Source organism: Budorcas taxicolor, chromosome 5, assembly GCF_023091745.1.
Source record: "Budorcas taxicolor isolate Tak-1 chromosome 5, Takin1.1, whole genome shotgun sequence".
Lineage (NCBI taxonomy): Eukaryota > Metazoa > Chordata > Mammalia > Artiodactyla > Bovidae > Budorcas > Budorcas taxicolor.
Window position 1 is genome coordinate 143,259,329 of NC_068914.1, and position 55,093 is coordinate 143,314,421.

At 38.6% G+C, this 55,093-nt stretch overlaps 2 protein-coding genes across 2 annotated transcripts; both read left to right on the plus strand.

The window, feature by feature from the left end:
- The first annotated feature begins 7,238 nt into the window (after window positions 1-7,238).
- On the plus strand, window positions 7,239-21,228 carry CLEC7A (C-type lectin domain containing 7A). The gene is made up of 6 exons (XM_052641126.1): window positions 7,239-7,341; window positions 9,584-9,682; window positions 10,900-11,037; window positions 12,145-12,296; window positions 16,701-16,819; window positions 21,096-21,228. The coding sequence occupies exons 1-6, from the start codon at window positions 7,239-7,241 to the stop codon at window positions 21,226-21,228; spliced, it is 744 nt and encodes a 247-aa protein (XP_052497086.1).
- A 5,702-nt stretch (window positions 21,229-26,930) lies between these two features.
- On the plus strand, window positions 26,931-46,358 carry CLEC1A (C-type lectin domain family 1 member A). Its single transcript, XM_052640846.1, has 6 exons — window positions 26,931-27,210; window positions 38,206-38,304; window positions 40,163-40,339; window positions 41,528-41,679; window positions 44,123-44,241; window positions 45,996-46,358. Exons 1-6 carry the CDS (start codon window positions 27,096-27,098, stop codon window positions 46,168-46,170), a joined length of 837 nt encoding a protein of 278 aa, XP_052496806.1. The 5' UTR covers window positions 26,931-27,095; the 3' UTR covers window positions 46,171-46,358.
- The last annotated feature ends 8,735 nt before the right edge of the window (window positions 46,359-55,093 follow it).

A 55,093-nucleotide genomic window follows, 5' to 3' on the forward strand; every position in this document is an offset into this window, starting at 1 on the left:
GACAAGCAGATTTCTAATTCATGGGGGCTTCTCCAGTGGTCTGGTGGTTAAGACTCCCTCTGCCTTCCAATGCAGGGAATGAGGTTTTAATCCCTGGTTAGGGAACTAAGATCACATGCTGTGTGGTGTGGCCAAAACAAAACAAACAAAATCCTAAGTCATGGGACTTACAAACATCTGGATGTGGAGAGTCTAAGTATAAACAGACGAGATATATTCAACATCAGTAAGTACTTTGAAGAGAAAAAGAAAAGCTATCAGTTGTGATTAAGAGTGAAAGGAAGGTGCTCTGGCTGTATTCTGCTTCATTATCAGGAAAACCCTCACCATGCAATGTTCTCAAGGCAAAGCAGATCAGCCAACATGTATGTGCAAAGTCCCTGACCTTGATGTGTTTGTGTGATCACTCGCATGTAGAATCTAAAAAATACCACAGATGAATTCATTTACAAAACAGAAACAGACTCATGGACATAGAAAAATAACTTATGGTTTCCAAAGGGGAAGGGATAGGGGAAGGACAAATTAGGAATGTGAGATTAAAAGATCCACACTATCATATATAAAATAGATAAACAACAAGGACTTACTGTAAAGCACAGGGAACTATATTCAATATATTGTAATAATCTGTAATGGAAAAGAATAAAAAACCAAATATATACATACACACACACACACACACACACACATATATATGAATCATTTTGCTACACATCTGAAATTTACATAGCATTGTAAATCAACTATACTTATTTTTTTTTTAAAGCCAGTATTTCAAGACCATGGTTAATGAGGGGGAGACAGCTAAGGCATGAAGTTAAAAAGATAGTCAGACATCAGATTATTTAGACCCTTATAGAATAGAGAAGATAAAGCCAATGAGTGTTCAGCAGGCAATAAGGAGGTGGTCAATGTCTGAGGAGAACTAAAATAATAACATTTTCTAGAAGTCACTTTGCTTTTTATAATTATCATGTATCAGCAATACTAAACAACGTCAGTGATAAACTATTCCCTGAAGATGTCTTTTGTTGCCCAAAGTTTTAAACAATTATGGTGATAACAGTTGAATTTTAGCTTTCCGTTTATCTATTTATCTACCCAGTTCTTATTATTCATGGTTGTTATGTTGTATAGAGCCACAGAGAATAGTGAACAACCATTGTTTCCAGGGGAAACACAAGATTAGTTTCCTCTGAGTGTCTATTCACAACGTTTTAATCAACAAATTTGCAACCAAAAGTAGAGTCTGGTTGCTTGCTAGCCAAAAGCTAATAAAGAGGTCAGTTTGGGGGAAAGGAAAGTTTGCTTAATTTTGGATGCCAGCAATTGTGGGTGGAGTAGTGAGGAGTGGTGAGACAGACGTCTGTCTAGAAGTCTTCCTCCCACCCCCACCCAAGGGAGGGGGCTACATGCAGAAACGGCACAGTCAGCTCAGACAGACCGGTCTTGAAACTGGCAATTGGTAGTCTGCCCAGCATCATCTTGGTTGTTTTAGGTTTGTTCCCATTTCCTTGAGGCCAGTTCTAGGAACTGTGGAAGCTTATGTCATGGTTACATTCCGATCATTATGTAGTTAACTTCTTCACGTGGTGGGAGTTTCAGGATTTATTATATATGATAGCTCACAGGATCTGGCTTAGAATATTATCTATAGTCCTTGAAAAGGAACTAAAAGTCCTTGACTTTGCTCACAGACTGAACTATTATTGTTTGGTCTCTTTGTTTTCCTTTGTTGCTGCATGTTTTCACTTCTCTGATTAAACTTATTCTTACTAAACTTATTCTGGCTAAAGTTTTTCCACAGACAAGAGGCAGGCTGAAGACATGCGGAACAAGGACCGCAGGGTCTTGCTCTGTTTCAGGGAGGAGTTATGTGTATACATATAGCAGATTCACTTTGTTGTACAGCAGAAACTAACACAACATTGTAAAGCAATCGTATACCAATTAAAAAAAAAAGATAGATTTTGCCTCAGTTAAAAAATTTAAGGGATCTAGAAAGCATTCTGTGTTATTTGAAGTAAGCATAAATTTAACACTGGAAAGAGTGCTGTGAATAAAGTTAAGTGATTTTTATGGTCTGCCCAAACCAGAGGATTCTTAACTAATTTAAGTAACTTCTTTTTAGGTCTTCACCCTCCAGATATAATCTGAAACCCGTTAGGATGGAGACTGGGGCTTATGCTTCTTTGTATCCTGGTTACTGAAAATATGGTAAATGCTCAGCTGATGTTTAATTGCTCAGTGGATGAATGGAGGAAGGAAGGGAAGAAGGAGACCCAAGTCTGCATTCAAACTAGAGGTGAAATTTGAGGATTTTTTTTTTTTTTAATTTGTGATAGGTAAGCTATTTGAAATGTGTCCTGAAGACATATTTTCTTCTTCTACAATGGTTCTTAAGTGAATGCCTAGTTTATTTTTAATAATCTTGTTTTCTATATAACATTTATTTCTACATATTTATATATTTATTTCTCTTTACTCATTTATTTATATAAAATTTCCAAAAAGTCACGTTGGACTTATGCCTCAGGATCTCCTATGTTCCTTTTCCTGATGTAACACTCATTCTGGTAAACCTATCAAAATAGGTATTTATTTAGGAAGGTTATTATTTTCGAGATTTAGTTCTGGGAGCAAACACTAGGGTTAACAACAATTTAACATATGTAGAAATGAGAGAACTCTCATGCTCGCTAAGTCGATTCAGTTGTGTCCAATTCTGTGCAACCCCATGGACTGTAGTCAGCCAGGCTCCTCTGTCCATGGGCTTCTCCAGGCAAGAATACTGGAGTGGGTTGCCATTCCCAGGCTAACTCAGCTGTACTGAATGTATGTTGTTTTCTTGGTGCAGTTTTCAATTTGGCTCGATTCAATTAATTGTCTTTTTATTTTATAAAAGATATATATTTTCAGTTCTAAGAACTTTTCTCAGATTTTTCATTTTTCTTCGAAGAAAAAACTTGCTGTAGAAATACAGTTTTTCATTAACTCTCACTAAGATTGTTGTTATTTGCTGGGTTTTGTTTGTTTATTGGTTAGGCACTTTGTTACATTAATGTTTAACCTGTTTCTTACATTAAAGTTTAACCAGGGGACCAGGGGTATTTTTCTCTGAATATGCAAACTCTCAGACTTCCCTGTGGCTCAGACAGTGGTGAATCCGCCTGCACTGTGCGAGACCTGTGTTTGATCTCTCGTTTGGGAAAATCCCCGGAGGAGTGCACGGCTGAGAGTCGGACTCGACTGAACCACTAAAACACACACAGCACATGCAAACTCTTACTCTCTCCTGCTCTTTTTTTTTTTTTTTTTAATTTGGCCATGACTTGCAGCCTGCAGGATCTTAGCTACTTATCAGGGACTGAACCCGGGCCATGGCAGTGAAAGCTCTGAATACTAACCACTGAACTGCCAGGGAATTTCCCCTTCTGCCTTTTAAAATGATGAGGGATTGTTTTTTCCTAATTTGTCAATGATTTGTATATTCACTGTTTAATTGTTTCAGTCCCAGACAAACGAAAAGACTAATGTTTACATTTATGGAAAATTTTCTTTGACAATTTAGAAAGCCAATTGTTTTTGTGGGCTTGTGATTGAATAGAGTATCAGTTACAGAATCTAAAACTTATCTGTAAAGATTCTCCCACTGAGTGTGCATGTGCGGCATGGAGGGCGGGTGTCGGAATCAATAGTAAAATCTTTTTGTTACTGTCTAAAAGAGTCTCTCCTCATTGCTACGCTCTAGCTCTACTTAGTTAACTGAACTTTCTTCTTTGAACCAATTTATTCATTCAGAAAAATCCTCTGTTCTCCAGCTCTCCTCTGTTTTCTCAAGGACTGCATCATGGAGCTGGAGGTTGAGATTAGCTCCATCCCACTACTTCACAATGTGTCTGTGAAAAGTTAATAAAACTTTCATGGCAAGTAGGTATGAGGGAGAAATGTCTCTCTTTTTTCTTTTCCCATTAACCTCTCTTCCATTTTGCTATGTATTGATGAGAACTGTAGAACTCTTGGAATAGGACAATTCTATCCAAACCTCTGCACTAAGGGATTTGACAGACTCTGACTTGGTTTCCAGCAGTTTAAGACTGTGTCCTGGAATGATCCCAGGTCCCTTTAAAATGCCTGCCTGAGAAAACTAGATGTTTCCAGGAGAATTTACTGCTTGCTCCAGTCAAAACTTGGTGATAAACAGATAGACCCCTGAAACCCCTCACAGAGCAGTTACTTCAGAAATCCTGCAATTAAAGTCCTCTCTCTGCCCTTTGAGATGTAAATCTACCACCTAAAACATTCTTCGGGGTTGTTACAGCCATCTCTGAAAGCAAATATCCAGGAAGTTAGGGAGCTAACACGCCCAGTCCCCATGGGAGGGAGGAAAGTGTCTAACTTGGGTAGGGACACCACCTTGCTTCAACATCAACCACTGTCTCCTGTCAAAAAGGGAAGTCTGTTTCTCTTCTGAAGAAGCAGAAATTAACAAATCTGAATGGTCTAGTCACATGGATTAACCCTCAGAGCCTGTTCCGTAGCACACTCCAGCCTTTAAAGTCTCTTGTCTTCTGTTTTGGGGAAGTTGAGTTCAGTTTATTCTGGGCCCTCTTTTCTGTTTGTAACTGTGCTACTGAAAAAATTACTGTCCCAACTGCTTTAATGAAGTCTGGCTTTATCTTTGATAACAACCAGATGTCTGCTTCTTTCTGCCTGCCTCCAACTCTTGTGAACAGATGGTACCTCTCTAGTTTCTAGCAATGACAAGTGTTTTCCATATCTCATTAACTTGGGCATTTCTGTGGAAATTGGAAAAGAGGAAACATTAAGCATGTAACACAATATTTCATTTCCTGAATTCTCCATAAGCTGTCACTTGCAGTAAAAGTGTACAGAATGGTGAAGGAGGCAGTGTAGCATAACAGGAAAGATCATGAGTTTTACAGTAAGAGTAAAGTTTGGTTTGATTCCTTGCATCAATATTTTTATTAGCTTCTTAAAACTATACAAGAGACTAAAATTTCTATGTCTCAGTTTTGTCATAAAATTTCTATGTCTCAGTTTTGAAAAGAAGACTAAACAACAAGGTCTGAGAGTATAGATCAGGGAAGTATATTCAATGTCTTGTAATAAACCATAATGGAAAATATTATGAAAATAATATATATTATATGCATATCTTATATATATATATAACTGAGTTGTTTTAAATGATAAACTAACACAACATTGGAAATCAACTATGCTTTTAAAAAAAGAAAATAGTACTAATTTATAGACTACTTCCTAGACTTATTGGAAAATTGAAATTGTATAAGAACACATGTGCAATGGATAATATTAAGCTCGTTATTGAATAAGTAATTTTCTACTTTGTATCATTAACCTCTGACCAGCGCTGAAGAGATTTGCTTCCTCTCTCTGTTGTTACAACAATGTACCTCCTTATGGCATCCTCCATACACCCATCTGTGGGTTTGCTCTATTACTCAGTGAGCTTCTTCACAGGTATCATTGATCCTTTTGCCCCCCCAGCTACTGTCAATTTAAAATAAGGGCATCTGATAAAAGTTTATTGATAGAGCCGGTATATGAATGAATGAATGAATGGTTATAACACAGTATTGGTGAACTCAAGGAACTAAAATTGTTTTAGGTTTCAGTTCAGTTCAGTTCAGTTCACTCACTCAGTCATGTCCGACTCTTTGAAACCCCATGAATTGCAGCACGCCAGGCCTCCCTGTCCATCACCAACTGCCGGAGTTCACTCAGACTCACGTCTATCGAGTCCGTGATGCCATCCAGCCATCTCATCCTCTGTCATCCCCTTCTCCTCCTGCCCCCAGTCCCTCCCAGCATCAGAGTCTTTTCCAATGAGTCAACTCTTCACATGAGGTGGCCAAAGTACTGGAGTTTCAGCTTTAGCATCATTCCCTCCAAAGAAATCCCAGGGCTGATCTCCTGCAGAATGGACTGGTTGGATCCCTTGGATCTCCAAGGGACTCTCAAGAGTCTTCTCCAACACCATAGTTCAAAAGCATCAATTCTTCGGCGCTCAGCCTTCTTCACAGTCCAACTCTCACATCCATACATGACTGCTGGAAAAACCATAGCCTTGACTAGACGGACCTTAGTCGGTGAAGTAATGTCTCTGCTTTTGAATGTGCTATCTAGGTTGGCCATAACTTTTCTTCCAAGGAGTAAGCGTCTTTTAATTTCACTGCAGTCACCATCTGCAGTGATTTTGGAGCCCCCCCAAATAGAGTCTGACACTGTTTCCACTGTTTCCCCATCTATTTTCCATGAAGTGATGGGACCGGATGCCATGATCTTCATTTTCTGAATGTTGAGTTTTAAGCCAACTTTTTCAGTCTCCTCTTTCACTTTCATCAAGAGGCTTTTTAGTTCCTCTTCACTTTCTGCCATAAGGGTGGTGTCATCTGCATATCTGAGGTTACTGATATTTCTCCCAGCAATCTTGATTCCAGCTTGTGTTTCTTCTAGTCCAGCGTTTCTCATGATGTCCTCTGCATATAAGTTAGGTTTACATAGGTCAAATCCTTTAACGATGTCCAATTCAGATGTGAGAATAGTGAAAGCAGCATAAAACAGTAATTGGTTTATTTTTCTTATGTTTGATCTGAAACAAAGATCTATCTATTGTGTTGCATTATAATTTTTTAAATAATTAAAATTTTATTTTATTTTATTTATTTTTAGCTACACTGGGTCTTCATGGCTGCACAGACTTTTCTCTAGTTGCAGAGAGCAGAGACAACTCTCTAGTTGCTGTGTGCGGGCTTCTCATTGCAGTGCTTCCCTTGTGGCTGAGCACAGGCTCTAGAGCACAGGTTCAACAGTTATGATGGGTGGGCTTGGTTGCTCCTCAGCATATGGAATTTTCCTGGATCAGGGATCAAACCCATGTCTCCTGCATTGGCAGGTCGATTCTTTACCACTGAGCCACTAGGAAAGTCCTACCTTATAATTTTCTGAAGAGTCATCAGTCTCTGAAACAGAATCTAAAGGTACCAATGGGAAATTACCACAGTATAGTTTTTCATTTCCTGCTTTTGGGTATCTGGTTGGACTACTTTAGCTCAACTTGTTTAAGCCTAGTAAATGCGTCTCCCACATGACTTGACTCACAGATCCTCTTTTGTCCACAGGCAGTTGTCTTAGGAGAGAGAAGAAAGCTCTCAGATGCTGTGTCAATTCAGGAACTCAGTAGAACAATGGAATACCAATCTTCGGTAGAAAATTTGGATGAAGATGGATATACTCAATTAGACTTCAGCTCTCGCAGCATCACCAGGAGATCTGTAGTCTCAGAGAAAGGTACATCTTTTTCTTTCTGACTTCAACATTCACACTCTTAAAACTGAAAGTAGAAGTGGAAAAAACTGGACAGACTTCTGGTTTTCCAGGCTTTTATTAATATATTTTTAAAGGTTTTCAGAAGTCACTGAAGATAATTTAAATGAGGACTAAGACTGTTCTCTGGGCAACCATTCAATGGCTAATCACTAGCACAGTTGATCTTTGGATAACATGGGTTTGAACTGCACAGATCCGCTTATACATGAATGTTTTTCAAAAGTAAATAGCACACTACTAGACGATCTGTAGTTGGTTGAATCCATGGATGTCAAACTGTGGATATGGAGAAACTGTAGATATAGAAGGCCAACTATAAGGTATAGTGTGGGGAGGACCAGTGCCCTTAAACCCTGTGTTGTTCAAGGATCAACTGCATTGAAGTTAATTATTATGATGATAGAAAAAATACTCACACTTTCTCTGTTCTATAGAGACAGACACTTCAAAAGTAAGGAGTTGGTGATAAATGTGATGAAATGCAAAGATGAAGGAATTTCAATAAGAGTGACTTGTCTGACAGAAAAAAGTAAATTGTAGAATGAAGGTTAAGGAAACCTAAAGAAGCGCAGATGGACAACATCAGGATATTGGAGTTAGAAAACAAAAGAAAGAAGACAGGAAAAACAACAGGATTTTGTGGAAAAGGCCAAAGGGAGGTTAGAAATCAGGGTTTAGATAATAAGAACCTACTGTATAGCACAGGGAACTCTGTTCAACGTTATGTGGAAGCCTGGACTGGAGGGAGTTCAAGGGAGAGTGGATATATGTGTAGGTATCGCTGAGTCTCTTTGCTGTCCACATGAAACATCGCAACATTGTTAATTGACTATATTTCAATATACTTCATTTTTTTGTGCTTAGTCACTCAGTGGTATTTGAGTCTTTGCAACCTCATGGACTGTAGCCCACCAGGCTCCTCTGTCCATGGGATTTCCCAGACAGGAATAATCCCCAAACTATAGAAATGATCCCGTAAGAATTAAAGATTTTAAAATTAAAAAAAATAAAAAACTAGAAAAGCAAAAAAAAAAAAGAATAATCCCCACCGATTTCCCAGACAAGAATAATTCCCGCCCAGAGATTGAACTCATGCCTCCCATGGCTCCTGCATTGCAGGCAGACTACTTACCACTGAGCCACCAGGGAAGACATACTCCAATACAAAATAAAAAGTTTAATTCAAAATAAAAGAAGTCATATGGTTTAGAATCCCAAATCTGATTTTTTTACATTTATCATGAGATTGATTTGGAAAAAAATTTTTAAACAAAAGGGTTTTTGTATAACAGTGAAGAAATATATATGAGTTAGATAAAAGATTCCATTATCAGGACATGGATCTTAGACATTATGTAAAAAAAAGTGAAATCTGAAGAAGGGCGTTAAAACATTTCTCTCTTCACTGAGTGAGCAATTTAATCTCCTCCACAAGTCTTCTATTTGACAGTTTTCTGACATGCTCTTATTGCTGATTCTCGGTCTTGATGTGGTGATATTAATATAAAGTGAGTTTCCTGTTATCAAGAAAGAGATTATTCACAGGTTTTGACATCAACATCTGCTCTCTTCTGCTTTCTGGTCATTCCCATTGTGAAATTATTTTCCTCTTGTCACACAGTTTTGTTTTCTTGGGCAACCTTTTGGGGAAGAATGGAAAAACATGGTTAAGCAAGAGATAGGAAGGCGTGTGTGTGTTTATAGGTGTGTGTGGACAAACTGTGAGTTGCCTATAATGTGCTAGTAGTCTCTAAACCAGGTGCTTTTACTGGTGTTGATCCTCACAATCACTCTTCGATGCATCATTACCCTAATTGTTCACAAAGAGAAATGGAAAAATGGAGGAAGTAATTTGCCCAGTGACAGACAAGAAATAAGCGAAAGAGGAAGATTACCCTTCCTACCCAGTGTTATTTCTGCTGCATTAAGCTGTCTCTTCTAAGATTGGATGGGAATCCTGGTAATGTCAAGACCTATAGATATCAATGTGGAGCTGAAATTAGGAGTGCATAGCCCTCAAGGCACTGTGCTCAAAGTACAGTTGCTGACCCAGAAGAGGTACACTAAAGAGGGAGGAAAATTCAGACTAACCCTAGACGAGTAGGTTATCTGGATATCAGATTTGGATGAACTGCAAACTGGCGTGCTCAGTGATTTACCATCCTGTTTCTTGATTCCCTTTCTGCTCCCTTTGGCTTTCTAGGGCTTTGTGCTGCATCCTCTCGTTGGCGTCTGATTGCTGCGACTCTGGGCATTTTATGCTCAGTGCTGCTGGTGATAACTGTGGTCCTGAGTACCTTGGGTAAGTATTGGTGGGGAAGATGAACAGCAACAGACATTTAATAAGCATTTATAATGTTTCAGGCACGCTTTTAAGGAAAGTTTTTTTTTTTTTTTAATGTGGACCATTTTTAACTTCTTTATTCAATTTATTAGAATGTTACTTCTGTTTTATGTTTTGTTTTTTTGGCCCTAAGGCCTGTGGGATCTTAGTTCCCAGACAAAGGATAGAACTCATACCCTCTACACGGTAAACTGAAGTGTTAACCACTGGACTACCAGGGAAGTCCCCCAGGCACTCTTTTAACAGTATAACATAATCTAACTGGATCTGAACACCGACCCTTTGAATTGATGTTATGAGTTCTCACTTTATTTCTAGGGTCATAAACTAGTTAACATTAGGACCGTGATTAGAAATGCAGGCGATCTGTCTTGATAACTCATACTCTTATCTACAAGATCTCCTTGCATAGCTGGTTTCAAAGCTGTGGAATTCCTAGGATAAATTTAATGAAAGGAAACCAGTGGAGGTGAGGGAAGTGCACTTGGTGCTTATTTTCCTAAGAGATAAATTCCCTAAAGAATTTAAGCCATTTTTTGCATCTCATGATTTAAGGAAATTGTTTTACACCTGATCTTTAAACTCCTTTGGATAATATCAGGAAATACTCAAAGCACTTATGAAATTCTGAGTAGTTATTTTGTAATAGATGAATACGTTTCCTTAGATTTTATTGTTCATGAATTCCATTTTGGATAAAGTATTATTGTGCCTTTGAGAAGGGCATATGAAAGTATGAAAGATTTCTTAAGTAGTCATGTGTTTATTGAATACATTCTATGATATAGGCACCTGGCAGATTCTCAAGGAACTCTCATTTTTAAAATAATATAATAAAGAAGATTTATTACTATTTCAAATCCATCGTGGTACTAAAGGACTATATTCCACTTGCCTCTTCCTTTCCCCCATCCTCCTATCTACTTCATTTTTATCTTTTGTATGAAATCTTCTTTATGGAAGTTATTTCTTTTTCCATCTATTCAAGCTATCACCTATCTATCTACCATCTATCTCTGCCTCTCCATCAGCAATGTATTATCTGTTTCTCACTAATCAAGAATACATCCCTTTATATTCCAACAAAAATGTAAGTTTTTGGATTTTAATTCTCAAACATAGTAAAAATGACTTTTTTTTTCTTCTGTCATTACTATTGTTGTTGGTATATGAAGGTATTTGGAGATCCAGTTCAGGGAACAACCTGTTGAAGAGTGACAGCTTTCCATCAAGAAATAAAGACAACCAGAGTCAACCCACACAATCATCTTTAGAAGATAGTGTGATACCTACCAAGGCTCTCACGACCACAGGCAAGGGCAGAGTCAAAGATTAATAAGATCCTTGATTCAGAAGGGTGAACTTTTGGTACTAAGGCTTGGAGCAGGGGATGAAGAAAGTACTTTTACATGTGGTGATGCTACATTCAAATAAAGCCCACAGCAATATTATCTCAGTAAAATAAGTCCTCTGTAATATACAAGGGCTTCCCTAGGGGCTCAGATAACAAAGTATCTGCCTGCAATGCAGGAGATCCAGATTGCAAAGTGATAGCATAAATACCTTATGAACTTAGTTGAATCTCCAACTTAGTTGGATTTTTTTCAAATCACTAATTTTTCACATATTTAAGCTTTTAGAGGTTTGTGTAATTTGATTTGAAGGAACAGAATGGGTTCTCACATGATAGGGAAAAGACATTTTAAAGTGATATAGTTAAGATAGGAAATATGACACCAGAAAAGGTAAAAAAAAAACAAAAGAATAGAAAAAGGAAAGAAGGAAAAGTGTTGCTAAGAATTTAAAGGTTCATTGATATGTTTAATATCTATAAACCTAATAAATATGTTTCTGAAAACCAGTTAAGTTTGTTTTTCTTTAATCATGCAAATTAATTGATTTAATTACCATTTTGTATACAGTAGACTTTAATCCCAATATTTGGACTTCAATTTTCCATCTCTGAACACATACCTCTTCACTGTCTTTATCACATTACTCTGTAACGTGAATGAGTGCTCTTATACTTTTCTTATATGATGAATTGCATTCTGAAATAGATGTCACACTTGTAAAATAAGTCAACATGAAATGATTGTATATCTCAATGACTGATATTGCATTGATTTATTTTGAGAGTTATCATGGAGAAAAGGAGTTCTGAGCTGACAGTAAAGGCATGGAAGACAAGACAAGAAAGAAAGGAGAGTTGATAGTCTAAAACACTGCAGTCACTCAGTTATTTTTTAGCAGTAGATGAATAAGGGGTTTAGTATGATCCCTTCTGTGAAGTCATATCTATATAATTTGAATTGAAAATGATATTCATGGCAGTTTATTGATTATTATGTCCTTAGGATGAATGGTACTGAAGTACCATTCATAGTATGAACCTCATTGTATTTATCTTTTATTTCCAGGAGTTTTCTCTAGCACTTGTCCCCCTAACTGGATCACACGTGAAGATAGCTGTTATCTATTTAACACACTATTAGATTCCTGGGATGCAAGTAAAAGACGATGCTTTCAACTGGGCTCTAATCTTCTGAAGATAGACAGCTCAAAAGAGTTGGTAAGTGGAAATTTTGGTTATAATATCTGTGATCTATACTGAGCAGAAAAGTAGAGGTAGGTTCCAGATAACTATTTTCCCTAAAAGAAAGTAATTTTACATATTCTCTATAATTATAGTAATAGCATATATTGAGTAAAGTATATAATACAAGCTTTTCTTTTTAATTAAGTAAAATATGAACACATTTTGGATTTTCCTGCTAGCTCAGTTGACAAAGAATTCACCTGCAGTGCAGGAGACCCAGATTCAATCTCTGGTTTGGGAAGGAAATGACAACCCACTCCAGTACATTACACTTTAAAATAAATCCTTTAAACACAACTCCAAGTTGACTCTACTAATCAAGCCACACTCATTTTTGTGGGTTTGGATTTTAGGTTTTATTTATTTATTATTATTATTATTATTATTATTTTACTTTACAATACTGTATTGGTTTTGCCATACATTGACATGAATCCACCACAGGTGTACATGCGTTCCCAATCCTAAACTCCCTGTGGTACAGTGAAATAGAAGGTTCTTCCCCTTATCGCCATAATTATCAAGCTATGATAATATACACTTATAAATAATTTATTCCTTGCAAGATACTAGGAAAGACAAGAGGTTTAAAAGTAAACTTCTAGCCATGCTCAAATAATTTTTAAGAAAATAGAAACGACTCAACAGCTGTTATAAGTTAAATATCTTGTATTGGCACCAAATGCCATAGAAATTCAGAGAGAGAAATTCCTGTAGACATAAAAATTGCACAGAAAAAGAGCAACTTGCAATGCATCTTGCCTGAAGGATAGAACTCAGGTGAGCTATGAGGAGGAGTTAATAGCCAGGGAATATTCTACCTTATAAATCTGAACAGCCTACAACTTCTATACTTACTTTTACTACTCGCAATTTTTGTGTTTCTGTTTTGTTTTCCCCACAGTTGCGGTTGACATAAAAATTAATGGAAGTAGATGTATGGCAAAAAAAAAAAGGGGCATGGGACTGGAAGTCTGTCTGGCTTTTAGACTTTCCTATAATTGCCACTTTGTTGAGTTATATTTGTCAATAATTCAAATAGGATCATTAACCCATAGATTACTTATTCATAAAACGTGCAGTGGAACCAAACTGTTTTAACCTAGTCATCTAACTCTGCGAAGCATTTCTTGACAAAGGCTATATAAACTTATGTTTTCAATTAAAATTGTGGAAATGATAGTAGCCTGTCATCCATGAACACGGCCTGCAGACTCTGTCGTTCTTGGATTTATTCTGGTAGATTGAATGCAGGAAGCACAATTTTGCCATCAAGTATTTATTTATTTATTTATATTAAATTTTATTGGAGTATAGTCGCTTTAGGATGCTGTGTTAGTTTCTGCTATAAAACAAACTGAGTCCCCTTTTATTAAGATTTCCTTCCCATTTAGATCACCTCAGAGGGTTGAGTAGAGTTCCCTGTGCTCTACGGTAGGTTCTCATTAGTTATCTCTTTTATGCATAGGCGTGTATGTATGGGACTCCCCTGGTGGCTCAGTGGTAAAGAATCTGCCTGTGATGCTGAAGATGCAGGAGACCTGGGTTCCCTGGGTCGGGAAGATCCCCTGGAGAAGGGCATGGCAACCCACTCCAGTATTCATGCCTGGAGAATCCCATGAACAGAGGAGCTCAGCAAGCTACAGTCCATAGGGTGGCAAAGAGTCGGACATGACCGGGTGACTGAGCACGAGCATTGAACACAAGTATATTTATATATCAATCCCAATCTCCCAATTCATCCCTCTCTCCTTTCCGCCTTGGTGTTCTTAAATGTCTCCTCTATGTCTGTGTCTCTATTTCTTCTTTGCACATAAGTTCATCTGTATCACTTTTCCCAGATTCCCCATATAAAGCAACATTACATGATATTTATTTATCTCTTTCTGACTTACTTCATGGTGTATGACAGTCCATCTCTAAGTCCATCCATGTCTCTGCCAATAGCACTATTTCATTCATCTTTATAGCTGAGTGACATTCCGTTATTTTTATGTACCAGTCTGCTTTATCCATTTCTCTGTTGATGGAAATTTAGGTTGCAACAATGTCCTGGCTATCCCAAATAGTGCTGCAATGAACACTGAGGTGCATGTGTCATTTCGAATCACTGTTTTTTCTGAGTATATGTCCAGCATTGGTAGTGCTGGGTCATATGGTAGTTCTAGTTTTTTGAGAAACTTCCATACTGTTCTCCATAGTGGCTGTACCCATTTACATTCCTACCAATAGTGTAGGAGGGTTCCATTCTCTCCACAACTTCTCTAGAATTTATTGTTTGTAGTTTTTTGATGATGGCCCTTCTGACTGGTGTCACCTCTGACTGGTGACGCTTCATCGTGTTTTGAATTGCATTTCTCTAATAGTTAGTGATGTTGAACATCTTTACATGGATTTGTTGGCCATTTGTATGTCTTCTTTGGAGAGATGTCTCTCTAGGTCTTCTGCCCATTTTATTTTGTTGTCTGTTGTTTTGATACTGAGTTGCATGAGCTGTTTGTATATTTTGAAGATCAATCCCTTGTCAGTTGTTTTGTTTGCAAATATTTTCTCCCATTCTAAGGACTATCTTTTTGTTTTGCTTGTGGCTTCCTTTGTGGTACAAAAGCTTGAAGTTTAATTAGGTCTCTTTTGTTATCTGTTTTCATATGTTTTTATTTTCATTAATCTAGAAGGTGAGTCCAAAAAAAATCCTGCTGCTATTTATGTCAAAGAGTGTTCTGCCTATGCTTCTTTCTAAGATTTACAGTGTTCAGCCTTACATTTAAGTTTTTAATCCATTTTGAGTTTATTTTTATGTATAGAGTTAGGGAGTGTTCTAATTTCACTTACCATTGCAATAGAAAGGATAATACCTCAGAATAAACCTAACTTATGGAGGCAAAGAAAGTGCAGAAGAATTGATGCTTTTGAACTGTGGTGTTGGAGAAGACTCTTGAGAGTCCCTTGGACTGCAAGGAGATCCAACCAGTCCATCCTAAAGGAAATCAGTCCTGGGTGTTCATTGGAAGGACTGGTGTCGAAGCTGAAACTCCAATACTTTGGCCACCTGATGCAAAGAGCTGAGTCATTTGAAAAGACCCTGATGTTGGGAAAGATTGAAGGTGGGAAGAGAAGGGAACGACAGAGGATGAGATGTATAGATGGCATCACTGACTCAATGGATGTGAGTCTGAGTGAACTCCGGGAGTCGGTGATACACAGGGAGGCCTGGCGTGCTGCAGTCCATGAGGTCACAAAGAGTTGGACACGACTGAGCGACTGAACTGAACTGAACTGATGGAGGCAAAAAACCCGTACTCAGAAAACTATAAGATACTGATGAAAGAAATCAAAGATGACACAAACAGATGGAAAGATACACCATGTTCTTGAGTTGGAAGACTAGTACTGTGAAAATAACTATACTACCCAATACAATCTACAGATTCAATGAAATTTTCCTATTAAATTACAAATGGCATTTTTCACAAAATTAGAAGATTTTTTCAATTTGTACGGAAATACAAAAGACTCCAAATAGCCAAAGCAATCTTGAGGAGAAAAAACAGAGCAGGAGGAATCAGGCTTCCTAACTTCAGACTATACAGTCATGAAGATAGTATGGTGCTGGCACCAAAGTAGAAATATAGATCAATGGAATCAGTCGTGTCCGACTCTTTGAGACCCCATGGGCTGTAGCCCACCAGGCTCCTCTGTCCATGGGATTTTCCAGGCAATAGTACTGGAGTGGATTGCCATTTCCTTCTCCAGGGGATCTTCCTGACCCGGGGATCAAACCCAGGTCTCCCACTTTGTAGACAGACGCTTAACCATCTGAGCCACCAGGGAAGCCCTTCTCATGGAAATACAAAAAACTCCAAATAGCCAAAGCAATCTTGAGGAGAAAAAACAGAGCAGGAGGAATCAGGCTTCCGGACTTCAGACTATACAGTCATGAAGATAGTATGGTGCTGGCACCAAAGTAGAAATATAGATCAATGGAATAGGATAAAAGCCCAGCAGTAAACCCATGCACCTATGGTCACCTAATCTATGACAAAAGAGCCAAGAATATACAATGCAGAAAAGACAATCTTTTCAATAAGTCATTCTGGGAAAGCTGGACAGCTATACGTAAAAGAAGGATCTATTCTTCGTTGGAAAATTAAACGATAAGGACTCTGCAAAAATGAGATATGCTTTTTGAGACAGTGACTGGCATTCAAGAATTGGCACGTCTATCTAGGCTGATGCCAGTATATGCACGCATCCTCCATCAAGGTGATTCAATCTCTGTCTCTCAAAATCTTCTAACAGTCTTTCTCTGTATCTATCATCTCTGTCCTTCACTGTGTCTCTTTTTCTCTCCTTGATTTTATCTATGTTTCCTTACAGGATTTTATATCAAGGCGAGTGTCTTCCCAGCCTGATCATTCATTTTGGATAGGGCTTTCTCGCCATCGGACAGAAGAACCATGGCTCTGGGAGGATGGCTCCACCTTGTTGTTTAACCTGTAAGTATCCAGAGAGACAAAGTTTCATACCTTCTCTCAGAGAGGTAAGAGCATGTCACACAGTTAAGGATCCAATCTGTTGGCCATAATAAGGAAGAGAGAGAAAAAGAGACACAGTGATGGGAAGAAACACCGAGCCAGGAAAAAAAAAACAAGTAAAATAAGAGGACAGAGGAGGACTTACAGGTCAAAAAGTGCTGAGTGGTCACTTCAAGATATCAACACATGTGGTCCCTCAGCTTTCTTACCAGGAGGGCATGTGTTTGAAGATTCCCAGGAAGGAGCACTCACTCAGTGTAAATCTGTGGTTAAGAGCAGGGCTTTGAAGTCAGTTTTCAGCCTAAGTCTGGTCCTTTAACTGTGTGGAACTGGATAAGTTGCTTAATCTTATCTGTGCCCCCCCCCCCCCTTTCCAAATCTGTAAAGGAGAATAAAAATAATTCCTACCTCTAAAGATTTTGAGATAAAAGTAAAATCACTTGGCACAGTGTCTGGCACATGCTTTTTATCATGGGTTCAGATAGAGAAATTGTATGCGTAAGCAAGCTTGTGGTTCAGCATCCTGGGGACATAATTTTTTCCTCCCACCTTCCACCTTCCCTGGTGGCTCAGATGGTAAAGAACCTACATGCAGTGCAGGAGACCCGGGTTCGATCCCTGGGTGTGGAAGCTCCCCTGCAGAAGGAAATGGCAACCCACTCCAGTATTCTTGCTTGGGAAATTCCATGGACAGAGGATCCTGGTGAGCTACAGTCCGGAGTGCGGCAGGCAGACACGACTGAGTGACTAACACTGGCCACAACGCTCCACCTGGTGGCAAGATTGAGAAATGCACATTTCATTTGTTACTCTTTTTTTCTGTTTGGCAGTTTTATTTTTCATTTAATCCTGCACCAAAATAGTCCTTTGTTTTCCAGCTTCTGCTAGGTTTTCTGCTAAATTCTCATTTCAGATGCATTTATTTCACAGTATTAAATTAAATAAATGGCAACCAACCAACAATTGATGGCATCTCGGAGTCAGTAAAAAGATAGCCCTAGAAAACAATAGAGATCTATGCATTTTATTAGATTTTCCCCACAGATTCATGGTTTTCATTGCTTCTTATTCCTCTCTGCCTCTCCTACCTTCCATTTTGAATCATTTTTTAAATCTGAAGAATACATTTTGGTATTTCCTTTAGAGTTGAAGTTTTACAGTTGAATTCTCCGTGCTTGTCTAAAACTCTTTATTTCAACTTTCCTAAAACAATATTTTGAGTATAAAATTAGAAATCTGTAGCCTTTTTCTCTTAGGCATTCAAAGATATTATTATAATGTATTCTATTTTTATTGTTGTTTTTGAAAGATCAATTATTTGAAAGCAATATGTTTTATGTCTTTTTTCAGCTTTGAAGTTTTCAGCCATACTTGCTTCAAATGTTGCTCTTTCCTGAATTTCTACCCTTCTTCTATAATTCCAATTAAATGTATTATAGACCCATTCACAATATCCTATATGTCTCATTTACTTTTTCCTATAGTTTTGTCTTTTTTCTTTAACCTATTTACCTGTCATACATCTTTCAGTTTCATTCTTTTTCCTCTTCTTCAGTTAAACTGCTGTTAAAAGCCCTAATTAAGCTTTTAACTTTGTTTAATGAATGTTTAAGTTTTATAATTTCTCAAATCTATCCAGTTGCAATTTATAATTCTTAGCTTTTCCAAAACATTCTCAGTATTGTCTTTTAACTCCTAGAATACACTGTATAGTTGCTTTAATATTTGTGTTTGATAACCTAGTGTTTTACATTCATGTGTATCTGTTTCTGTTATCTTTTTCTTCTAATTAAAAACATTTATTTACTTGATTGGGTGGGATCTTCGTTGTGACATGCGAGTTCTTTTTAGTTACAGTATGCATGTGAACACTTAGTTGCAGCATGTGGGGTCTAGTTTCTCAAACAGGAATCGAACCTGGGCTCCTTGTATTGAGAGCGTGGAGGCTTAGCCACTGGACCACTGGGGAAGTTGCATTTTTCTTCCAATTTTTATTCATTCATTTATTTGTTTTCATCTATGCCTGAATTGTTTTGTTGTTGTTGTTGTTGTTGTTAATGCACTTAACATATCTTAAACTTTTGTAGAATTAATTTGAATTTTACAGAGTGGCTTTTCATTTGCTTCTGGCAAGCACTATTGGGTGTGAATAGTACAAACTGCTGAGTATGATCACACTTTGATTTTATACCACTGAACTATCTCATTTTGGCCAAGCACATTGAATTTATTAATGAACGATCTTGACAAAGTATATATCTTATTTTTCTATAACACTTGTTTGTGTTGAGTTTTCGTTTGCTATTTTAAAAACTGACTAGTGGACTCCCTAAAGTCGTAAGAGTAGGTCCAAACTAACATTTTGATGTGTAACTATTCATCGGTGACAGTCATTTTAATCTGGCTCTGTACATTCTCCAAAATCTCTTAGATGTCAAAAAGATATTTTGGAGAAGAACATTGGCCAGAATTCTCCCTGAGGCTGGATCAAAGCTGTTTCATGACCTTGGCCTAATTATTTCAACAGAAGAATTCTCTCAATCCTCCATTCTCAGGACCAAGAAGAGATAGATGTACGGGATGAAGAGTACCAGACCTTAGCTTTTACACTGAGGCTCAGTAACACCCTTTGAGCTTGACTAAATAACTAACACTCCTCCTTTAGGAAAGTAAGGGCAATAGAACAGAGCCATGCTTCTGTTTACTTATGGCAATTCTCATAAGTGAAGTTGCTTAGTCGTTCAGGACTCTTTGCAATCCCAGGAACTGTAGCCTACCAGGTTCTTCCTTTCATGGCATTTTCCAGGCAAGAGTACTGAAGTGGGTTGACATTTCCATCTCCAGGGGATCTTCTCAACCCAGGGATCAAACCCAGGTCTCCTGCATTGTGGGCAGACACTTTACCCTCTCAGCCACCGGGGAAGGCCAATTCTCATTGTCTATCATTATATTGGAATACAATACAACCTTCAGGATGCATTAAAAAATATAGGGTTGTTTGGGACTTTTCTGGTAGTCCGGTAGCTAAGACTCTACATTCCCAGTGCAGGAGGCCCAGGTTCAATTCCTGGTCAGAGAACTAGATATGTCTCAACTAAGACTTCACATGTTGCAACCAAAGATACTGTATGCCACAACTAAGACTCAGAGAAGCCAAATAAATAAAATAATAAATATTTTTTAAAATATAGAAAGTTGTTTGAATTGCTTTTCAATGGTCTTGATATCTGTGATTCTTCACTTAGTTCTCAGTCACCGTTAGCAAGAACTCTTCTACTTGGTCTACTCACTAAATATACCCAATAATATTTTACTAAACTGCTACTTTATTTAATAAGTATCAGTTCAGTTCAGTCACTCAGTCGTGTCTGACTCTTTGCGACCCCATAAATCACAGCACGCCAGGCCTCCCTGTCCATCACCAACTCCCGGAGTTCACTCAAACTCACGTCCGTCGAGTCGGTGATGCCATCCAGCCATCTCATCCTCTGTCATCCCCTTCTCCTCCTGCCCCCAATCCCTCCCAGCACCAGAGTCTTTTCCAATGAGTCAACTCTTCGCATGAGGTGGCCAAAGTACTGGAGTGTCAGCTTTAGCATCAGTCCTTCCAAAGAACACCCAGGATTGATCTCCTTTAGAATGGACTGGTTGGATCTCCTTGCAGTCCAAGGGACTCTCAAGAGTCTTCTCCAACATCACAGTTCAAAAGCATCAATTCTTCAGTGCTCAGCTTTCTTCACAGTCCAACAGGTCACATCCATACATGACCACTGGAAAAACCATAGCCTTGACTAGATGGACCTTAGTTGGCAAAGTAATGTCTCTGCTTTTGAATATGCTGTCTAAGTTGGTTATAACTTTCCTTCCAAGAAGTAAGTAATAAGTATACCTCTAGGTAAAAGGTTGAAAGATAAGTAAATAATTATTATTTATTATAATTTAATATTATAAAGTATTAAATGATTTTTCTTTTTTGTCAGAGTTGTATTTAATTTTATTTTCAACTAGTAGTATTTCTTAAAAAATATTTGAGTCCTTTTTATGCCTTAATAGTGAAGGTTGTTATGCTACCATTTGGAAAATTTGAATTTAAATTCATTTTTTTTCAATAATATGCACTTCAGAAACTCTTTTTCACCAATATCCTTACCAACTATGCCAGTATTGTGGAGACAGTAGATATTAATAGTATTCCCTATGCTTGTACTAATTATCACATTGCATTTTATTTTGACAGGTTTCAAATCAGAAGTACAGTTACTGAAAAAGACTCGTCTCACAACTGTGCATGGATCCATGTGTCAGACATTTATGACCAACTTTGTAGCGTGCATTCATACAGTATTTGTGAGAAGAAGTTGTCAATATAATGTTGGAGGAGCAGAGAGGTGTATGTAAGATACTAAGGAGGGTATAAATCCAAACAGAAAAGAGACATATTTGAGGTCAAAATAATTGCTGAAAAAAATATCAAGAGAGCTCAGCCAACTTCAATCTTAGCTGAGAAACAGGATGGAAGGCTGGCTGTGATTTCCATACCCCCCAAGTCTATCCGGTAATCAGTATTGTGTTCTAATTATTAGAGTCCTAGAAATGGAGTCAGAACACCTGGCCTTGAATTTTTATTCTATCAATGGTAGAATTTTCATTCTGCCATTCTGTTTATCTGGGATTAGCTGTGAATTCTTGGTGTTTCAGGAGGTTTTAATATCTGACTATACCAGAGTTGTATTTTGTCCTAAAAAGTGCCACTGGAGTTCATGTGATGTGTTTCCACTACTTCTTCTCCCACTTTTAGCAGTGTATCAGACACAAATAGAAATATATTTTGAATAGCTAAATGAAAAAATGGAAAAAAAGCTTTATTAAAATCAGAGCCATTTTATTATTTTATTCATCTCTATGGTCATGATTATGACCAAAAGCATCATAAAAACCATTAGTTGCATCTTTTTTTCCCGTAATTCAATAACCAAGATAACATGTCTGCCATATCTCTAAGAGAATCTTGTATAATATGAAATTGTAGGGAATCTGCTTTGGTAAGAAAGATTTCTCTTTTTAAATACTATCAATCAAAAAAAGATCTGATTAATAAATATAAAAAAGTAACCTGTCCTATTGGCTAAGGTATTAACATTTTGTGATGCAAAACATTTTATTATTTTTATGATGACTATTTTGCAGTTTTCAGCAATTCCTCAGAAATTACTGTAAAAGGTATTATTGGAACATAAATAAGTTCCCTCATATGATGATTTGTCTCTTATTTTCTTTTAAACTTTCCCATTGGTGTTATTTATATTTCCAGTGGGGAATTCCATAATTACTGGAGAGATATTCTAGTGTTTATTAATATGTGAACAGAAACTGTGTCAAGTTCACTGAATTTTTCACTTTAAAGTCATTACTGTTATGTGATTTCACTTTACTAAAAATGTTAATTAAAGAATCTTTGGCATTTAAATTATGTGCCATGTATAATTAACACTATTATGGTTTGCCTTTTCCCCTAAAATGACGATGAATTTGGCACTGGGGAGGAAGTAGTATAGCAGGTAGTTTTGTGCTGAAGAATAAATTGTAGATCTTAAATATTTAAAAATCTAAGAGAAGGAGAAAAAATTTTCGTGAAGTGACTATTACTTTTCTAATACACTAACTGGGGTTGTCGCTATCTGGAAAGAAATGTGAAAATGAAAAGGTTATTAAAGCTGAGTTAAATTAAGGCATAAAGTGGGACTTTGAAAAGATGCCATGTATTTTAATTTTGTTTTTGGTTTAATTTTTTCTCCTGTGTCCTTAAAATGGAGCGCATGAGTTGAAGAAATCACGATAATCAAAGAAAACAGTTTTGGATGCTGAATGTTCAGCTGTACTTATCTAGAACAGACGGGCTAGCAACAATAACCTATAAGTGAAAACTGAAAGCATGATTTTAACAAGAACTAGGCTGTCTAAAATATGCCTTACATTCCTTGTTACTATTACAGCCAATGTGAAATCGTGCATGAGAATGAACAGAAAACATCCACTCTTTTCCAAGTGACAGAAAAGTGAAAAGAGCAGCTAGTAGACCTTATGTCTCAAGGGTAATTCAAGATGAGGAATGATCATGCTACAGAAAACACTTACCTCTTCAAGGATCACCATCTCCTCTTGCCTGAGTTATTGCAATAATTTTCAAAGTAGTCTTCTAGCACCTACAAAGCAGTTGTTCAGTCGCTAAGTTGTGTCTGACTCTTCGTGATCCCATAGACTGCAGCACGCCTGGCCTCCCTGTCCTTCACCATCTCCCAGAATTTGCTCAAACTCATGTCCATTGAGTTAGTGATGCCATCCAATCATCCTTTTCTTTTGCCTGCAATCTTTCCTAGCAGGGATGTTTTCTAATAAGTGGGCTCTTGGCATCAGGTGGCCAAAATATTGGAGTTTCAGTTTAAACAAGTCATACCAGCCCTCTACTAAAACTCTCCTTGACTTCCCACATATCTGAGTTAAAAAAAAAAGAAAAAATCTAACCAAAAAACTAAAGACCTTTTATATATTGACCAAGACAATTGCTGGCCAGTATAGGATGCCATAATCTTGATTGAAAGGAGGGTGTTAGTCTCTCAGTCATATCTGATTTTTTGCAACCCCATGGACTGTAGTCTGACAGACTCCTCTGTCCATGGAATTCTCCAGGCAAGAATAATCTGATGTTCTTTGCTATTAAATCTTTATTGAGCTTAGGTGGCCATGTCTTCTTATGTCTTTTGTCTTATATATAGATTTTATTTTTACCCAGAGACTGAATATTTAATGCATCAAAAATATTAAATAAAAATAGCTGAGTATTACTCTAAAAAGTTTTATTCCTTCAAGCCGAGGGTCTCTTCTCATCACTCATTCGCTTTATGACAATGATTTCCTTACAGTTACTCAGTCACAGCCAGCATGTTTGCCTCTCGGGGCCTTTGAGATTCCTGGTCCCTTTACCTGAACTATTCTTACCCTAGATTTCTGCGGATTCTTTCAATGAGGATGATTCTCACTACCTTCTTGAAAATTTCCAACTCCTTTCTGGTACATTCTATTTTCTTTTTAACATTTGTTTATTTTGGCTATGCTGGGTCTTAGTTGTGGCTCTCAAGTCTTCATTGAGGCATGTGGGAAACTGACCAGGAATGGGACCCAGATCCCCTGCATTGGAAGCACATGCTTTCAGCCACTGGAACACCAGAGAAGTCCCTGTATGTTCTTAATCTTCCTCACTTTCTGTATTTTTCCATAACTCTAATCATAGTGTAATATATTCTACAGTTAACTTACTTACTATCTTTCTTGTATAGCATCTGACTTCCTCCATTTAATGTAGGCTCTAAAAGTAGAGTTTTGTTTTCCACTGTTGTGCCTCAGAGTCTGAGAATAGAACCTACAATGAAGTAAGAATCTTTGTCATGGCTGAAAAATATTAAGCATTTAAGGACAAGTAGTAAAAATGTTAATGTAGGTTATTTGGTAAAATTATTAAGGATCTCCTTGAATAACTAATTCGTGTTAGTCGCTCAGTCTTTGCAACCCTGTGGACTGTAGCCCACCAGGCTCCTCTGTCAGTGGAATTCTCCAGGCAAGACTACTGAAGTAGGTTGCCATTCTCTTCTTCAGGGGGATCTTCCCAACCCAAGAATTGAACCTGGGCCTCCTGCATTGCAGGCAGATTCTTTACTGTCTGAGTCACCAGTGAAGCCTTTGAATAACTGAAGTTCAGGAAATAATTCTAATGACTATTTCATTAGAATCATAATTATCAGCATCTCCTAAACTGTAACATCTCAACTGCAACTATTTCTGATATTCTGTCTTCTTGCTTGATTTTCATATGTAGCTTCACTTACCTCTCCCTTCCATTTTTTTTTAGTGTCTTTTCTTTTGTAACATTTTCTAATATTTACATTTGTCCAATGCAAATGGCCAAATAATTTTTCATTTTCTGCTTCTTACAGGGCATTATGCAAGGGAAAGTTCTCTTTAGATTTGTTCAATTTAAAATAACTTGATGAACAATACACAGCTGGAGACACATAATGAATTCACGAGATATGTTTCCTGGCTGTCCCAGCCCAATTGTCTTCCACTCTCCTCTGCATTTAGTATGTTTGATTTAACCAAGTTATTTCCCCCAAATACAGAAAAGCATTGGTAGAATAATGTAATTCTATTGTACTTATTTGGGAAAACAATTTGGATATTATCTAAACCAATCTTCTTGTTTCCTTCTCAGCTTAGTAAATTTAGGCCAAAAAAAAAAAAGGTTACCTGGCTTTCTAAAGTCATAGGTAGTAATAGACCTAAAATTTCTGACTTTCAGTAAAATATGTGAATGTTCAAGATCATCAGGTACCAAATGTGTAATTATATAATGAAATCTTTAATTGAGTCCATATACTGTATATAAGGGCTTCCCTTGTGGCTAAGCTGGTAAAGAATCCACCTGCAGTGTGGGAGACCTGGGTTTGATCCCTGGTTTGGGAAGATCCCCGGGAGGAGGGAAAGGCTACCCACTTCAGTATTATGACCTAGAGAATTCCACGGACTGTATAGTCCATTGGGTTGCAAAGAGTCGGACAGGACTGAGCAACTTTCACTTTCACTGTATGCTATGAAGAAAGATCACTGAATTGACTACTACAACAGAGTATTTTTAAAGCTCACCAGCGATGTGTCTTTAGAGTAATCGCTTCATCTTACTGGACTTAAATCTCCCTTTTTGTAAAATGAAAGTGGAAGACTTCCACGTTCCAATTTAAGTGGAAGTCAATCTCCATCTTTTTTCTCTAATGCTAACCCTGAAAAGCAGAATTGGAAGGAGAAGTTTTGAGATTAGTGCCACATTAAATTCACAGGACTTCTCTGGTGGCTCAGATGGTAAAGAATCTGCCTGCCAATGCAGGAGACATGCATTTGATCTCTGGGCCAAGAAGATCCTCTGGAGAAGGAAATGGCAACCTACTCCAGTATTCTTCCCTGGGAAATCCTGTGGACAGAGGAGCCTGGTGGGCTACAGTCCATGGGGATGCAACAGCGATTAAAACAGCAACGAAAGGACTCTCCTAGGCTGACATTTGCTGTATTTGATGCTTTACCATGTAAAGCCTATAGGGTGAAGTCTCCCCATTTTCCATGTACACACTGGTTTCCACACTAACCTTTCTGGCACCAGAGACCAATTCTGTGGAAGATAATTTTTCCATGAACCAGGGGTGCAGGGAGTAGTTTCAGGATGATTCAAGTGCATTACATTTATTGTGCACTTTATTTTTTTAAATCATTTTACTATTTTCTTTCTTTTTTCTTTTCTAAATTATGAAAATATGATAACACATTTACAGGAGAGTTGGAAAATATAAAACAAGGTCATATATCGCAATTATTTTTAAGTAAATTAAGATTTTTAGTTGGAGTTTCAATATCAAACTCTCAAAAATTAATAGCATGAATATACAGAGAAGTAGAAGGATATAGTAAACCTGAAAAACACTATGAACCAATTCAGCATAATTAAGATTTATGTAATTTTTACACAACGGTATGATACAAATTCTATTCAAGTTCCCATAGACAATAAACTGGGAGATACTGGAACATATCCAGGGATCTAAGACCAGGTGTGTACTTTATTTCTAACCTAATGCCAAGGCTGATCTGACAGCAGGTACCAGTCCATGCCCACAGGTTGGGGACCCTGCTTTACCTTATGCCCTTGGAGAAAGGAAGAGGCCAGTCCAATAATTTCTTTTCACAAAGGCACAGGCAGACTAAACTAGATCTGAGTAACTCCGGGAGTGTGTGGTGGATAAGAGCCTTGTGAGGTCCCTCTGGGATTATTGCTGGGAACCTTCCTTCTGGCGATTGGAATTTCTTGCCGTCTTTTTAGGTTGTAGTTACACAGGAAGTACTAACAAATAAACAAAAGAGAGCCGAGAAGGGCAACCCCTTGGATGATTGTTCAGACGGAGACCGCCCAAATAGAAAACACACGCTGTTTCCCCTCGGCCTGACAGATTTGGCAATCAGAGTTCAAGTTCATAGGACAGGGGCCGGGCCTCTCGTGGCAGGAACTGGAGTCGGAGGCTTCCCCTACTACTTGCTCAGGGAGGAGAACCTTAGGCATGCCTTTCAGTGCCTCGGTCTCTGAACTGTCTCACTCGGGGAAATCCAGCCACAGCCCAAGGTCACCCGTGCAGGAATCCAGATGCTGGCCAAGTACAGCAGCACGAGGGACATGCTGGATGCTGATGGAGACACCACGATGAGCCTGCATTCTCAAGCCTCTGCTACATCCCAGCGGCCAGAGCTTGGCCATACAGGTACCCGTAGTCCAAGGTGGTCAGACCCTTGAGAAATGCAGGAGATGAGCTAGGGTACCAGCTTCCTAGCCTAGGAGGGTACAAAGTGGAGGAAAGAGAGAAAATGTTTCTGTGATTTACAAGGATGCATATCTGTGCACTTTTCTACAACTTATATGCCACATATATGATCACGTGAAAAAATTAAACTCAGTGTATGTACAAAGATTTTTCTAAGAGCCTGTTTCTGGCAGAGTGGTTTGCATTTGAGGGTGTGTTAATTTTACCATTTTGTGTAGCACACAGGCAAACTTGAGAGTGAATGGACAGTTAGAGCAATGTCTTTTCTCCTTCCTGTGTTCAGATCCAATGCTGTTTTAGTTACCATCTGTGATCTGATCTGGAAATTTAGATTGATAAAGGCTACCTTTCTGCTAGTTTTGAACTCACGACTTTAGAGAGGCGTTTCCAAGCAGATACGGCAACCCTGATAGTTTGTTTTAATAATTCTGCTTCTTGAAGTTGTGAGGCCTAGGGAGAGTCATGCCAATATCAGGGGTTTGGTTTTATTATCTGTGAAATGAGAAGGGATCAAAACAAATGCTTTCTAGCATCCCTTCACCTCTGAAATTCCATGATTTGGTGATATAAATAATGGCTGCTGTTGCAATTGCATCCCATCTCATTCCCTTTTGTTCTCTTGACTCCTAGAATATTATTGAAATAATTGGATTAAAATGTGAAAGTAATTTTAGTCATATCTTATGCTATTTCTGATAGTTCACCTTTTCGCATAACGTATATATATATTTATATTTGCATTTATACATAACTATATATACATATGGGCTTCCCAAGTGGCTCTAGTGGTAAAGAACCTGCCTACCAAAGCAGGAGACGTAAGATGTGGGTTCAATCCCCTGGGTCAGGAAGATCACTTGGAGAAGGAAATGGCAACCCACTTCAGTGTCCTTGCTAGGAGATTCCCATGGACAGAGGAGCCTGGCAGGCTACATTCCACGCAGTCACACAAAGTCAGACTCAACTGAAGCAGCTTAGCATGCACACATTTATACATATATATTTTTCTCAGTCCAGAGAAGAAGGATTGTATTTCCTAGAAAACTCAGACAATCCAAGGCAGAAATGTGACCTGCATTTTGGTAAAAAGATCTCAAACTGTAGTAGAAACAGGAATAGGTTCTAATACCACAGGGTGTTATTTAGCCGCTCAGTTGTACCCGACTCCTTTGCCAACCCCTTGGACTCTAGCCTGCCAGGCTCTTCTGTCTATGGGATTTTCCAGGCAAGAATACTGGAGTGGTTTGCCATTTCCTTCTCCAAGGGATCTTCCTGACCGAGGGTTTGAACCCATGTCTCCTGCCTTGGTAGGTGGTTTCTTTACCACTGTGCCACCTGGGATTCTTGTGGCAGCTTTTTAGATTTTATTCATTGATTTATTTATACTAATGTATCTAGTTTCTGGTACTAGATCCTGGAAATTTTCAACCTCCTTGATATGAAACAAACCAATAACTTTGAGATGTCAGATTCTGTAGCCACCGGATGTGTGTAATAGGATATGGTATGTTCCTCCAACAAATCCTGTGAAGAGTCAGCTCTCAAGACTGTGGTTTCAAGTAGCTTGTCTACAGCTTCATTTTCACCTTTGACTAGAACTGGGAATTCGCACAAACCTTAGTGATCAGCATGATCAGGAACAGGGTGTACCAGTAAGTTCTGCTGAGGTTACAGGGTGGAGAGACGGGTGGAGCAGGATAAAACACCAGCTGAAACACCTGGCAACCTTTTTGTAAGAATGGCAATTGGAGCAGGAGGAGTGGAGGTCAAAATGTCTTGAAGGCAAACATCTGATAATAGTTGTCTTACCCTGCATGTCTGATATTTTGTTTCCATCTCATGATAATGCAAGTATTTAGAGGAATGTCACAATAAAAGCCTCATTATTTATTAGAAAAACAGATCTGATATCATTTTGCTGCCAAAAATAATAGCAACAACTACTCTGGGAGTTTTTCAGCAATGCAGAAGATTCAGATTCAATTTAAGATTGTGACACAATTATGCCTGGGAAAATTTAATATTTTCTTTAGAATGAATAAAAATAAAGTATACACATTCACTTATTTTCTAGTTTTTAATTTTTGATATAAAATTTACATTTGTGTTTAAAACATGCCAAATAATTCAAAGGATACAAAATAGAAATGAAAGACAATGCTTTCAGACCTCCTTTTCCTAAACTTATGCTTGAGGTCCGTGTCATGCCAGGCATGTTGCAAAATACTGAGGATATAATTTCAAATATGATATGATCCCTGCTTATGAGGAAATTTAAAGAAAAAGAAAGTTGTTAAGTGAACAGCAAGTGTGATGCAGTGCTGTGATGGGGCATGCTCTCCTAGAGGAATTGGTCCTTTCTGTCTGGTAAGGGTAGAGATCAGGAAAGATTTGAAAGAGGGAGTGACCATTGAGTGGACTTAACTTTAAGATGTTTCTTGTGATATGGGAACAGAAATGGGAGGGTTTAAGGGGCTGGGGTTGCTACAGGCAGCCAGACACATAAGAGGAAAGCCATGGCAGTCTTATGTAACTTATTACAGAGAATGAAATATATTATGGCTGAAGGGTAGAGTTGGAGGGGGATGTTTTGAAGGAATATGAAGCTGAATGAGCTAATACCGAGCCTTTACTTTAGTCTGAGCATGAGGTAAGAAGATCCTGAGCTAAAGTAGTGTGGGAATGAGGAAGAGGAATTAGATATGAAAGATATTGACAAGTGAGTGTTTAAAGTATTGGTGACCAGTTACAAAGGGGGAAGGCAAGGAGGAGGAGTTTCATCTGACGTCATGTAGATGGTGCTCCCATCAACTAAGAAAGCTACAGGAGGACTGGGAAAGATGATGGATTCAGTGTGAGTGTGACATGCTTGTAAGAGAAGGCACAAGAAGTTGGAGTTGCCTAAAGGCACTTGTATATATCTCATGTGGGTCTGAGGTAACGATTCTGAGCTAAATGTATGAAGTGAAGTGAAAGTCGATCAGTCGTATCCGACTCTTTGTGACCCCATGGACTATATAGTCCATGGAATTCTCCAGGCCAGAACACTGGAGTGGGTAGCCTTTCCCTTCTCCAGGGGCTCTTGGATTCTTTCCCAGATGAGACACAAGGGAAGCCCACAGGCTTGGCCAAAAAGGGGGTCATTTGAGTTCTTCCATAAGATGTTACAGGAAAGCTCAAACATTTTGGCCAACCCAACACACGTGAGAATTGACGGCTTATAGGTAGGGATTACAGAGAAGGCAATGGCAACCTGCTCCAGAACTTTTGCCTGGAGAATCCCATGGACAGAGGAGCCTGGTAGGCTATAGTCCATGGGGTTGCTAAGAGTCGGACACGACTGAGCGACTTCACTTTCACTTTTCACTTTCATGCATTGGAGAAGGCAATGGTAACCGAGTATTCTTCCCTGGAGAATCCCGGGGACGGGGGAGCCTGGTGGGCTGCTGTCTATGGGGTCGCACAGAGTTGGACATGACTGAAATGACTTAGCAGCAGCAGCAGCAGCAGGTAGGGATTAAACTTTCTGAGTGAGATCACTGAGGAATGTAAAATGAAAACAAAGTAAGACAAAACACAGGAGAAGAATGCCAAGGAGAGAATCTTGGGGAATATAATTGAAGGGCAGGCTGAGAAAGAGGCCCAGTAGGACCCACTAACAATGAGTGATAGGCAGTAATGGATGTGGAGCAGGAGAGAGAGGCTTCTAGGAAGCCAAGAGACACTAACTTTGAGAGAAATGGAAAAGCCAATGGTAATAAAGAGCAAATTTTAAAAATAATAAACAATATGGCAGAGAGTTCAAGCAAGCGGAAGGTTAAAAACAATTTATTAGAAATAGGAAGCAAAATGGATTATTGGTCATTTTTCATGGCAGGGATTTGAAAAGAACTAGTAGTTAAGAAAGAAAATATATGATTTAAATAATTTTCTCTTCATTCCTTTTCCCCCACCTTTCTGTCTTCGTTTTTGAGGAGCCTGGCTGTAAAGAGAAAAGGTAAAATGTTAGAGTCAATGTGTTGTGGGGTTGTATGAGTGCTTTCTAAAATCATTTTTTACAGTGTAGGAGATTCTAACTCAATTGCAGATTGGAAAGAGTTGCAACTATAGCACTTCGCAGTAATAATGTACCAGAGAGAGAGAATGAAATAACTATAGGTCAGATTTCCTGTCTAAATATAGCCTTATCAAAAAATATGAAACCATATTTGTGTTTAAGGGGAAAATAATAGTAAGAAGAGAACCTTAAATCCAAGTTCCATTTTTCCCTTACTCATATTAATTATAACAGTTTTGAATTTTTCCAAGATTTTTAGCTTCATTTCTTGAACCACAGCACAAACCCTTCATTCAAGAGACATGGCAGAGGAACCTCTCTGGCAGTCCAGTGGTTAAGAATCTGCTCTTCCAATGCAGGGTGCTTGGGTTCCATCCCTGCTTGAGGAACTAAGATCCCATATGCTCTGCAGCCTCCCTCTCCCCCAAAAATCAAAGAGCTCCATGATAACATAAATAAAAGAAAAAACTGTATAGAAAAAGAGTCATGGCATAAACCACTTCTAATTGTTTCAATCATCTTTAATTCATGCCTGCTAAAAGTCAAACATTATGGTAGGCACAGGGGAGGCTCTATTTTTAGGTGCTTGGAGAAGTGGAAGGAATGATCTTAATTGCATGTCATGTACTGCTATTGAACATATGTAGGAAGTCATGGAAGCAAAGAAGAATGAATAAGTTACTGACAGTGTTTACACATGTGGGTATCTTTGAACGAGGTGACATTTGATCTAGTCTGTAAGTCTAAGTTCAGGTTTTCCAGGAAAAGCAACTCTGGCCCTGGGTGGTCTTTCCAGAGTGACGACCACATGTGGAGAGATAAAAGGACAGAGATAAGAGCTAGCTTGGTGCAGTATATTCGTGGATAAAAGAAGGAAGACAAAACTACAAAGAGAAGAGATGAGGCGTTGATGTCAGATTGGAATTTAGATCCAGACAATTGTGGGAATCATTAGGATGGCAAGGTAGACTGTTGTTCTGAAGAATCTATGGTCCTCAAAGGGAACGAGTGATGAGGGAGGGGCTGGGGCAACTGAGGCTGAAGAGTAGGAGGGGATGCTTCTATGCAGGACCTTTTATAGTTGAGGAACATTTTAACCTTAGAGAAAGTGAAAGTGAAGTTGCTCAGTCGTGTCCGACTCTTTGCGACCTCATGGACTGTAGCCCACCAAGCTCCTCCATCCATGGGATTCTCCAGGCAAGAATACTGGAGTGGGTTGCCATTTCCTTCACCAGAGGATCCTCCCAACCCAGGGATCGAACCCAGGTCTCCCGCATTGCAGGCTGATGCTTTAACCTCTGAGCCACCAGGGAAGCCAATTTTAACCTTAAGGGAGACTTAAATTTAGTAAGCTCACCTTGGTGGCAGAGTAGAGAATATATGAATTTAAGGTGGCTCTTATTAAGATATTCACAACACAGATATGAAAAGTTACAAATGGTGAAATGTTAGTGTTTCTATAATTCCATATGGTGCTCCCTTATAATGGAAAATATTAATGTGGGATTTGTTGAGAGGATTGGGAAATGATTTAAAATATTCAGGTCCAGGACTTACCTGGTGATCCAGTGGTTAGGACTCTGTGCTTCCAGTTCTAGGGGACACAGGTTCAACCCCTGGTCAGGGAACTAGGATCGCACATGCTGCTCGGCCAATATATAAATAAATAACAAAATAAAGTCACCTTTAAAAAATATTCAGCTCTAGAATGAATGCTTGGATAGCATATCTGGCTCCATCATTTACTAGCTGTGCAACCGTAAGAAAAGCAAGCAGTTCTTGGGCACTGCAGTTTTCTTATCTAAATAAAAGTTTAAAGTAGTGCCCTCTTGAATAATTATTGGGAGATTCAAATGAAATACTAAAACATATATAACACACTCAATAAGTACTATTATCAATAGCTGTGTATCCTTGCCTTACTAACCTCTAACTAATTAATTGCCTTACTAACTTCTCTAGGACTCAGCTGCCTATCTGTAACACTGAGATGATAATAGTATCTACCTCATAAAGTAGTTGTAAGGATGGATGATATTAATTCCTATACAGTATTTACCTCAGTAACTCAAGAAATGTTAGCAATTATCATTAATAGTAATGTCATTTTTTTTTAAATTTTTATTTTTAATTTATTTTACTTTACAATACTGTATTGGTTTTGCCATACATTGACATGAATCTACCACGGGCGTACATGCGTTCCCAAACATGAACCCCCCTCCCACCTTCCTCCCCATAACATCTCTCTGGGTCATCCCCGTGCACCAGCCCCAAGCATGCTGTGTCCTGCATAGGACATAGACTGGTGATTCGTTTCTTCCATGATATTATACATGTTTCAATACCATTCTCCCAAATCATCCCACCCTCTCCCTCTCCCTCTCCCTCTGAGTCCAAAAGTCCGCTATACACATCTGTGTCTCTTTTGCTGTCTCGCATACATGGTCATCATTGCCATCTTTCTAAATTCCATGTATATGTGTTAGTATAATAGCCAGGACATGGAAACAACCTAGATGTCCATCAGCAGATGAATGGATAAGAAAGCTGTGGTACATATACACAATGGAGTATTACTCAGCCATTAAAAAGAATACATTTGAATCAGTTCTAATGAGATGGATGAAACTGGAGCCGATTATACAGAGTGAAGTAAGCCAGAAAGAAAAACACCAATACAGTAATGTTATTTTTGAAATATATTTCAGAAACGAAACTCGATTGTACATACAAATTGTTGTTTAGTGTTTAAGTCATGTCTGACTTTTGTGACCCCACGGACTGTAGCCCATCAAGCTCCTCTGTCCATGGCATTTCCCAGGCAAGAATACTGGAGTGGGTTGACATTTCCTTCTCCAGGGGATCTTCCCATCCCAGGGATCGAAATTGCATCTTATGCATTGTCAGGCAGGTTCTTTATCACTGAGCCACCTGGGAAGCCCATTTTGCAATGTGACTTTATGCAAATTATTTAATTTCTTTGTGTCTTTTCAAGCTTTTAGGACCCTTCTTATTTCAAAGGCATTTAAAAAGTATTCAAAACTTGACCTTAGCACTACAGTCTTTTATAGCATATTATAGTAAGAGGTTACAGGAAAGAGGTGGTTTTTTTTCTATATATATCTTATTATTCCTAGGGAAGTTTGGTATCATTCCTTGGCCTGACCGCACCTTTTTCTAAACAAGCCTCAGGAGACAGCATCAGAGCTGTCTTCCAAAAAATAAAGCCAAGCTAAACCGACGCACCTCCAGGCAGCTTATTTTTCTTATTTTAAGGTGGGAGTGGCCCAAGAGAGAGAGACTTCATTATGATCAGGGTGCTTGGAACAAAACTCGGGAAAATTAAATTCACAGTTAGAAAAAAAAATACCTAGAGGAAAAATAACTTCAAAGAAAAGGAATAAGTAAAACTTTCAATACTATAGTCTCACCATCATGGAAGTCTGGTTTCCTAGTGCTGGGTAAATTCTTCTCCCACAGTTCCTCCCCGCTATCCCAAGTAAGTAGGATATATAATATATTTGATAGTAGGAAAGCCTGGCGTGCTGCAGTCCATGGGGTCACCAAGAGTTGGACATGACTAAACTGAACAGATAAGAGAGAAAAATAAAGCTACCATGGTGGTGGGTCTACATATATACTTGCCTCTGGAATGTAGAAACATCCATCTGGTTAATTTTCTTGAGCTACATAGGCTATGTAGAACTTTAAAGAGACAGGGTTTGCAGGAGGATATTTAGCTTAAGCGGTATCTCTGATCTTACTCTTTCAGGCTCTGCTTATTTGAGATATGCTTAAGGATGCTGTCATGAGTAGCTACCAATTTCCAGAAAAATTTAGACCAAACCTGATAGAGCAGCCACTTGAAAGAAACAGAGGAGAAAGCAAGTCTCTGCTATATCTGCTTATGCTTCAGCATGTCACTTAAGTCAGTGTCTAGAAACCAGTTTGGCCAGGAGATGAATTTAGCTGAGTCTGCCCTCTGCTGACAGAAATCTTGCTGAAAAGTCAATAGATTAAAAAAATAAAAAATCAACCTGTAAAGCTTAGTGTTAGACGATGCTCCATGCCTCTGTAAAAATTACATAGTTTAGATAATATTAGTTTTTCATAATTTCATCCTTCATGCATTTGCTCCTTCAAATATATGGTGGTGGTGGTTTCATCGCTAAGTCATGTCCGACTCTTGCGACCCCATGGACTGTAGCCTGCTAGGCTCTTCTATCCAGGGATTCTCTAGGCAAGAAAACTGGAGTGGGTTACCATTTCCTTCTCCAGGGGATCTTCCTGACCCAGGGATTGAACCTGGGTCTCCTGCACTGCAGACAGATTCTTTACCGACTGAGCTGTGAGGGAAGCCCTCAAATATGTATTCAGGCCTTATGAGGCCAGGCACTATCTTCAGTGCTGGAAATACACTGGTGAACAAGAAAGACAAGATCATTGTTCTTATTATTTGTATTATCTTATTTATTTGGATGCTTCAAGTATTAGTTGTGGCACCCAGGCATCATGTAGGATCTTACACTGCAGTGCACGGACCCTCTGGTTGTGGCACGCAGACTCAGGAATTGCAGCCCCCAGGCTTAGTTGCTCTGCAGCATGTGGGATCCTAGTTCCCTGACCAGGGATCAAACCTGTGTGCCCTGTACTGCAAGGTGGATTCTTAACCATTGGACCACCAGGGAAGTCCCGACAAGATCACTGTTTTAATGGAATGTACATTCAAGCAGAGGAAATAGACAAAAGCAAAGAAAGGTGATAGAATATCACTTAGTAATCTTTTTTTTTTTTTGACATACATACATAATGGGATGATGTGCTAGAGATGAACTCCCAATGACATCTTACAAGGATGCACCATTTAAATGGGAAGCTGGATTGCAGGTAGGCTATTAGTAACCCACCTGAGGATTGATTAATGCAGGAGTATAAACAGAGCTAATACAAAGGTACTAAGACAGGGACACAGTGGTTTGGATCAAGGATAAACAGAAGGTCACTGTGACTAGACTGTTTGAGTGAGAAGAGGATAGTTCAGAAATGGATGAGAGACCTAGATAGGCTCCAGATGAAAAAGATGCTTGTAGAATTTTATTCTAAGTGCAGTAAAGCTATTGGCAGGTGTTGGTTTTTTAAAAATTTTTTATTCATTTTGGCTGTGCTGGGTCTTCATTGCTGGGTGTTGGCTTTCTCTGGTTGAACTGAACAGGGGCCACTCTCTAGTTGTGGTGCATGGGCTTTTCACTGTGGTAGCCTCTCTTGCTGCAGAGCAGAGGCTCCCTAGGGCACGCCAGGCTTCAGTAGTTGCCACACTCTCAGGCCTAGTTGCCCCACTTACGTGGAATCTTCCTGGACCAGGGATCAAACCCGTGTCCTCTGCATTGGCAGACAGATTCTTAACCACTGGACCACCAGGGAATTCCTCCTATTGGCAGTTTTTAAGTTGGAAAGTACAATAATAAAGTGCCCACTTTTTAAAAAGAGCCATCTATCTTTAGGAAAAGTGATAATGGATTTTGTCCTGAAAATAATGCAAACCATTGAAAGTTTTTGTGAAAAGATATGATCATAAAATTAAAATAAGATTCGCATTTTAAAATATTTCAATGTCTGGATTCTGATTTTTACTTATTTTCCCTGTTTGGTGGTAAGTCTAAGAGGATATTGATCGTATTTTCTACTTCTATACTATCTTTACTATTAATAGTTATCATTCCCCATTTGGAAATAATGCATAGTACAAATCTCTGTATCTGAAATTTATCATGCAGGGGGCTTTGCTAAAGAGGAAATGAATTTATATGTCTTTAATCTTTCTGATTTTGAACCTAATTTGAATTCCCAATGAAGTGAAACTCACAGGTCACGAAGAGACCAGGGTTTGAGAGTTTAACTGCCCTTTCATTTTTATCACAATGCTAGAGGATACTTGGATCTGACTGTGGGTCTTCCTGGTCAGATATTGTTGGTTATTCAGATTGATAGCTGACCTCACAAGGTGATGAGCTTATCCCTGACTCAGCAGAACCTATGCAATCACCAGAAGGCACGCTTGTGGGCTGTAGGCAAGGGAAAGATGCTGACTAGAGTTTTGTTTTGTTTACATTCCTTAATGGGTACAAGGTTGAGATTACTTAAACCCGTCATTGAAAAACTGATGATCATGTTGCATTTATCATCTATTTTTGGAGCTATAAAATCAAATGAATGAACAAGAAAAATAAGAAGGACTTTCAACAAAGAAATTCCAAAATGAAACAGTAAAACAATAACTTCTCATTGTGTGTGCCTGTGTCCAGTAGCTCAGTTGTGTCTGACTCTTTGCTGCCCTAAAGACTGTAGCCTGCCAGGCTTCTCAGCCCATGGCATTTTCCAAGGAAGAATACTGGAGTAGGATGCCATTTCCACTTTTCTTGCATTGGCAGGAGGATTATTTACCAACAGTGCCCCACTACTGATAGGCAATTTGCTTTTTCGAACTGGGAAAAGGAGTGTTTTGCAAAAAGTAACAACGCATTACTTCTTTTCTGATGATGTGAAAAATTGTTCTTTGTTAAGGCATTTTCATGAGAGTCTTTTGCAACTTTAATTTTGACAAAAAGAAGGTTAACAGTAATGCATAAATTGATTAAATGCAAAGTAGGACTGAGTAGAGGAGGAAGGTAGAAGTGAGCGGGATTTATGAAAGGATCTAGCAGAGATTAAGTCAGGCCTGGCCTGGACCCTTGTTACTATTTCCCAGGACCAAGGGAATGGTATCTAGACCCTGAAACCTCTTAGAACCAACTCCTCTTGCTCCCTTGCTACTGATGTAGATCTAAGGGGAAGAAAAAGTGAAACCTTGTCTTTGCTTCTGTTCCCTGTCTTTGCAGAGCACCAGCGTCCTTCTTCTGCTTGGCGTCCAGTGGCCCTGATCCTGCTGACTCTCTGTTTGGTGCTGCTGATTGGCCTGGCAGCTCTGGGGCTTGTGTGTAAGTCCGCACTCTGACTTGGGGGAGGATCCTGGTTTCAAGGTTTGTCTAGGATGAGAAATACTTATTATTTTTTTTTTAACTTTGATTCTGGAGCCTGTGAATAAGTCCTTATTCGGATGAAACCCTGTAAATGATGCGTATAGTGGAAGAAGCATTAAAATACGACAATCACTTTCCAGCTAAATGTTTACATCTGTTTGAGATAAGAAGGTTTTTGTCTGGGCTTCCCTGGTGGCTCAGAGACTAAAGCGTCTGCCTGCAATGCGGGAGACCTGGGTTCAATCCCTGGGTTGGGAAGATCCCCTGGAGAAGGAAACGACAACCCACTCCAGTATTCTTGTTTGGAGAATCCCATGGACAGAGCTTGGTGGGCTACAGTCCACGGGGTTGCAAAGAGTCGGACACAACTGAGCAACTTCACTCACTCACATCAATGTTTAACATCAGCAATTTTTAATGTATGTACACATCAGCTCTTTTCCATTTCACAAAAGACTATAGCTACAGTGATTTTTGTTTCTGGCATTTATGGCTCAGTGGGCCATGCAGAGGGAAAGATTTAATTTATATCCAACCTCCTCAAGGTACAGAGAATAGACCAAGTCTTTAATCACTACAATATTTAATATTAAATATTATTTTTAAAAGGTGGGGGTGCTTCCCTGGTGGCTCAGATAGTAAAAAATCTGCCTGCAATGCCAGAGACCTGGGTTTGGTCCCTGGGTCGGGAAGATCCTCTGGAGAAGGGAATGGCAACCTATTTCCAAGAATATTTCAGTATTCTTTCCTGGAAAATTCCATGGACAGAGGAGCTTGGCAGGCTACAATCCATGGAGCTGCAAAGAGTCAGACACGACTGAGCGACTAATACACACTCACACTCTCTCTCTCTCTCTCTCACACACACACACACACACACACACACGCACACTATTGTAATAAAGAAGTCCAAGAAGTTATAGAATCATTTTGCAGAGACTTGTGGAAATCAAATAAAGAAGAATTCATGTGTAAAAGTCTTTAATTTTCAAACTAGTAAGAATTAAGTTTAAAACTCAAAAAAGAAAGGGGATAAATTTATTTCAACAGATGGGACCCTTTAACAATGTGTCCTGAACAGTTGAAGAAAATTGTTAACAGTAAAAGCAGGTTTTAATGTCACAAATTGCATTTTTATAGGAAATTTTAGAACTTGTTTGTAATCTTAAATTAAAAAAAAAATTTTTAAAGTGTATCTTAATGTTTCTACCCTGGATCCCCAATTTTGATATAACTGTTGTTTTGCAGGCAATATTCTTTTCAGTGATATAAAGTGACTCTCATGATTCATGGAGGATGTTTCTACCTAGATTTAGAAACTTGGAATTTAAAGCTAAGTTGAAATTTTCTAGCCTAGTCATATTGAGAAAATTACTTGTTCTCACTGAACCCAGTTTACAAAGCTATGAAATATAGAAATGATAATATTACTATGAATGTGATAAAAAAATATATGGTATATTGACAATACTCAATATAATGATTAATAGATAAATGATTTATACTTCTAGGTTGAGTAATGGTTTGACAGTATACACAGAAAGATTTATTGACAGTAAATATGTTTAAGGAATTTATCCCTGAAGCTGGGAACAGTTATTGTAACTCTACATTTTCAGATAAGGAAATAGAGAAATTCATTTGCTCAGGGCAATGCAATTTATTATAGACTAGAGCCCAAACTTGAATGTAGGCAATATGAGATCTCCGAGCCTGGGATCTCAAACAACGTACTGTTTTGTTTTCCCCAGGTGTAGACAATAGAAATAAAAGTGAAGAAATATGCTGTCCAGCCTCACTTGGTAATTTGGTTTAGTTTTTCAGTTCTACCAGCTCTCTAACACTCAGCAAGACAGCATTTTGCAAAAGGAGGAAAAATTGGGGAATCTCTCCCGACAGCTGCAATCTCTTCGAAGCCAAAACAGGAAACTTGCAGAAACTCTGCATCACGTGGCTGAGAAACTCTGCCGTGAGCTCTACAACAAAACTGGAGGTGAGTCCTGATCACTGAGCTTCTCTCTGTTCTCAGCACATCTGTCCATACAGAGCTGATTCTCCCATCAGTGTACCTGGGAAACATGTATTATTCAGCAAGTCATCTGGCAAACTTAATAAAGGGTTTGAACAGCCAGGTCATCCCCAGTTATCGAGATCATGTAGTTCAACTGTCTCTACAGTACAGGACAGGATTCATCAAGTTCAGACATTTTTAAATAATAAGTACAATTAACTTTGAATAACCAAAATAATACTACAAGTAAATAAAATACAGGATTACCTTATGAAATATTTCAAATAGAAAAATACAAACAAGAATATAATAACCATTTGCGTGTTGACCTCAGACTTTAAGATGTCAACATTTTGACGTTGGATTGCTTTTAAAATAAAGATGTTTTTGTGGAATGATGGGATTTTCATCTCACTGCATACCCACAAGGGACCTGGTTTCAGATACCCAACTCTTAAAGGCCCAGGACCATGTGCTCACATAGGTGTTAGACCATGGCTCTGAGAGCCTAGTTCTTGCATTTATAGTCACTACCCACTCCGTCCATCTCACCCTTGGTCTGTGCACTTGCTTCTCTGAATTTGATGTCCATCTTAACTTCGGACTCATGGAGATTTGCTGGTTTAATTCATGCTTGGCTTAGTATTTATGTGGTCTTTTTCTAAAATTTTATTTACTTATATTTGAGTGAGAAAATAATCCATATCCTATTGCTATATATTTCGTTAAAAAATCCTTGTACTACTATATAAGAGGATATTGGGGAAGAAAATTATAGAAACGCCAATGGTTTCTCAAATCCAATGCATATTGAGTTTCTGAACAGATGAAAAGGTTCTTTATGAAATTGAATATAGTTTTTTGTGCTGAATTACACAGGGCAAGAAATTTGAAGTTTTAACCACTTATAACTACAGTCCATTGCCCATGAAAGCAGATCATGTCTGTTCTAAATCCCACTGTATTGGTTTTGTTCCTGCTGTAAACCCAACTATAATTCCTGGCGTACAGTGGGCATTCGATAAACATTTGTAATTATCATTGCCTGGGCAATTAAATATCTAAGAGAGAGAAAGAGTCAATTGTTTCTTGGGTCATCAAATATTATGTGATTTTGAGAGAAGGAAGACAGGGTAGAAAATAACTTACTAAATGTGGTTTCTTTTCAAGAACACAGATGTAGCCCTTGCCCAGAAAAATGGAAATGGCATGGGGACAAATGCTACCAATTCTATAAAGAAAGTAAGAGTTGGCAGGGCTGTGAATATTTCTGCATTGCTGAGAACTCGACTATGCTGAAGATAAACACACAGGAAGTGCTGGTAAGGTCCTGAGGCTTGGTGAGTGTTTGAAGTAGTCTCAGAAAGAGGTATTGGGATTGACATATACATACCGTTATATATAAAATAAATAACATATACACACTGTTATATATAAAAATCCCTCTATAGCACAGGGAACTCTATTCAGTACTCTGTAATGACCTATATGGGAAAAGAATCTAAAAAAAAAGTGGATATATATATATAACTGATTCACTTTGCTGTACACCTGAAACTAACACAATATTGTAAATCAACTATACTCCAATAAAAATTAATTTAATAAAAAGATTCTAAGCAATCAAGGTCCACAGACTCTCTCATTTATTGTAATCAAGGCTTAATCTTATTTTTATTGCTTTGAGTGATCCCTTGTGGTCATCATTTGTAGAACGATCTCCACAAATATCCACCCCTTAGAAACATGAAAGAAAGCCTTTCAAATTCACCATCAGTCAGGACTCAAATAAAGAATGTCTCAATTTCTTGAGCTCTTTTGGCTTATGTAAGAAGGGAGCAATAATGGTGCCAGAGGAACGAAAATAGCACTTCCTGTCTTTCTGTGAAAGTGGCGAAACTTCTGATTGAAAACCATGTAATTAAATCATAATCTGCAAATAAATACCTTGCTTTCTGGAAGTTTATAACCCTAACATAGAGTGGTCAAGGAAAATATGAAAATAAAATTGGCATTTATTGATAGGTACATACAATTCAAATTCACTATTAAAATGCTGTGGTTGTTCCCTTTTCTCTTACATTTGTTATTGACTTTGAATTAAATTCCTCAAGCAGTATGACCATTATTTATCTATCACTGTTTCAGCAGGGGTCATGGCACAGAGTAGTTTATCAACAGAGTTATTTAATTAAAATTAATACTCAACTAAGTCTGCAAACTCTTAACATCTTTCTGTAAACTTGTCTTTGTGCATCATGCTCAGTCGTGTCCAACTCTTTGCAGCCCCAATGACTGTAGCCCGCCAGGCTCCTCTGCCCATGGGATTTTCTAGGCAAGAAGCCTGGAATGGGTTGCCATATCCTTCTCTAGGGGATCTTCCCGACCCAGGGATGGAACCCGGGTCTCCTCCTGCATTGCAGGCGAATTCTTTACCCGCTGAGCCATCGGGGAAGAACATCTTTCTAGTTGCATCTTAATTCCTTTCCACTTCCTGAAATCTATGATGGATGAAACTCTACAGTCTCTCTCATCTACTAAAATAATCTTTTTCATCCTTTCTTGATGGCTTAGTTTAGGCAGAAAATGAGGTAGTTTATTTGGCCAAGCCAGTGTAACCTGGCATAAACTCTGTCAGTTTTTCTTATTCTCTTTGTTTCCTCCACCTCCAGCATATACTGAGGATTCAGATATACCACTGAAGAACACTATATTCAGTGAGTGGAAATATTATTATGAAAGATATATAGAAATTTTCTCTAATGTACTTTGTGTATTTGTATATATTTAAATCACTTTCATATGATTTATTTATAGAACTTTTAACATGAAGGGGTCACGATTTATTTGGTGATAATATTTTCAGCTACAGATCCTTTGATATGCCTGTTTTATGACTGTTGCTTAACAATAGCTTCATTTATATTTGTGATAAACTTTTATTGAACCATTATGTGACATTAATTATCTGAGGGGTGAAGAATGTGAAAATAAATAAAATGAAGTGTATGTCCTTAAGGAATTCATAGTATTGTGGAAAAGAAGGACATAAAAATGTATAATTATAACAGATTTAGATAAATTTCATGTTAAAGAATGAGAATAGATATAGATGAGACTGAGAATAGATAGAGGGAAATAATCAATATGGACAGTAGAAAAGGAATTCTATATATAAATACACAAAAATGTATATACAAATATATGAAACATTTTTCTTCTTCATCTGAGACATAAATCATCCTTATAAATTCCTCTTTTACTTTTTTTTTTTTTTTTGCATTATTCTTTTCTCCTTCCTGGTCGGTCCTGTCACGTATATTTGTGAAGATTCTTCACATTCCTGCACTTTTCCTTCCAGATTCTTCCATTTCCCAAATGTCTCCAAATCTGTCTCCCACATTTTTTTTATATCAATCGTATTTAATCCTGTGACTTGAAAATAGTGGATCATTTCTAAATCTTGGCTGATGTGATTCTTGGTTTTAGCACATCAGTATTCAGTCCATGCTTACTAAGACAAAAGAATTCTTTAACTTGGACAGGGAGGCCTGGCGTACTGCGATTCATGGGGTCGCAAAGAGTCAGACACACTGAGCGACTGAACTGAACTGAGCAAGTTAGCTGACTTCAGGATGCACACCACTTTTTGTAAATGTCCTATTAGTTATGGGGGCAGGACTCATGTGTTGTCCCTGTATTAAAATGCAAGCCAGCCCATATAGCATCTCTAAAGCTCAAGGTTTTCTTGTGTGCCTTTCACAGGAGTTTGCCATGCCTCAGAGCTACTCTGAGTTTTTCTACTCTTATTGGACAGGGCTATCCCGCAACGGCAGCGGCAAGGCCTGGCTGTGGATGGATGGAACCCCTTACTCCTCCGAACTGTAAGCCTTTAGCACGTTACATGGGAAAAGCATTTAATAGATTTTTCTTGAGTGACAAGATACTGTGTAGGAGGATATCAAAGATACATACAGAATATAGTTCTTACTGTCAGAATGGCTCGTAAATCAGTGAGAGAGACCAAATGGGATTCATTGACAGAGAGCAAAAAAGAGCGAGAGAGAGAGGAATCTCTGCTATAGATGAATAATCTGAAGCCCAGGTTGTAATGGTGACCTGTGTAAGGTCACACAGCTCTACAACTTGCCAATACCTAGAGATAAAGCAAAACCTTAGATCTCTTGCTTTTCTTGCAATGAAATGGGGAGCACTTTTTCAAAATACCGTCTCTGAGGATTTACAATATAAACAATTATATTATCAAAAATTAGTTTAACTTATATGTGCATTTAGATAGGAATGAGTATGGTATATTCTTCGAGATTGGTAAGTGTAATATCTATATCATCAAAATATATTACAAATATCATATGTCAACGCATATATGTGGTATCTAAAAAAATGGTACCGATGATCTTATTTGCAAAGCAGAAATAGACACACAGACATAGAAAACAAATATATGGATATCAAGGGGGAATGGGAGGGGTGAATTGGGATGAATTGGGAGTTTAGGATTGACATATATACACTACTGATACTAATGTATAAAATAGATAACTAATGAGAACCTACTGTATAGCACAGGGAACCCTACTCAGTGCTCTGTGATGACTTAAATGAGAAGGAAATCCAAAAAGAAAGGATATATGTATGCATATAGCTGATTTGGGCTTCCCAGGTGGCTCAGTGGGTAAAGAACATGCCTGCCAATGCAGGAGATGTAAGACATGTGGGTTTGATTCCTGGGCTGGGAAGATCCCCTAGAGGAGGGCATGGCAACCCACTCCAGTCTTCTTGCCTGGAAAATCCCTATGGACAGCAGAGCCTGGCAGGCTACAGTCCATGGGGTTGCAAAGAGTCGGACATGACTGAAGTGACTTAGCATGCACACGTGCATAGCTGATTCACTTTGTTGTACAGTAGAAACTAACACACATTGTAAAGCAACTTTACTGCAATAAAAATTAATTTAAAATATATAACAATTAAAAAAAATAAATAACAATTTAAAGCCATGTTTGAGCAGATATCTTTCTGCATAACTATAGTGAAAAGTGTTAGTCACTCAGTCATGTCTGACTCTTTGCAACCCCATGGACTGTAGCCCCCCCAGGCTCCTCTGTCCATGGAATTGTTCAGGCAGGAATTCTGGAGTGGGCTGCCATTCCCTTCTTCAGGGGATCTTCCCAACCTAGGTATCAAACCCGGGTTTCCTGCATGGCATGCAGATTTCTTACCATCTGAGCTGCCAGGGAAACCCCTATATACCTATATAAGATTTATTTTTCCAGGAGAGAGTACATATTCAATGTGATTATTTTTTATTCTACAGTTAAATAAACTGAGATAGATAATTTTTCAGATGGCAGTAAAATCATATGATAAGTTGGATGACAACATGTATTTTAATTTTAGTCAGAAATAGTTTTTCTTGTTTTGAGTGACCTGATGCCCCTGGAATGTATGTGGAAGTTGAGGGGCTGAGAGGAAAGAGGCTGGTGACCCCATCTTTTCAGTAAACTCATTCTGGGTGTCTATTCTATAACTTTACCTAGCTTAGGACCCTCCCTATGTACTTTCTTTATTTTAGAAATACACTATGATAAAATAACTTTTTTCTTTCTTTTTTGAGGTTTGAGCTTATGATAGATTTGACCAGCCTGAGAAGCAGGGACTGTGTGACCATCCTCAATGGGAAGGCTTTTTCCAAGGACTGCAGAGAGCTGAGACGATGCGCTTGTGAAAAAGCCGCAGCCACGGTGAAGGTGCAGAGTCTCCATGAGCCTCTGAGTCGGAGGTGGAGGTGAACGGTTCTCCAGCTACAACCACAACTGCAGGCCCCCTTCAGAGAACTGGAAGCTTCTGCTCTGCAGAACACAACTCTAGACTCTTTATGCGCACCTGGCCTCATGTGGGTCCAGTTCCTATTTCTGTCCATTTAGTCCCTGTTATACCTTCCAGGTGTTGTTGTGGTTTAGTCATGAAGTCGTGTACTCCCCAGGTACTGAAGATTTAATAATAATAAATATAAATAATGGAAAGTGTTGGCGATTTTAGAATGGACTTATGATTTAGGGAAAAACTCAACTTCAAGGTGCTCTTCCACAAAATATGATAGCAGTCAGTGTTGTGGTTACATGTGTCTTATTGAGAGTTTGTAGTTGCTTTTGTAATAGTACTGATTATTTCATTATTTGAGGAAACTAAGAAGTCTGGGAGAGGCATGATTTCTTCAGGAGGATAGTTTTAACATTCTGAATTTTAAATCTTTTTAGTTATGTGTATGTCTTCAGCATATGGTTAAGGATGAGTCAACTGAATTGTGATAGGGTAAGTTATCTAATCAGATCGTGGCAAATGAAAGGGACACTGTGACATCTATATACACAGCTGGCTTCTTGTGCAGGTGTCCCCTGCTCAGAATAACAATATGCACACACGTAGCAGAAATTCCAAATAACACCATCATGACATGCCGGGGTCCAGCCCCTGCAGGATCCAGGGGAACCCGAAGGAGAAACGGCATTGGAGAAGAGAATGATTTAGAGAGAGATAAAGAAAGAATGGTGTAGATAAGAAAATGGCGGAGAGAAAAGAGGCTGATATTCCTTGGTTTACATAGAAAGCCAATAAAGCCCCGAGACAAGGAGCATGCTCTGTTCACAGAGGCCACAGGTGCCCTCCCGGTCTCCCGAGGGGGTGAAGACGCAGAACGCCTTCCCGTTCAGGTCTTAGAAACCTGGCCAGATAAGTGAATGCAGGGAGCTTCTATGCTCCAAGGGATCAACCTGAAAAAAAAAAGACACTGGGTGACCAAGCTTCTTCAAGCGAGGCCCATTATTTTATTTTCAAAAAGGACTTTTATACCTTGACTTGTACATAGAGGGAAATGAAAGCTGCAAAGTCATAGAGTCAGCCCAAACATTACATCTGTTTTGTCTTTATTGAAACCAGGATTTTTTCTGCAAACCTTTCCCATAGACAATGTTGTGTACATTATCTTCTGGCCTTGGAGGCCTGTGGACATTTTATGACCCTCTTTTGATAAAGGCTTCTCAACCAGAAAACTTATTTTCCCTTGAAATGTTTTTTTCTTTATATTTCTAATCTATGTCAGCCTCAGAAAATGTTAAACAGAGTTACATTTCTCAAGGAGCAAAGGTGCAGTGAGTTACCAGAAAGAACCAATTAGCTCAAAAGTCTGATGTGGTTAATTCCAAGGCTACACTTGTTTTTCTTACATTCCAACTATGTTAACTAATGCACTCCTAGGTGCACAGTGGATAAGAGATATGGGAACTTAGCAGCAAGCATTGGCCCAATAATGAAATCCTACACCAGCACTACTCTAATAACTTTTAACTCTTTGAAAGGCTCTATGTTTTAGGCTTCCCGTGTCTCTCACAGTTGGGAGGCTGTGAACGATCATATGTGTAGCTGCAAGAGTCTGAATAAACCTGTCAGACAAGCTAGAATGCTAACAGAGGGGGTTTGATTTGAAATATTCCTCTCATGTCTAGGAGACTTATTAGCTAGAGCCCTAAGTTGATTTTCTCCAGAGAAAGGTAGTCGGGGATAGCTCCCTGTTAATGTCAGAGGAGTTGGTGAAAGTGATGAAATAGTAAAACAGACAGATTCTGGTTTGGGGGTAGATGCTTGAGAAGGGGGGCCCCTCAAGGCCTGATCTCGCCTTTGCCCGTCAGGCCTCTTCCTCATGACCTTTGCCATGGGTGGGATCTCCCATGGTGGCTCCTGGCAACGACACATTGACTTCACTGGATTAGAGAGAAGTCACTTTTAGGGGTTTAACACTAGAAGGGATAATCTGTTATCATTCTTTGTTTTTCAACAGTGGAAGCTGGGATGTTTCACTTTTATTTTCCATAAACATCTATCTCATGATGAAATGACATAAAATTAGCAAATATACAATAAAGAGAAGATGGTTGTGTTTATTCCCATAATACTGTGCCACTTATCAATCGTTGCTTGTAGATTTCTTTCTTACGAATTTTCCCTTCAGTTTTCCATTGGTTAGCTAGGAAATTTCTTCATTGTTGAACAAATTGTGCATTAATTTATTGTGTCGTGCAGAAAGAACTATATTTGTGGTCATAAAATGGAAGTTAAAGACCCCTTATTGTAATTTATTATCAGACAAATCCCTTTACTTCACAAAGCTTATTTCATTAGGTATAAAGTGAGCATATTTACAGTTTTCTCAGGGTGTTACTGTTAGATGAAATGAGGTACATGTGAAATTAGTTTCATAATCTACATTGCAATATATAATGTAAGGGATATTAAAAATATGTTGCAAAGCAAAGAAGGGATTTACCTTTTAAAATAGATGAGTGTACATGTACCACAGCTTTCTTATCCATTCATCTGCTGATGGACATCTAGGTTGTTTCCATGTCCTGGCTATTATAAACAGTGCTGCGATGAACATTGGGGTACATGTGTCTCTTTCAATTCTGGTTTCCTCAGTGTGTATGCCCAGCAGTGGGATTGCTGGGTCATAAGGGAGTTCTATTTGCAATTTTTTAAGGCATCTCCACACTGTTCTCCATAGTGGCTGTACTAGTTTGCATTCCCTCCAACGTATTACTCAGCCGTTAAAAAGAATTCATTTGAATCAGTTCTGATGAGATGGATGAAACTGGAGCCGATTATACAGAGTGAAGTAAGCCAGAAAGAAAAACACCAATACAGTATACTAACACATATATATGGAATTTAAAAAGATGGCAATGACGACCCTGTATGCAAGACAGGAAAAAAGACGCAGCTGTGTATAACGGACTTTTGGACTCAGAGGGAGAGGGAGAGGGTGGGATGATATGGGAGAATGGCATTCTATCATGTATACTATCATGTAAGAATTGAATCGCTAGTCTATGTCTGATGCAGGATACAGCATGCTTGGGGCTGGTGCATGGGGATGACCCACAGAGATATTATGGGGAGGGAGGTGGGAGGGGGGTTCATGTTTGGGAACACATGTAAGAATTAAAGATTTTAAAATTAAAAAAAAAAAGCATATGCAAATAAAAAAAATATAAAAATAAAATAAAAATAAAATAGATGAGTGAAAGCAAGAAAAAACAACCTTCTTTCGTGAACAAATTGCAGAGAGACCTCTACACTGGGGACCTGTGGATATTACAAAATATTTTCTATGACAAGTACAGATGTTTAATGAACATGGTTAATATAATGAGCACATAACAAGGGATGGGGATTAAGCTTTTAGTTAAGCAATTAAGTATTATTCAAGCCTTGCCTCATGAGAAAGTCAAGTGATTTTGTGAACTGAGTAAAATTAGCACATATTTGGTTTTGACCCCTGGCATCTTATACAATTACAGACTACTTCAGCATAGATGACAAGTGTCTCTAAATGTCATTGCTTTAGTGGGCCTAACTGCCTGGTTAGTGGGTAATGAACAGTGTTTTCTCTCCAAATCTGCAACCTAAGGGGAAGTGTCATTTTGGATGAGGAGGAAGAAAAAATAATAGCATTTATTTATTTATTTTTGGAAAAAAACAAACCACACTTTATTCCTCTGCATTTTCCAAACTTCTAGCATAAAATGCACAAAGCAACCTATTTGTTTAATAAAATGTGTATTATATAAGATAGAAAATACTGTTAAATCTTCACTGATTCTATGAGCTAGAAAATATTGTTGAATCTTTACTGAAAGTGTGTTAGTCACTCAGCTCAGTCGTGTCTGACTTGTTGCGACCCCATGGACCTTAGCCCAGCAGGCTCCTCTCTCCGTTGAATTCTCCAGACAAGAATAATGGAGTGGTTGCCATTCCCTTTTCCAGGGGAACTTCTCAACCCAGTGATCCAACCCAGGTGTCCTGCTTTGCAGGCAGATTCTTTACCATATGAGCCACCAGGGAAGTCAACAATTGTGTATGTTGCTACAATTATGACTTTAATTCACTGAATAGCTTTCATTTAACATTTATTAATAGATTAAAGGGCTTCCCTTTTGGATCAGCTGGTAAAGAATCTGCCTGCAATGCAGGAGACCTGGGTTTGATCCCTGGGTTGGGAAGATCCCCTGGAGAAGGGAATGGTTACCCACTCCAGTATTCTGGCCTGGAGAATTCCATATGAAACTAATTCTACTAATTCTTGAGCGGATTCTTCTCCAACCCTTTCCTCGATTTCTTCTCAGCCTAACAAAATCCACAATACTGATCACAAAGTGAGTAAAATATTTTAAAAAAACAGAAATAAATATGACACATTATTCTTTCCATAAGCTTTCTCTCTCTTTTTTTAAATTTTAAGAATAGGAAATAATCATAACATGAATTTGAAAATATGACTTTCTGAGAACAATTTTCTGTCAAAAATCAGAGAGGTAGCACCCTGTGAATGGGTTTTCTAACACAAGAGGACTTTTTTTTTTTCTAGATTTTTGTGCATTTAGGTAATTCTGAAGAAATTGCAGGGAAAAGTCAAATGAGGAACATGACCTTTCCTGGTAGATCTGAGTTCCCCAGGGTACACAATGAGCTATTTCTTTTCCTGAGGATATTGAACTGCTCTTAAAAACTTATCAACAGGAAACAGGTCAGGAGCCCGGTAGCAGCAGGAAATGTGAGAAGTGTGCTGGGAACTTTTGCTTTAGAGATAGTAGCTGATTGTGAAATATGTAGGAAGGTCTAGAAGGCTGTCTCAGAGTTGGCCTCAATATTTGGAAGTCAGATACTTTCTAATGGAATTCTTATAGTTTTCAAAGAATACAAAAAGCAGCATAATCTGATTTAAGGTGTACATAACTTCTGGTACAAGTTTCATTGTATGAATAGATTTTTGGGATCTAAAATGTTATTAAAGTTTTTCTTTTCATACATTTAATGGCGTTTGAATAAAGCATGTTAAAAAAAGCCTCTTTACATTTGCAGGATAGGGTTTTATTTTTCCTATCCTTTTACTTTTTAAAAACTAATCTGAAAAATGGTACTGATGAACCTATTTGCAGGGCAGGCATAGGGGCGCACATGTAGAGGACGGACTTGTGGGCATAGCCAGGGAAGAAGAGGGTGAGATGAACTGAGAGAGCAGCATTGACATATCTACACTACCCTGTGTAAAACAGATAGCTAGTGGGCAGCTGCTGTATAACACAGGGAGCTCAGCTCAGTGCTCTGGGATGACCCAGCAGAGTGGGATGCGGGTGGTGGGAGGGAGACTAAAGAGGGAGGGGATGTATGTATACTTATAGCTGATTCATGTTGTTGTACAGCAGAAACAACACTGTAAAGTAATCCTCTAATTAAAAATAAATCTAAAAAGAACTAGTCTGGAACTCAGTGAGATGGATCAGATACCCAGTTCATTATTTGCTGGGCATCAGTGATGCAATGGACATGATTTTAAGCAGGGTCTGGGAGTTGGTGATGGACAGGGAAGCCTGGAGTGCTGCAGTCCATGGAGTCACAAAGAGTCAGACACAGCTGAGCGACTGAACTGAACTTGATTATCCCGGAGCTAAGGTCCAATATCTTACCATTGTGTTAAAAAGCCTTGTTGTTCTGGGCCAAAAGAAAACTGCAAGGAAAAATCTTCCACCCGTGCGATCTGTGTGAAAGCAATACTGCCACTGAGGAAATCAGTAGAGGTTTATGCCAGCTGCTCTGTAGATAAAACTCAGACTTGTAAATACTGCATCACATGCTGATGGATGATGTCAGCCGAAGGATGTTTGCTTCTGGCTTCATTGTACTTCTTCTCAAAAGAGTTATTAAATGTTTCCTATCCTTTCTCTAAACACAACTCCATGACAATACTTTGAAGAGTCTTGAAGACAAACAGTCTTTCCTACTAAAATTTGCCATTGTTTCTCCTTTATTCCAGGTTATTATATTGAACTGCCAGCTGCCAGCTGTGCAAACCAGAAGAGACAGCTTATGTTTTCTTTGCTATTCTCTTTTTATGGGTTCAGCAGAAAACTAGAGAAAAGTCCCTTTTATTGAAATTCCCATTTAAACTTCAGGTCAAGGGTAAATAAAGAAACAAATACAAAATCACACTCATCTTACTTTTAAAGGAACTTCTCCTTCTGAGATCATCTTTTACAAGAGACTTCCAGGTTCATTTAAATGTCTCGGTTTAGTTCAGTCTCTCAGTCACGTCCAACTCTTTGTGACCCCATGAACTGCAGCACGCCAGGCCTCCCTGTCCATCCCAACTCCCGGAGTTTTCTCAAACTCATGTCCATTGAGTTGTTGATGGCATCCAACCATCTCATCCTCTGTCATCCCCTTCTCCTCCCACCTTCAATTTTTCCCAGCGTCAGGGTCTTTTCAAATGAGTCAGCACTTTGCATCAGGTGGACAAAGTATTAGAGTTTCAGCTTCAGCATCAGCCATTCCAATGAATATTCAGGACTGATTTCCTTTTGGATGGACTGGTTTGATCTCCTTGCAACACAAGGGAGTCTCAAATGTCTTCTCCAACACCACACTTCAAAAGCATCAATTCTTCGGCGCTCAGCTTTCTTTATAGTCTAACTCTCACATCCATTGATAACCACTGGAAAAACAATAGTTTTGACTAGGCAGACCTTTGTTGGCAAAGTAATGTCTCTGCTTTTTAATATGCTGTCTAGGTTGTTCACCATTAAAAGACACTTACTCCTTGGAAAGAAAGTTATGACCAACCTAAATAGCATATTCAAAAGCAGAGACATTGCTTTGCCGACAAAGGTCCGTCTAGTCAAGGCTATGGTTTTTCCAGTGGTCATGTATGGATGTGAGAGTTGGACTGTGAAGAAAGCTGAGCACTGAAGAATGGATGCTTTTGAACTGTGGTGTTGGAGAAGACTCTTGAGAGTCCCTTGGACTGCAAGGACACCCAACCAGTCCATCCTAAAGGAGATCAGTACTGGGTGTTCTCTGGAAGGACTGATGCTAAAGCTGAAACTCCATTATTTTGGCCACCTCATGCGAAGAGTTGACTCATTGGAAAAACCCCTGATGCTGGGAGGGATTGAGGACAGGAGGAGAAGGGGATGACAGAGGATGAGACGGTTGGATGGCATCACCAACTCAATAGTCATGAGTTTGAGTGAACTTCGGGAGTTGGTGATAGACAGGGAGGCCTGGCGTGCTATGATTCATGGGGTCACAAAGAGTCAGACACGACTGAGTTACTGAACTGAACTGAGGTTGTTCACAACTTTTGTTACAAGAAGCAAGCATCTTTTAATTTCATGACTGCAGTCACCATCTGCAGTGATTTTGGAGCCCAAGAAAATAAAGTCTGACACTGTTTCCACTGTTTCCCCATCTATTTCCCATGAAGTGATGGGACCAGATGCCATGATCTTAGTTTTCTGAATGCTGAGTTTTAAGCCAAATTTTTCACTCTCCTCTTTCACTTTCATCAAGAGGCTCTTTAGTTCTTCTTTGGTTTCTGCATAAGGGTAATATCATCTGCATATCTGAGGTTATTGATATTTCTTCTGGCAATCTTGATTCCAGCTTGGGCTTCATCTAGCCCAGCATTTCTCATGATGTACTCTGCATATAAGTTAAATAAGCAGGGTGACAATATACAGCCTTGACGTACTCCTTTCCTTATTTGGAACCAGTCTGTTTTTCCATGTCCAGTTCTAACTGTTGCTTCCTGACCTGCATACAGATTTCTCAAAAGGCAGGTCAGGTGGTCTGGTATTCCCATCTCTTTCAGAATTTTCCTCAGTATATTGTGATCCACACAGTCAAAGGCTTTGACATAGTCAATAAAGCAGAAATGGATGGTTTTCTGGAACTCTCTTGCTTTTTCCATGATCCAGAGAATGTTGGCAGTTTGATCTCTGGTTCCTCTGCCTTTTCTAAAACCAGCTTGAACATCTGGAAGTTCATGGTTCACGTACTATTGAAGCCTGGCTTAGAGAATTTTGAGCATTACTTTACTAGCGTGTGAGGTGAGTGCAATTGTGCATTAGTTTGAGCATTCTCTGGCATTGCCTTTCTTTGGGATTGGAATGAAAATTGACTTTTTCCAGTCCTGTGGCCACTGCTGAGTTTTCCAAATTTGCTGGCATGTTGAGTGAAACACTTTCACAGCATCATCTTTTAGGATTTGAAATAGCTCAACTGGAATTCCATCACCTCCAAAAGCTTTGTTTGTAAGGTCTTCCTAAGGCTCACTTGACTTCACATTCCAGGATGTCTGGCTCTAGGTGAGTAATCATATCATCATGGTTATCTGGGTCATGAAGATCTTTTCTGTACAGTTCTGTGTATTCCTGCCACCTCTTCTTAAAATATTCTCCTGTTAGGTCCCTATCTTTATTGTGCCCATCTTTGCATAAAATGTTCCCTTGATATCTCTAATGTTCTTGAAGAGATCTCTAGTCTTTCCCATTTTATTGTTTTCTTCTATTTCTTTGCATTGATCACTGAGGAAGGCTTTCTTATCTCTCCTTGCTATTCTTTGGAACTCTGCATTCAAATGGGTATATCTTCCCTTTTCTCCTCTGCTTTTGGCTTCTCTTCTTTTCACAGCTATTTCTAAGGCCTCCTCAGACATCCATTTTGCCTTTTTGCATACAGTGGAAGAGAGAAATAGATTATAGAATAATAGTGTACTATTATATTATATATAATGAAAGTGAAAGTGAAAGTGAAGTTGCTTAGTTGTGTCCGACTCTTTGTGACCCCATGGACTATAACCTACCAGGCTCCTCGGTCCAT

Excerpts from the sequence above, each read along its gene's own strand:
- CLEC7A (XM_052641126.1), top strand. The coding sequence starts at position 7,239 with ATGGAATACCAATCTTCGGTAGAAAATTTGGATGAAGATGGATATACT. Across the intron at positions 9,683-10,899 it reads TGTGGTCCTGAGTACCTTGG|GTATTTGGAGATCCAGTTCA; the intron begins GTAAGTATTGGT and ends TGGTATATGAAG. Across the intron at positions 11,038-12,144 it reads CAAGGCTCTCACGACCACAG|GAGTTTTCTCTAGCACTTGT; the intron begins GCAAGGGCAGAG and ends TTTTATTTCCAG.
- CLEC1A (XM_052640846.1), top strand. The coding sequence starts at position 27,096 with ATGCTGGCCAAGTACAGCAGCACGAGGGACATGCTGGATGCTGATGGA. Across the intron at positions 38,305-40,162 it reads GGCAGCTCTGGGGCTTGTGT|TTTTTCAGTTCTACCAGCTC; the intron begins GTAAGTCCGCAC and ends AATTTGGTTTAG. Across the intron at positions 44,242-45,995 it reads ACCCCTTACTCCTCCGAACT|GTTTGAGCTTATGATAGATT; the intron begins GTAAGCCTTTAG and ends TTCTTTTTTGAG.